The 72,089-nt window shown below is 36.8% G+C and overlaps 1 pseudogene; it reads right to left on the bottom strand.

The window, feature by feature from the left end:
• Positions 1–53,608: 53,608 nt before the first annotated feature.
• Positions 53,609–54,221, bottom strand: LOC122495458 (annotated as a pseudogene).
• Positions 54,222–72,089: the final 17,868 nt, after the last annotated feature.

Raw genomic sequence — 72,089 nt, 5'->3', positions numbered from 1 at the left:
TTTGACACAACAAAGTTTCTAATCAGGCCACCGGGACCTGGATTTCTCCTCATTTGCCTCACTCCCCTTCTCTTCCTCTGAAGATGTTGGAGACTTTGTTGCGAGGAAGGATGGCTTTAGGTCAAATTGCTAAGGCCTGATCTTAAAGATCTAATTGCTATTGGAAGAGAAGCCTGTTTCCCAGCTGGGCCTCCACTCTGGAAATGGAGCAAGGAAGACTGTGTCCAGTTCTGCTCTGGGCACCCTGCTGATGGATGAGGTGTCAGGCCAGTAGTCATGTGAGGACTGGTTTCCAAATGGTATGAGCAGTAGTCAAATGGGGTACTTCTTGGTGATGCTGAATGCAATCTGTAGATTTTCTACTTCATGATGTTTCAGTCTGGATATATGAAAGGACTAAACTTGTTTGCTAGGACGAAGAGGACGCTGCTGGTTCTTAATGCTTTGACAAGGATTTCAGGAAAAGAATGTGATGAATAGTTTTAGAGAAGAAAGCGGTTCAAAATGTTCCATGCCACTAAAGTCAGTGGGTTCTTTGCTCAACTTTGATAATTTTTAAAGGGCTTATTGGATGTATGGAACCTAATTGTGTTTCTTTCATTTATCTGGTTACATGATAATTATGAACACATGCTCAGACATATATGGACACTCCTATACATCAAAGTGAAATGCTACATATATCAGCTTTATGGATGAATTTAATCCATTTGGAACTCAGCTAGATATTTTTGATGGCAAAATCTTGTTGCTTTTTGATTTGGGGTTGGGAGCCAATATTTCTTGGTTATTCTGTCTGTTTTACATTACTCAGGTTGTAATTTAGCCAAGTGAGCAAAACTCTTTTGTAATGGCTGATGTGTACAAGTGAACAGAGGCAGCACATATTGAATCTTGGTTGTCAAAAGCTATAAAACAATTATTTTCCTAAAGAAATGGAAGTGAATGTCAAAGCAGTAGTCTTTTAAGTTTAGAATTTCGTTTGTGTGCACTTTTGGATTCCTGTGTAACGTAACTATTTCCCTTGTTATGATTCAAAGAAGCCTTTTAAGCCCAGAAAACGTATGGATGGTGTATGGATGGGGATTGTGACTTCAGCAAATTGAGCTGTAGAACTAGCTGGCTTGGTAATGAAAGCAAGAAGGCAGAATTACTTGGTAGTAAACTACATTGGTATTTACCAGAGTTTATGTAGGAAATGCAAAAATGGGTTGCATGGTTTGGTCTCAGGAAGTGTTTTACTTAGATGCCTACTATTTCAGAATGGCTTTTTTATGTCGAAAATATTGTGTTACTCAGATTTTGCAGAGCTCAACGCTTCTTGCAATGGAGTAATCAACTGTTATCTGAATTATTTAAAGCCTGGGATTAAAGGCCTTGGAGTTGATGCTGACAAGCTCTCACATGTAGGCAGGGGAAAGTTTAGTATTCTTTTCTTTCTGTATATACTTTGAAAATAATTTGGTCAAGTGTGGTGAATTATTGTTAAAATTTATGCATGGGAACAATGAATAATTCTTTTACAAATCGTTTTCCAAATGAGCAAATAAGATATTCAGGAAAAGAGTAGGAATCTGTTTCATACATTATAGTGTGTCACCTAAAATTCATTGTTTTTAAAGGACTATTCTTTAAAAAAGAAAATGTTTGCTCTAGAAATCCCTACTGTTTCAGGAAAGTGTTTGGGGTGTGGATACACAGAATATATTCATTCAACAAATCCATTTGTAGGACATGACAATTTTATGTCATGTTTTTCCTTTTAGTATTTTGGTTAGCTTCCTAATTTGCTTAAAGGAAACGATAATCTCTTTGTGTATTTTTACTTGTAAAATGAAGGTATGTACTAAATGGGACTAATCATTCACAGATTATCTTCTGAATTCTACTGAATAAGCAAAGAGTCAAGAAAAGCTTTTATCATAATATATAATACATTGAATGTGTGTATGTATCATCACATAGCACATCATCTTAACACATGTTTATAGACTTCAAATACTTTCTCTTTCTTTCTTTCTTTCTTTCTCTTTCTTTTTTCCTGAGAAATTAAGTAAATAGCGTGGTAATGACATTCCCTTAAACATACCAGTGAATTTGTATGGAAATTGGAATAGCTTTCACATTTGTCAAAGGAGAAAAGAATAATACATAAACGTATATTCAGCAAATGTTTAAAATAGAGAAATGCTATTTGTTTATATTATTTACCATGGATGCAATAGTTATTAAATTTGGCATATCTTTATGAAATCATTGTTATTCCAAAGTACATTTATTCTGTACTATATACATACTGTTGCATTTTTTAAAAGAAAGTACTTACATCTGTAACAAAAACCTAAAAATCACATGATAAATTTAGCATAACATAAAAATTACTTTATAGGTAGCTAGTCCTCTATATCCTGGAGAATTGTTTTTTTTCGCCTTAAAAAAATCCATCTGGACAATTTTTTTAAAATGACACATTTAAATAAATCTCAGTTACAAAAGGAAACAAATATCTTGGTAGACCTCGTGCATCTTTATCCAAATGAAAGTTAGATGGCAAAGCCTCTGGCTATCAAATGAAAAGTATTTGTAGTCTGGTGAGTTTATTTTAAAACATATTTCAATTTTTGCATTTGTTTTTCTTCCTAGCAGATGCATATAATTCAGACATTGTTCCACCTTGACAGAATTTGTCAAATTCAGTTCAAATTTACATCAACGTGATCTGACGAAGTATAATATCAATAGGTTATCATGAAGTACAAATGTAAACTCTAGCAAATGTTGCTTTAATACTTACTACTTTTTCTTTTATCTAAAAATAAATCAATGTAGTTTTTCATAATAGAGAGAAGGTACAAAGGAACTGATAGAAATTTGACTTTGCCCCCTATGATTTACCCTGTTGCCAGAGAATTCTGGTTAGTTGTATAGATCTGAGACTTCTGTGAAGAGACTCAACCTGGTACTTACTTATTTATAAACTTCCGCCTCACTAGAGATTCAAAGTTATATTTAGGAAACTAGAACCTCACACGATATGTGTTTATTTGATTCTTCGATTTAAATACTTCATGAGTACACCAAAAGTAATTTTTAATGGAAAATTTTCATTAGGATTACATGCATTACATCTAAAGAACCCTGATGTATTTCTATATATACCATGACACGACATCTCAGTTTTTGGAAACAAAAGGAAATGAAGCTTCTGAATGAAACTACTCCCTCCCCAAATTTCCAGAGTTCTTCTTAGTTTACTATTTCCTTCAACTCATTGCATTTTGATAAATATACTGTAAACTCCATTTTGGCTTACACAACAATTTTTCACCCAGAAATCTATCTGCTTATGTAACCATTTGTGAGAGAGCAGAGTGTTCTAGAGAATTTCACAAAAGTCTGGAAAGACATGTCTGTATGTGTATTTAAACGCTTTAAATTTCAGTGGTTTGTGGATATTTATTATAAGTTTAAAAGGAATTATTCAGTAGTCCCTTGCTTTATGGTATTTTTTTAAAATGAAATCTAAGTTTTAGAAATTCTTAAAAAATAAAATATATAAAGTGGAACACTTCTGTATTTGGATTTTTTACTTTGGTAATCAGAGACAGAGTCGATAAAGATGGAGCTTTTTTTTTTTTTTTTCAATTAAGGAGGCTATTTGGAGGTACTGTAGGTAGTTAGCCATGTCGAAGTTATGGCAAAGAACTAAGGTGTTTTGGTTTGGGTTGGCTTGGTTTTGTGTTTTTATGGAATAGAATGTAGTTCAAAGTTCTTGGACTCCTATAGTGTCCCTTACTCATTTTGTTACTTTTTTGTGGGAATACTACCGGGGCCAGGCGTGTTAGAGAGGAGAAGGGATGGACAGTGGAATCTATGAATCCAATAGAGTTTGTGTGGTAATGCTAATGATGCTGAACCAGTCTCCCTCTGCCAGGAAAGGATCCATTTTTCAAGCTTTTCATTCTTTGTCATTCTCCTGCCTCTCCACTCAAAGTGAGTAGGCGATCCCATGAAAATTAAACTCTGGTAAAAATCATTTGTTCTGCACCTGATGACAAAGGTATCAAGAGGCAGGAGAATGACTCAGGTTTCACGTCAGGATTGGCCCGTTGGAGTTTGAGCTAGTCTGCAGCAATATAATGTTACGTTTTATATATGTGTACAGTGTTTTATTTCCCAGTAGTTACACGTACATTGTAGATGCATGGATACCATATTTAAAATTAAAACCCTAAAAATGAGAACATTTCTTGAACATATTTTGTAGGGAAAAGAGCATAGAGGGGAAAATGTCTTAGTTATGGGAAAGGAAAAAACACATGGCCATGAAAATATATAATTACATTGTATTGGAGCTAGCTTTAATCAGATTCCAGTTTTCTGAAGACCACAGTTAACTGAAGATTATGAATATCCCAAGAGTTTTTCTAGGTACTCTAGTTTTTCCTTCTTTAGGAAAGGGAGCTTTTATAAAACCAGCTGGCTGAGACTCCACTCTATCTCAACTGCTTTTTATCTCAAGGTCATTCAATGACCTCCAGAGACCTAGAAATAAACACGGTTTATTTGTACATATACATGTCCACAGTCAGGACAAGTCATTCTGGGGTCACCAGGGAGGAACTGAGGTTGGGGCTATGAGCCTGGTTCGGGAAGACTGTTAACTTTGACATGACAGGTTTCCTGGGATTTTGCGAAGGGCCTTACACTCAGGAGCAGGGACACGGTTTCTCCAAGGTGGAAGAGTAATACCAATTCATGCTTTGGTGAGGATCTGGCTTTGTTAGCATCAATCCTAATGATTCCCACAGCTTTGAAGAAAATGAGCTTCATGAGGAAGCTTTCCTTTTCTCTTCCTTTCCCTTGTCTACTTTCTCTACTCTTCCTTCTCCCTTCCCTCCCCTCCCCTCCCCTCCCTCCCCTCCCCTCCCCTCCCCTCCCTTCCCTCCCCTCCCCTCCCCTCCCCTCCCCTCCCCTCCCCTCCCTTCCCTTCCCTTCCCTTCCCTTCCCTTCCCTTCCCTTCCCTTCCCTTCCCTCTCTCCCTCTCTTCTCAGACTACAGTGACACTGAATCAGTCCCATGGATAGATGTATACTCTACCATGGGTTTGCTTGCTTTGTTAGTTATGCTTTAAAACTGGTCTGGTGAGAGTGTAAATGAAATGTCTGTACTTAATTTTTTTCTCCTTCTTTCTTCTGAGTGTTCCACTCTTCAAAGAAGCTAAATATCTTAGATTAGTGTACTTGCTGAGCATGAGCCTCACTGCAGAGTCTGGAGGTCAGGCCAGAGGTATGGAGAAGAGCAAACTACGGGTGTGGTTTTCTTCTATGGTGGGCTTCAGGTGGCCTGAGGTTTGCAGATCTAAGGCCTATCTCTGAGACTACCCAAGCAGTCTCAAACTTTTAGGAACTCTCCTGGTTTTTGAAGCTCTTCTCGATCTGAAAAGAAAAGGAATGGGTTACCCTTTCTGGATAATTCTATGTTCACATTCCCTCTGGAGTGTGTGTGTGTGTGTGCATGTAAGGAGAAAAAGAGGGGTGACAGCTGATGCTAGGTGTAGTAGTTGAGACATGGGAATGGCCTTAGTTTAAAGTTGGAAAGCAAACGTATATAAACATGGTTATCAAGGACTTTTTTTTTTTTTTCAACGTTTATTTATTTTTTGGGACAGAGAGAGACAGAGCATGAACGGGCGAGGGGCAGAGAGAGAGGGAGACACAGAATCGGAAACAGGCTCCAGGCTCTGAGCCATCAGCCCAGAGCCCGACGCGGGGCTCGAACTCCCGGACCGCGAGATCGTGACCTGGCTGAAGTCGGACGCTTAACCGACTGCGCCACCCAGGCGCCCCTCAAGGACCTTTTAGAACATCAAAATAAATCAAACAAACTAGGACAAATAATTGTACAGTTTTACAGTGTCTCTAGTGTGGAAGAGTACTTCTATAGATCAAAAGATTAAGGGGACTCAAAACTCTGAACAGCCTGGGAACCAGTAGAATTGGTGGGCTGTAAGAGAAGCTGGCCCTTGTATCCCTTGATCTTTAAGTAAGACTGAGGGAATGTGGGAAGAAAAGAGAACTGACATGTGGTTGGGTTTACTAGATGTCAAATGTTCTACCAGCCTCTTTCACAGCATGTTATTTTATGTATTCTCACCAAAACCCTTCAAAGTAAGAATTAATTTTTATTCATTTTAGAGAGGAGAAAACAGAAGCTCTGGAGGGTTATATAACTTGACCAGGGTCACACAGCTAACATGTTTTGGAATCCAGATTAGAATTCAGAGAAGCTTGTCTCTAGAATCCAGATTCTTTTTCTTAAACCAGAAATATCTCACATGATTTATTTTCCTCATAATCATTCATGACAGAAGTAAGTATTTAATTACCATGTATCTTTCCAGACTGATCTTTCTCGATACTCTCCTCCCTGTGGTTATATTATACTTCTGTCATAGGGGCAGATGCCTTATGCTTTTCCATAGAGCCCTAACCCAAAGTTGTATTCTTGACTCAACCCTGTTCAGTTTCCCTAGAGTGCCTTCACTGGGACATTGATTTGGGCTGTCTTTTGTCCACATAGATGTGTGAACTGATAAATTTGGACTGAACTGATACATGTACATAGGTATACATGAATTGGTGTTTTATGTTGCATTATATTGTGAAACAGAAATTCGGCAAAGGCAGTAGCAACGTTGCTTTTCAGAAATTTAATTTTAGGATGTGAAGATTCTTTTTCTTTATTTTTCCAGTTCTTTAATATTTATTTTAAGAAAGGATTTTTCCCGCATTCTATTTCACATCCTAGTGCACAATCTAGCCAATTAAATCATGAGTCAAACTTTGAGGGCTTGAGTTAGTTCTTTATTGAGCTTAGGCATTATTTAGTAGCAAAATTAACTATTTCAAGCCCTTGGTTGCAGTTCTTTTTGCACTTATTAAATGTTTCATATTGTATTCTTTTTAAGTTTATTTATTTATTTTAAGAGAGAGAGCTTGGGCGTGAGTAGGAGAGGGACAGAAAGAGTGAGAGGGAGAGGGAGAATCCCAAGCAGGCTCCCTACTGGCAGCACAGAGTCCAATATGGGGGACTCAACTGTGAGATCTTAACCTGAGCTGAAACCAAGAATTGGACACTTAACCGACTAAGCCACCCAGGCACCCCTGATATTTTATTTTCAATTCCCAAAGGAAGGGAATATGAAAATATTGTGTTAGTAATATGCCCATATTGGAAGGAAATATAAAATGTGTTATTAATAATGGGGCACTTGGGTGGCTCAGTCAGTTAAGCGTCTGACTTCTGCTCAGGTCATGATTTCATGGTTTGTGAGTTTGAGCCCCGCTGGGGGCTCTTCACTCTCCATGCAGAGTCCACTTTGATCCTCTCTCTCCCTCTTTCTCTGCCCTTACCCTGCTCTGTCTCTCAATAATAAACATTTAAAAAATGTGTTAGTAATATGCCTATATTGCATGAATTTTTCTAGATATGAGGATACTTTCAGCATATTGAATATCATTCTCTGCCTCAGTTTTCTTATCATGAGAGTAATAATCCCTATTTTAGTGGGAACTTAAAAAATTTATCAATATTGGCAGAACACCTTAAAAATGATAAATAATATCAAGTTTAAAAGTGACAATATAAGTGCTGCTAGAAAAATTTTAACTTCAAGTTAAATTAATGCTTTTATTTTCTTAGGGTTTTTTTGTTGAAACATTAATTTTCTTTCAAGACTCATGTTAAAAATCTTTAAAGGACTATTACTTGTCCGTAAAGACTATTTCTGAAAAAACAAAAACCCTAACGTAAATAAGAATTCTTTTCATTTGGCTAACAATGCCGGAAAAATTAGGTCAAGAAAGATAGAGTAGTACTTTTTAAATTACAATATTTTGTTGATTAAAATGACAGTAAATAATGATGGAAATATGAAAGATAGCATATTAACATTTAATATAGTGGTTTTTGGATAAGAACTAGACATTGGAGATCACACCAAGTGTTTGCTTAAAGATGCAAATGACCTTGAAGTTACGTCTTTGGATATGAAATACTATTTGTCGTAGTACTGCTCAAAATCAAATTTTGACAGTTACTACAGGGAAAGAAGCAGTAAGAGCCCATACTCACTTGGATTCTTTCAGAATAGTACTGCAATGTCAGTGACCAGAATACTGGCCCCCAAATCATTCAATCCTGAGTTTTATTTGGAGTCAAATCTCAGGTGAGCCAGTAGAGCTCTTTGACTTTGATTTAATTTCTTCATCCCCAAAATGGAGATAAAATTGCTTACTCGCCAAAGAGAGAGTGAATACTAATTAATTAATGAGTTTGAACATTGCTAATAAATTCCCCTTTCTTAATGCGGTTTCCAAGGCTACAAACTCAGACATGCTGAAGATGCAGAAGTTCTATGTTCAAATATAACGTAGCTCAACGTTTGGGTTGTTCAGATGTGTACCTGGCAGACTCAAAACACGGATGAGTTTCTTGGAGAACTTAAAGTTGGCTTTAAACTAACCAAATCACCGTGAAACTTTTGGTAGAAAACACCAAATTCTACCGGTTTCACCTATGAAACTTAAGATTTACACGTGTGTCTGTGTGCGTGTGTGTGCGCACGTGCTTTATATATTTAAATATATGCAGTTTCTTTTGCCTTTCAGATGGAAGTGTAGAAAAAATATATTTAGGAAAATAAGCCACCAAATCACAAAGAATCCAAACTAGTGCTTATTTCTAGTTACTAATATGTATGCTGTGTCCAAGGCCTGGCAACATGGGTGTAGGTTGAGCTGTTTGTATCCGACATGCTTAACTTAATTTTAAGGAATTGTTTTATGTTTTCAGGAATTAACCTATCATAATAGTATCATCCATGCAGGGAAGTTAAGTTAGACCACATGATGGCCTTCCAGGGTGAAGGGGTCTCATGTGTGTGAGATGTCATGGAAAAGTCACTGGACAAGGAGTCAGGATCCCCTATTTCTGACTGGGGGATCCCCCATTTCTAAGCCTGGCTCTACCTCTATCCAACTAATGTGGCAATGAGCCAGTTCCCTCAAATGTGAATGAGTGCACTAGGTTAACCTCATACTCCTCTAGTGCTACAACCCTAATCTCTTGATTCCTACACTGATAGCCTTCCTCTTGTTTTACACTATCTTTCCAAAGAGTGTTTCTGTAGGCTGGGAATCAACTCCAAGCAAACTACATGGCAGGGAGTATTGCCTGCAGAGAGCTGTGCACATATTCAATAAATACATATTGCTTGAAATACTTGATGATTAATTAACCATCTAGGGAAAGCCTGTGATCAATGTTGATGACTAAGCCTTAATGGCAAAATAGTTAAAATTTATTGAGTACCTCTAATGTGTCAGGCACTCTATTTGCAGTATGCATATGATATCTCATTTAAGCAATCATCCAGGAAACACATCTAAATCTTCCTGGAGAGTTTTGACATTATGGTATTATTGGCCATTCTTTTCAGGAAAAGTCTTTTCTGCTGGACTTGTTTGGAGCCTCCCTCTTGATGTCCTTTGAAGAAATTCAATAAAGGCAAATGGGTTTGCATTGGAAGCAAGCAGGACAAAATATTCATAGAAAACTCAAACTAAGGCACATCTTGAAAGCTATAGCCAAGTTCACGTTCAAGCCAGAATCTTCCTCATCATCCATGGTTCCTCCCATATCCTGAATGTGTAAATAGGCAGGAGTTTTAAAATTTTTTTTTAACTTTTATTTTACTATGTAAATATCTTAAGAATCCATCTTCTGCTCTTCATCCCTGGGATAGTTGTTTTAGTTCAGACATCATCATTTCTCTTGTGGAATGTTATGGTAGCCTCCTCACTGGTCTGCCTTCTCACTGTTTTCTAATCTGTTCTCTTGTTGCCCCAGTGTTTTCTAACACTCAGACTTTTCATAGTTTAAATTCTTCAACAGTTCTTGACATCCTTGCCTCTTTGTTGTCTCTCCAGGAGGAGGGAGCTGCCCCATTCCCTGGGTTTCTGTGCACTTAGACATATACTTCTTTGTGCAAGTATATTTTATGTATGTCTTTCTTGTTGGTTTCTGAGCTTTCTATAATACAACCTCTTTGACTCATGTCAGAGATTGGCACATTGTTCATAATTGTTGAGGAAATAAAGAATTTGGGGACCTGAGCTATTCAGGGTTCAGTAAAGGAGATATAATGTAACAGTTCATTACAGTTGTTTTTCTAATTCATTATCTTGTGTGATTCTCACAAAAAACCCAACTCTGTAATCTCTGAAATTTTGATCCATGAAAAGGGCTTGGGTTTGTCTCCTTAGAACTTCTGATGGGCAATCTATTTGGTCATGTGACAAGTGGGCGGGGCCTAGAGATAACTATTTTAGGATTACTTCTCAGAGATCTGATCCTCCTTTCTGATAGTAGGCCCTAAAGTTTTAGGGCCGAGATTACCTTGATAGCCAAAGCTGAATCCAGTTTCCAAAAAGGAAATGTTTCCAGTTCTTAGCCCAGGAGAGTGTAGGAGGGCTACAGGAAGAGGCAGTAAGGTAGCTAACACATTTTAGAATGACTGGAATGAAGATGAGTGGAGAAGGTTGCAGAGAAGGAACCTTACTTGGGACCCTGCATAAGTTTAGATCTGTAAAACCCAGCACTCTGCCCTGTTCTGGCAAATGCAGCTAATGGATAGGGTATTCAAGAGCCTTTTATACTTAGGAGAAGAGAGAGCCAAAGAGGATCCCAAGCAGACTGCTCCCTGTCAGCATGGAGCCCGATGTGGGGCTTGATCCCATGAACCATGACATCATGACCTGAGCTGAAAGTAGGAGTCTGTTGCTTAACAGCCACCCGGTCGCCTCAGCCAGAGGCCTTTTAGCATCAAGATATTCAGCTTTCTTGCTAAATTCCTTCACCTTGCCATGCTTCCTGACATCCCATGAAAAAGGGACTTGTCTTTGTTAATAAGCCTCTTTAACAGACAAATGTACAAAAGGCATCTCATTTTAGAGATGTGACTTACCTGAAAGAAGAAGAAAAAAAAGACATCTCAAATTTAACATGTCCAAACCAGAGCTCTTTGTTTTCTACCCTCTCCAAAACCTGCTCCCTGTCGTATCTTCCCAGTTTCCCCATTTCAATAAATGACACACCCAAGCAAGGGAAAAACTTCCAGGAAGCATTCTGGATTCCTCTTTCTCGCTCACCACCTACCCATCCGTCAGCAAACCTTACCAGCTCTATCTTCAAATATTTCCGGAGTCTGATCACATTTCTCTGTCTTTACCCCTACCTACTTAACACTGAGCCACCATCACTTCCCTCCTGAGCTACTGCAATAGCTTTCAAACTGGTCTCCCTCCTTTGCTCTTGACCCTCCTGCTCCCCAACCATAGCCCATCCTCCACAGAACTGCCAGCGTGAGCTATTAAAATGTAAATCAAATCACTTTGCCCCACTGCTCAAAACCACACAAAGCTTTCTGTCACACTCAGAATAAAATCCAGAGTCCTTGCAATGACCCACAAGGCCCAACATTGATCTACCTACCACCTGCCCACTCTAGTTCTTTTCCTTCTATTTTCTCCCCACTCATTATTTTCCAGTCATTCTGGCCTTTTTTTCTCACGGACCTGTGTATTATGAAACTAATGGAGTTTCCTTCTTTTAATTGATTTCTAATAGGTTTAGAGTTAAATTTCTGGTCTATCTCTAGTAAGACTATAACAATACACATTAAAAAATATACTACCCTCACTTCTGGCTCAGCTTTACTTTCTTGCTATTATTTTTCTTTCTCTTACCTTTATTAATTAGAAATTAAATATACTCCTTACATCTTTCTTATTATAAAATCAACATAGATGTTTACAACAGGAAAATCAGAAAATACAATAAAAAAGTAGAATATTTTTACCATATTGTCTCCAATCCCAATTCTCCAGGGACTTCCCATCACTTTTATTGTAAAGTTTAAACACCTTAGCATAAGTTAAAAATTCCGGTTTCTCAGCTCTCCTTCTTCACTTGGCTACCTGGTGTTCATTCTTCAGATTTCAGTAGAAATGTCAGAAGGTTTTTCTCAGGTATCTCATTGGTGACCCCTCTGTCCTCACTGAATCCCAGCACTCTGTTGTAGGCAATAGCATTGCCCCTATTGGAAGCCAGGGACAGTGTTTTTCTTATTCTTCATTGTTTCCACAGCTTTAGCTTACTATCTGGCCCACAGATAACTCTTTCTTTTAAATTTTAAATTCAAATTCAGTTAACTAGAAAATTCCTAACGAATACTGAGGAGTGAGTGAATAAATGAATGATGAGAGGCTCTTGCTGGGAGAAGGTTTTTGAAAGTATCTGTCCGGAGTTTACTTAGTACAACCAATAAATTATGAGAGGTGGGCAGGGAGCATGTGTAAATTATAAAACACTTTGAACAGGTGCACCTTAGGGAATAATATTGTCAGAATACTTTCTCTTGGAGTACACCCAATAAGACTCAAGACTGCCAAAGTTCTTCCTCTTGTAAGGGATCTCCTCAGTCATCTGTCCCTTAGTGCTACTTGCAGAAATGACTGAGTTTGAATGCTGAAACATGATAGAATTAAACAAAAAGTTGGAGAATCAGAATGTGACCTTTGTCTTCATTCTAATTTTATTGACTTGCAGTATTCATTTTATTGATTTATAAGATCGATGGTGTGTGTGTGTGTGTGTGTGTGTGTGTGTGTGTTTCTATAGCTGGTAGCAAGCACTGTGAGCTTGCAGCAGATTTGTGGCTATATTTTCAAGCTCAGTCTCTCATCAGGATGGCAGAGATTTGGCTCAAAAGTAATCTATTTTCTGAATTAATGAAATAGCTTTCATTTGGCCCTGCCATCTTTATGGAGCAGTTAAATCTTTGCTCTAGGCAGAAGTGATGGCAGCACCACTATTTACAGAGACACAGCAATGCTCAGGGATGGGAAACGTGGAATGTTCCAGTAAATAGTTTGTCCTAGACTTCCTGGTCTTTAATAACATTGTCCACATTGTCTCTTCATATGCAGATGTTTTTTATAAAAATGAAAAAGAAAGTAGATAACATTTAGGCAAATAACACCTAGGGTATTGGATTTGGAAGTCACTATGATGAAACTGATGCTAAACGTCATATTTTTCCTCAGTTGGACTTCCTATGGACACAAGTTGAGTATCCCATCCAATAAGTAGTGAATTGCTTTCTTTTTCCTTACTCTGAATAGTTACCATTTATTGAATGCCTACCAGATGTCATATAATCTTGAACCTTCAGCACAACATGATAGTTGGGTGTTTTTACTCACAATTTACTGAGGAGTAAATGAAGGTGCAGCAAGAGTAAATCACTCAACCAAGATTGCAAAGCTGGGGTCCACTTGGATTTCCATGACACAAAAGTCCCTGCACCTACCATGACAAGGATCTTGGAAGAGTGGTAGATTTGTCAGTGTAGGATCTAAAGTATTTTAAAATGCTTAAAGGAAGCAGAGATTTATTTTTTTCTCTGACATGCAAATTTACATTATAAATCCGTGAATGAGGCTATTGTGAAGGGAGGAGAAAGTTCTCTTGGAAGTGAGCGCAGGTGCTCTAGAAAGAATAAAGTGGGATAAAGTTGTGAAATGCTCATTGACTCTTTGAGCAGAAGTTTGTAACAATAATAAAAAAGGAGTTGGAAGGAAAGAAGTGAGAGTGAACCATAGATCCCTTAAGTCCTGTGGTTAATTTAGGAGACAGAGAAGGACAGGAAGCAAAAACTTGTGTATCCTGGAGGACAGAGCCCCCAGACAGGCTTGGAAATAGACCCTAGTGGAACAGTCAAAGGACACAAGATGGAGAAGCAACAAAGAGCACTGAAAGCTTTGATCGGGAGAGTGTGACCCCAAGTCAGAAAACATATGCCAATCATGATGTTTAAGAAGGAGATATGAAGGATGATGCTTACAGAGTGTTTATAGATTCTGCTCCATACCAGAAACAAGAGGCATTTTCCTCCAAAAACCATAGGGAAAAGAACAAAGGCAATAGATAACTGAAGTTTGATCTAGGACTGGTTAGCAGAAGTCAGGTGGGAGACAGAGGCTGGGGCCCCATATACTGGCCTTGCAATGATGACATTTAGTCTCTTGGAAGGTTTGCTGACCAAATGGCAGACTCCAAGATAAATTGGCTGCAATCTCTGTCCTGGTTTCAAGAAGATTACCCTGTGAGGCGAGATGGAGAAGGGAGAGAAAGAGACAGATGTGTAAGCAGATAAATCAGACAGTAGAGTGGGTTATATAATATCTACATATAAATAGAAGGCACTTTGGAAGTGCAGGAAGAGTCATGACTAACGGAATAAAAACACACAGAAACTATTATGTAAACTCATAAGTGTTTTAGTGTCATGAGCAAGGTACTGTTTACTAGCACAGTTACAGAAAAATTAATTCTTCCTTAGTGGCTTTAAGGAAAACTTCATTGAACAGGGTATATTTGAGAGATCTTGAAGGATGAGATTTTCTCCAGGCAGAGAATGAAATTAACTGCCAAGAACAAGAAGGAGGTTTCTGTACTCTTGTTCTTTCACAGAAAGATTCTAGGGATAGAACTATAATCTGCTCAATCAACCAGGAAGAGGCACTCAAACTGTAGACTCAACCATATCCTTCTCTTTCAATTATCATTAAAATGATCCAATGTAAGCAGTTGCCTAGCTTCTGTGATGGTTAAGCTGATAAAATGATGAGTTTCTTTGTTGTGGAAGTGTGTTTTGTTGTAGGTGTCTATGTCTGCAGTTAAAGCATAGAGGGAGACCACTGGAGTTCTAGCTTCTGCAGTGGCTGTTGGAGATAATTCTGTATGTCTGTGCAGATGAGAGAGTCAAACATGGTGTGTGTGAACACGTGACTCTGCATAAGGGGTGGCGTGTGTGTAGGAGGCAGACCCTGCACAACTCTCCCTGCATTTGGGCTTCGTTAGCCATCTTCTGTTTGGGTCCCTGTAGGAATGCTGTGCTGTCCTGGCATTTAGCTGATGGCATTTGCAGTGATCTGGCCTCAGCCAGGTCCGCCTCTCATCATTAAAAGACCATGTTTTGTATGTGCTTCTATTCTGTCTCCCATTGCAAGGAACTTAAATGAGACAGTCTCTTCTTCCAGAGATCAGTTTCTAGCCTTCAAATTATTTTCCCTGGTCTTGAGATATAGTGTATAACATGTATAGATGGTTTACCACTGCTTCTTAACAGCTGCCCTGTGGTGGGAAAAGTCAGGCACAGTGTGTACCCAAAACTGTGGAAATGTCAGCATGTGCTATGCTGATATATTAATTCCAATAGTGGTGATTCAGAAACACATACTGCATATGCACCATATGGGCCTTAAATATTTATGAAACCTAAAAGTCACAAAAACAATTCTTTAATGTAAAAGTTAAAAATTGATTACTATAATTTTTCATGAACTAAATTTTTAGCATTTACTATTTTAATTTACAGATTAACATATTACTGAAAGGATACTAGTGATTTTAAAATATCGTTAATTCTTACTGATTTACTGCTCTTCAAAGGACACTATGTTAGGCACTATGGAGGAATAAAAAGAATGCCCAGAATTTGTCCGATTCTTAACTTGTTTTACCTACTTTCTATTTTTACCATCTACTGAGTGATCATTTTGCACTGTAGGAAAACAATTGAAGAAGAGAATATGGAAATCTCCAATCAGTCCACTCTTTTCCAAATGAAGTGGCATATAGGGAAAAGCAGAGCTTGGAAGAGATTGTAAAGCAATAAATGTAAAGAAGGTGTCTCAGAATTATGAAAACAACATCTTTGTTGTTGTTGTTGTTGTTGTTGTTGTTGTTGTTGTTGTTGTTAGCATGTCTTCTAAGGTTGGTGCAGTACTAGAGTGATTTGACATAATTTAATCTAAAAGCTCTGGACTAGTAACCCAGAAACCTGGCTTCTAGCTGTGGCTCTGGTGCTAATTATTTGTACTTTAGTTTCCTAATTTATAAATGAGACACTGATTAGTTTATCCTTAAATTTGATGCTATAAAATATCATCCAGACCTTTACATTTTACAGTGAAGACTTTAGGCTGCTGGGAAATAGAACCATATCTGTTTTGATTACCATGGCATACCATGCACCTAGTACAGTGTTTTTAAGGAATATTTAATATGAAGGAAGGAAGAAGATGATGCAAAAGTGTAATGGAAGCTGCATCTACTGTGCTCTTAGAGCCTGGTCCAATTATGTTGTAGAACTGAAGTCGTGAAATAGACTGTAATTCCTCTGAGTGCACCCCATCCCTCTCACCAGGCTGTAATCAACATCTAATCTTAATCAAAATTTGCCTGATACCATCATATTCCCTTTTTACTTACTTATTGAAATAGGAAGAGATGTTGCTTTGTCACACAATTTGTATATAAATAACCTTTTACTATATTTTGAACACCTTTTATGCATTTTATTCTCTTCTTTCTATCCTCAGTGTTACTCACTGACCAATTTCTATGACTCTCATTCATCTCAAATAAATTTCAGTTTATTGTTTGCCTTTCTACTTTACCTCCTATGAACGTCCTTCAAAAGCTTTACTTAATTATTGAATACTTGATTTTTTTCTTAACTTCGTCATTCCTTCACCTTCACTTTATCAGTATGATTATTCCCATGGGATCTTATCCCACCTAGAGGGGTTTACTTCTAATATGTTAAGGTCAGTATCAGTAACATTTTCAGTATTTCCTTTTCTCATCAATCTTTATAAATTGTAACTTGAACATTTCCTCACACCAAACAAATAACCCAATATTTACTTATTTGTTATTTAAAGCTCCTTTCCCCCAGGGCTATCATTTCACTTTGGAATTATTTTGAATCCCTATCTCCTCTGAGTCCCACGATCAGTGACTAAACCTTGACATTTTGAGGGTGCAATAATCTTGCCTTGTCGTCATCTTACTGTGGATCTGGTGTGTCAATTCTGGGATTGAATGCAACCCAACTACCTGCATTCCCTGCTTTCAACCTGCCAGTTGTAGAAGGTCATCAAAGCATAACAGCAACTTGTGCTTGACCTCATTGCTGCCTGATCCCTCTAGGAATCTGTTTACATTTTGCAAGTTCAAGTTCCCAGATCTACCACTTTTTGTGTTTTTTGGTCATTTGACTTTGTGGCTCAGTTTTCTCATCTGTAAAATAGAAAATTATAATTTCCAACTGGAGTGCATATGTGTCTTGCCAACCACTTCTTTGTGGTGACATAGCCTTAGCTATTTGCAATGGAATTGTTATATTTTGCCTCCTAAATCATTAACCTTTGCTCTAAGTAGGACCGGAATAACAGCAGACAGCATGCTCTAACTGTAGAATGTATAAACATATTTTTGATTAAAAAAATCAGGCTAAAACTAGAGATATGTGGGTATCCCAAGGGGATTTTTCCCCTTAGAATTGTGGAAACTCACTTGTTAAGAAAAATGAGAACATCCGGTTTTGAAAATAAAATTAACAGGCAACTTGGGTATTAACATGGCTTTAAGAGCTTAGCTGTTTTACCTACAAAATCGTGAGGTTTGACTGGGTGATCTCTAAGGTTCCTTGCAGCTTCAGGGATCTGTGATATTATGGTCCTGAGCTCTGCTTATGGGTCTGAAATTCATAGACCAAACTCCCGTGTCTCTTGAAATATAAGGCAGCAGCTCGGGGATGGTACTATTTCATCAGACAAAGAAGAATTTCTTGTTGCAAATGATTGTACTATTAGTTTTTGAGAGAAAACTCAATGATCTGCTGAGTGTACAAGGAGCAGTATTGAGTGTTTCCTAGCAGATAGATAGCTGGCAGGCTTAAAATGAGTATTGATGTGTTTATGTGGAGATAAGGATACACGTTAGCTTTTCTCAGAATTCCATTTTCAATTACTCTTGAACTAGTTTGAAAATTCATCGTCTTCACGCCAAATATCTTTTAGTGTGCCACGTATGCTGAGTAGCAGACCTTGACATCTCAACAGGGCTCACATAAGTATATACTCAGGCAAAAATTAAGCAGGATCAGGGGAGTGCAGACTTCTCGTGCTGCTCTGATATTCAGGAATCAAAAATCTTTGTCCATTTGATCATATACTTATATCTCTTCTCTCTCCCTTCTTATTTTGCCTCTCACTCTCTTCTTCCTTTTTCTTTTTCTCTCTTCTTTTTGTCTTTTCTTTCCTTTCACATAAAGTCCATTGCCTTTTTAGAAAAGAATGAGCAAATGCATGAATACAGGTCTCTCTACCATAAGCTGCTTCTGCCAGTTAAAAGCAGAGACAGCATCACAGGGAAATAGGACTGGAGGGGGTCTTGGAAAGCCACTCAGACCACTTCTCTCACTTTAGGCCACCCCATACTATACATAGATGACCTTTCTAAATTAGAAGATTCCATCACCTTTCCTAGTCTCTCTTCCAGTATTGACCAACTTTCACTGTCAGAAATGCTGCAGTATTGAACCTGCTGCTAAATTGTCTCTAATGCTGGCAAGAGTGAATATGTTGACAACACACACACACACACACACACACAAACAAACAAACAAACAAACAAATAAATAAATAAAAGGAGGGTTTGGGGCATGATTCCAGAAAAGTTCCATGTTTCTAAATATGATGCTTTACAGGATGGCTGTACATATATGCAACCTAGGATCGAATTGATCCTCTTGAGATATAATAAGCCTATAATTCTCAGCTACTTTAAATCCTGTCTTGGTCCCATATGCAGCCACAGCTGTGAGGTCCTCAGTATGGTTATTTTAAATCAAACAAACTGTTTGTCTAAAGATAGACAATTAATAATGTTAGTAAAATTATGGGATGCAAATCTTTACAAATTGAAATTTTACTTATTTCACAGTATTTCATGGATTGTTGGATTTGGAAAGAGATTTTTCTTCTCCATCAGATGCTTAAACACCATTTAGAATATCCAAGTGACCACTATCCTCTATCTGAATGTATTTTGAAGATTGAATGTACTTATTAAGGCTCTTCCATTTTTAGAGTCCTCAAATTATTAAAAACTTCTTCTGTATGAAAAGCTTTGGGCATAATATCAGTATTTTTTTTTATCCATTCCTTCTTAATTCAGAATTTGTAGCTTGCTTGCAATAAACCACTTCCACCTAATCCCAATAAAACAAAGCATAGCAAAAATCAACCTGAACATAATTTACAAAGCTACATAGATCAGTAAGAAACTACTACACTTATTTAATTATGTAGGTTTTTGGTAGTAATCCGAAGAAGTAATTTGTTACAGCAGGAACACATACAAAAGAGAATACCTAATTATATATATTTTTTCCTTTGGGGAATCCAACTCTTTATTGTCTGAACTATTGATACCTTCAGCTGTTACATTTTTCTAGTAAGAGTTAGGATCTCTCCTTTGGTTTGTAATTGTCAAAAACATGGTCTTAAATACATATTAGCTTATTTTCATTTCATAACAGTAAAATCTTTGCTTTTATAAAATTAGCTGAAAGTACAGTTCAAAAGTAAAACATTTTATTAATGAAAAGCTAAAGAGCCAGCTGAACTAAAAATGGAATCTATGAAGAATACTGTATTTTAAAATGACAAATTTATTCCTTTTAGTTTGCTGTTGATATGACAAATGGGCAAGTGCAAAGGAAGAAAGAGCCATTCAAATAAATTATGGGGGATGAGAGGTCAGCATGTTGAAACTCAGAGGTGTGGTGTAGGGAAACATAGCGCACTCTGCCTCTGGCCCTTGGTTTCTTCACAACAAAAAATGAAATGGGTAGGTTATAACACCTGATACCGAAGGTTGTTGAAGGGATTAGAAATAAAATACACAAAGTAGCTGATAATCAATTGCCATTTTTATGACTCATATGCCTGATCTCTGGGTTTATAATGAATCTATAGAGAAGGGCCTCAAGGGAGTTTCCAGAGTTAGTGATCAAATTGTTACTCCATGAGTTTGGGAGACAGCTATAGTAGAAAAATCATGGACTTGGGAGTCTGAAAGCCTTCGCTTTGAATTCTGGGTGTGCCACTTGCCAGAAGAATGACCTTAGGCAAGATATTCATCTCCCTGAACCTACATTTCCTTATCATGAGTGCCACATGAATAAAACACGTGGCAGGTATTTAATAAGGGGACAATGCCTTTTTTTTTTTTTTTACCCTTTCTCAATATAGCCAATCTATTGTAGACACTCCTATAGAGCCCAGAGTGCTCATAACCATGGGAGGGGTAGGCACTATCCAATTACTTTCAGAGATTTCAGAGCTTCAGATTGGCAGGCAAGTTGTGAAGTCTTGGCATTATAACATGTTAACAAGGTCCCCACTGCTTGTCAAATGCATATCGTTATTTTTCTGTGTAGAAGGCTGAGACACTTCCTCCTAGTGCTGGTTGAACATCTCCTATACTGAGATACAGGGTTCCTCCACGCCGCTGAGACAATGCTGTTATCATAAACTCAATGTCATCACTCCAGCCGATGGTCCTGCCAAGTGGTATTTCTCCAAAACTCATATGGCGGCTTCTTCTTTTTTTTTTTTTTTTAATCTTTCCCTTTTCTCAGGAAAGAGAGTGGCGAAAGTTTCTGAAATACGGGCATTACAGTAGAAGTAAAGACTTGGAATCTGAATACTTGGGTCTGGCTCTTAGCTCTATTACTTATAGGATGTGTGAATTTGGGCAAGTCACATACCTAATTTTAGTCTGAGTTTCCTTCTCTATAACATGAGAATAATAATAATAATAGTAGGTTGATATCCTCACAGAATTGTTTTGAGAAGCAAACGAGATGATACAGTTGCTGAAAGCTGATATGTGCTATATAAATGTGAACCTTATTATCTTATCAGACCTGACTGAGCCAAAGACAACAACACCTTTGAAATCTCCCATAAGACTGAGAGAGGCTGAGATACTGTGCTTCTCTTCACCAGATGATCCTTTTGTAGTCAAAGCCTGGGGAACATGGTGCTGAGGCTGTAACTGCAGCAGAGCTCTAAAAAACAAAACAGATTGGAAATTTAGGCTATACAAAATGTATGTTTTAATATATAAGTTTCAAGGTATAAAGGTCATATAGTTGTATGATTTTGTGATTTTGTGTAGTAAGTTTGTAGCAGTATAAGTCAATGGATTAGTGATTGGTGAAATATCTTTGTGAACTCCAGTAAACTAACAAATGGTAGTTATCTTTTGTTGTGACAACTGTTAGATATATAGTCAACTTCATAACTGCCCCCCACCTTATCTCCAAACTAATGGTCAGACTTGCTCCCCTAGATAATTCTAAAGAGGTTTAGTTTAAACAAACAATCACACCAAAAAACATGCAAACAAATAGGTTTAATCATAACCTTGGTTCTAATCATTGATCCTATAGCTGGTGTTATATTTTTAACTAATATGTAATTTTTAAAAATGTAAATTAATACAGTAAACACAGTATTTACTCTATCATCGAACACACTGGCATGAGTTACATGTGTGATCCTCCCTCCTCCTGCTTCTCTTCTTGGACACAATTACTATCCGAAATCCTGTGTTTATCATTTGCGCTCTTGCCCATTTTAAAATATAATTCTATTTTACATCTGTATCCCTAAAAACACGCAATTTTAGCTGTTTTTACTTTATAATGAAGTATTATGCTTATCCTTCATGTAACTTTGTACTTTCATTTTTCAGTCAATTATGTATTGCTAAGATTCATTTTTGTTGCTTTAACTATAGCTTATTTGTTCTGACTTTTGTATAATATTACATTTTGTGAATCTACTATGGTCTTTTTTCATTCATTTTCTTGTGGATAAACATTTGTGTAGTTTCTACTTATCGCTTTTATAGTGAACATTCTTATACGTGTCTCTCATGTACATGTGCGAAAGTAGAATTGCTAGGTTTGGGGCCATGTCTTGCTTAATATTACAAGGCAATGTTTAACTGTTCTTCCAAAGTAATTATGCCAATTTGTAATTCCACAAGCAATGTCAATGTCAATGTGCTATACCCTGTCAACAGCTGGTAATGTTAGATTTCTTAGTTTTTGGAATTGCTTGGATGTGAAATGATATGTCGTTATGGTTTTGATGTGTCTTTCCCTAATAACCAGTAAGATTGAACATTTTTTTATTGGCTATATGTGTTTTCTCTTTTGTGAAATGTCTGCTTATGTCTTTTGCCCATTTTCTATCAAGTGTTCCCTTCTTACTGATGTGCAAAATTTCTTTATATATTCTTGATGCTAATCATTTGGTGATTATACAGGTTGCAAATCTCTCAGTTGTCACTGTCTTGTCTCGTTCCTTAAGGTACCTTTGGTTGAACAGACGTTCTTTAACATCTTATGTACAACTCATTTATATGTACTTGGTATTATTTGATGTTGTTGTAATGGTGTACTCTTCTTTTTTCTTGTTTTTAGACTTCGATGCTTTTGGTAGATGCCAGAAAAGCGTTTGATAAAGTTCAAAATCCATTACTCTTAAAAACATAGAGACTAAAGGATAGCCACAGATCTCCTTGTGATAAAGATCTTCAGTCAGTAGTGACTTCATCCCTAATAGTGAAGCAGCATTTCCCAGAGTATGTTTGAGGAACACAGGAACCTATTTGATATTGTGCAGAAAATAATTTTGGGGCCAAATAATGTCTAGAAAACACTGCTTTAAGAGACAGTTCCTTTAAAAAAATTTTTTTTACATTTATTTATTTTTTTGAGAGACGGAGAGAGACAGCATGAGCAGGGGAGGGGCAGAGAGAGAGGGAGACACAGAATCCGAAGCAGGCTCCAGGCTCCGCACTGTCAGCACAGAGCCCGATGTGGGCTCAAACCCATGACCGGTGAGATCATGACCTGAGCCCAAGTCCAACACTTAACCGACTGAGCCACCCAGGTGCCCTGACAGTTCCTTTAAGTCAGTTGTAAGACCAGCACGTCCTCTCATCATTATTACTTTTGAAATTCAAGCCAATGATTAGGCTAGGAATAAAAGTCTGACAGGAGGTCACAAAATTCATGTTTTGAAATGGGTACAATGGTTATCTTAGGTTTTTAAGGTAGACAAACTGAAAAATTATTAGAGATAGTTAAGACAGTATGGTGGCTAATTGCAAAATAATTATACAAATTTCATCATTTTCCTATGTATAAGGGTAACCAGTTGCTGTATTTTATGTTAAGAAATGTAGCCAGGGGTGCCTGGGTGGCTCGGTTTGTTGTGTCCGACTCCTAATTTGAGCTCAAGTCATGATCTCAGAGGCATGAGATGGAGCCCTGGGTTGAGACTCTGTGCTGGGTGTGGAGCCTGTTTAGGATTCTTTCTCTTGCTCTTCCTCTGCCCCTCCCCCATTCTCTCTCAAAATCAATCAATCAATCAATCAATCAGTCACAGAGTTGGTTTAAAAAAAAATGTAGACAGAAGAGGAACACCTCTACCAGCTGTTTGCTTGCATGAAAATGAACCAGTGGCCTTATTTTCTGTGTTGGGAAAAAGAGTGACATCCAGGCAGTCTTTGGCTGCTTCCTTTGTCTTCCTGGAGTCCAGAATCCCAGGAAATTTAAGAACAGTGGTATAGGTGGTGTACTGCAGGACATTTTGGATCTCTCCTGGGGTCATGTAGAAGCTATTTCTTGGGGCTAAGTCTCCCATTTAGTTTTTCAGTTATGAATGTGTGATTTGGATTCAGGAGATCTGGATTCTGATTCTGATTGTATTGCTTATAGGCTATGGGGTTTAAGATGAATTATTTAACCTCTTTGAGGCAGAATTTCCTCTTTTGTGAAGGGGAGATAATGCCATCCTCGTAGGATTATTCTGAAGTGTTTCTGAGGATGTTTGGAACATATTTGCACACTGTTAAGTTGTTATTATAAAGCCTAGAAGTCCATTATTTTAAGCTTAGCATGAATCACAGATGATGAATGCAACTTCTTGAAAAGAGATGGAACTTTCTACATTCTCTGAGATAGGGACTCCCAGAATTTTCCTTCAGCTTTGCAGCCCCTGCTCTGGAATCCCCAAGACTGTCATGTTGAGTGGGAATGAGGGTGACATCTCACAAACCCTGGGTGACAAGAGCCTGGTTGTTGCAAGTAAATCATTTGACTCCTGAGTTCTGGAGGCTAGAAGTCTGAGATCAGGGAGCCAGTAGGGTCAAATTCTGGTGAGAACTCTCTTCCTGGCTTGAGAACTGCTGCCTTCTCATAGTGTCCTAGGTGGACGAGAAAGAACAATGTCTTTTAATTTATGTTTTCTGACTGTATATTGCTGGTATATGGAAATGCAGTTGACTTCTATATTTTGATTTTATATCCAGCCATCTTTTTAAACTATCCCATATTTTAAATAATTAATTTGTACATAAGATTTTTGGGGATTTTCATATAGATAATGGTGTCATATAAATAATAAAAATGTGTTATCTCCTTTAAGATTTTTATGCCTTTACTTTCTTGTTGTTTTCTTATTGTGCTGGCTGAGACCTTCAGTACAATATTGTGTAGAAGTGGAGATGGAGGGCATTTTTGTCTCGTTTCTGACATTAACACACATTCTTTTAACTTTTCCTTTTTTGTTGTTGAGAGAGAGAGAGAAAGAGAGAGAGCATGAGTGAGAACATGAGAGGGGCAGAGGGAGAGAGAGAGAATTTAAAGCAGACTCCACGCCCATCACAGGCCCTGAAGTGGGAATCGATCTCACTACTGTGAGATCATGCCCTGAGCCAAAATCAAGAGTCAGATGCTTAACCAATTGAGCCACCCAGGCACCCCTTTAACTTTCCTTCTTGAGGATGATTACCCATTATTGTAGGTTTTGTAGGTTTTTTATTGATACCCTTATCAGGCTAAAGCTATCCTTTCTGTTTCTACTTTACTCAGACTTTTTGTATTCCTATGTTATCTTGATTTTATCAAATGATAACTTTGAATTAATTCTGAAAATCAAATGTTTTTTTCCCTTTAATCTGTTAATGTGGTGAATTATATTTCTAGATTTTTAGAGATCTAATCATCTTTGGATGCCTGGGATTTACTGAACTTGGTCCTGGTATATTATCATTTTATATACTCTGTTTTAGTTTGCCAATGTTTTAGTTAGAGTTTCTACATGTGTTAATGAATGAATGGGCCTATAATTAAAAAAATTCTTTTCCTAGTTTGGAATCAATATTTATTGGTTTTATAAAATTAGTTGGGAAGAATTTTCTCTTTTTCCATTTTCCTGAAAATTTGTATACAGTTGGTATGACATTTTTTTCTTTCAAGTGTTGTCAAAATTTGCCCAGCAAACCATTTGGACCTCGCATAGAATTTCTAATTTTATAGTCAACCCTATAGATTTTTTTTTTACATTTTTTTCCCAATTGTAAATATAGTATATCTTCTTTGTGGAAAATAAAGAAAAGCATTAAAAAAAAACCAATCACTTATAAATTACCCATTAAAAAAAAAAAAGAAAGAACGAGCCACCATCAACATTTTACTGATGATTGAAATAGACCAGTTAGATCCACCAGCCTCCTGAATGGTCAGTTTCTCAGTAAGGCCTACCTTAAGCACCCCTTTTCTGTTGTGCCTCCCAAACTCTGTTTCCTGTTACTCTGTTTTTTTCCCCGTAGTATTTATCATAATCTAACATAGTAAATAATTTAATTATTTATTATGTTTCTTGTTTGTCTTCTTCTAATAGAATGTGTGCTCTCAGAGGTTATAAATCCTTATGCTTTCTGTTTTGTTCGCTGTTAGATTGCTAGCACTCGAGCAGTGCCTTACGCAAGGCAGACGCTCGTAACATTTGCTTAATATATGTAATTTTTGTACAGAAGTATTTCTGTATTTTTACATAATGGAGTATCTGCCTTTTGTTTGTTTGTTTTGGTTTAACACTGCTTTAGAAAGATTTTTCTGTATCACTAATACTTCTCCCTCCGATCATGTTCAATGTACTGTAGTGCAAATATATATCTTGAATTTCTTTACACATAGTATATCTATATATCAGTATACATATATGATACCTATATATCAGCATATAGAGCTATCTCACATCAGAATCTCTCTCTTTGTCTATTTATTTATGTATACTTCTTAGTCCAGGCAAATCACACTTTGATATATTACAACCATAGATTAAAATGTTATGCACATATTTAAAAGTGGGATGGATATATATATATATATATATATATGTATATATACACATACATACATACACATATATGACTTGGCTGGACCAAGAGGTGTCTTATGCTATCTAATCTTCTGACTTGCTGAAAAACTAAAAGATACTGAAGAACCTATTTTTAGTGATTGCCTTGTCTCAGTCACATCCGTCTTTTACTAATGGCGGGTTAACTTCCCAAGGTATAATGTGGCACCTCCTTGGTCCCCTCTTATTGTCATTTGCTTCCTGATAGCTGTATGGAATGTGTGGGTATAAATGGAGAAGTACTGATGATGGTCAGGGAAGGGGGAAAACAACACTCCAGCTGCTACAAAAGATGGCGGGCATGCAGTTGAAGTCCATCTGCACCATTATTCACCTTTGGAACAAGGGATGGGCAGTGGGATGAGATAGACACCTTCCTAAGCTCTCTCACAGCAGCCCAGCATGGTTTGGCCTATGTTTGTGCTTCTTAGTCAAGTTTCATTGGCCTCCACATTAATGGTCAGGCCATTGCTCCTAGTTTTCAGAGTTGTTGTAAATTTTATCTGTTCATCGCATCCAAAGTATCTTTCTAAAATGCAAATCAGATTATGTTATTCACTTGATTTAAAAAATTTAAAGACACCCCATTGCTCTCAGGCTAAAAAATATTGGTATTCCTTTATAAGGCCCAAAACACACTGTACTAATTTTTCCTTCATGGCTAGTCAGCCTTATTTCCCTCCATACCCCACCACACATCCTATAATCCAACCACAATGAATTTCTTTGTTTAAAAAAAAAAAAGTCTCCTTCATCTCTTGGAACACGCTAACTCCTCTTCCCCTTTCCTTACCATCTTTGCTCTTTCTTGCTCCTTGTTTACCCAAATAGTTTTTACTCAATTTTTGGATTTCCTCTTATATTGGAATTTGTCCAGGAAGCCTCATACTAGTTTTCGTCTGGGTGACATGTCCTTCCCATTCTACCCTTTCACAAAATTTGTCTATATTTGTCTTAAGTGGCTTTATTTCCCACTAGGAGATAGGATCCTTAAAGTTAAAGATTTTATATATCTTGCTCTCCATGATATCCTCAATGTCTAGTATAGTGCCTGTCATTTTATAATTGTAGAATAAACACTTGGTGACTAAAAAAATGATATTTTTTTCTTTTTTTGTGTCCTCAGAGACTTCAAGCATTTGTCATTTTAAACCAGCAGAAGCATGAATAATGAAGGGAGTGCATAGTGCAGTGGTACAAGGTTCAGACTCTGAGCCTATGAGCTAGTGTTTGAAAGCTTGCTCTAACATTTACTAGCTCTATGACTTTGAGCGAGTTATTGACCTTCTCTGCCTCAGTTTTCTGCATCTGTTAAGTGGAGATAATATTATTACATATCTCAAAAGGTTGTTATGAGGATTAAATAAGTTAACCTTTGTAAAGCTTTTAGAATTTACATGGCACATAGTAAACATATATATTGAGTATGGTATTTAAATAAACAAATATTTCCCCCAGTAGCCTTTTGAATTGAGAGTTATAAAATATTTAAGGCATATTTTTGACCGACTTTCAGGTCTATTAGTATACCTCAAAGTGTGGCTGCCTAAGCTAACTTCAACACACACACACACACACACACACACACACACATATATATATATATATATATATATATATATATTGGTATTTTATTGCATTGGCAATAAGGAACGAGTGGCTCATAGCACTATTTTTATTCATTATAATCAGCTGTAATATTTTTGGAACATCCTTATGTTCTCCAAAAACTTACTTCATGAACTAAACCTCTTTAATATCTGCCAGGCACCATAATGTGAAGATAGTGGTTGTGGTCCTTCGATTTTCTTAGTACTTTTCTCACTGAAAAATTATGGCTGTTGCCTTAGATTATATTCCGACATCGTGATCTTGGGTGATTCTTAATAGTAACCTAGACAGGTGTAGTATGGGATGATACTGCAGAGTAGTTACGTACAGAGAACTTTGGCAGCAACTTTGCCTGTAATATGAGTTGCCAAAGTGGCTCCCTCTATTAGATGTGCTCATACCCCACCAGTTTCCACTGAGGCATGGGCAGAAGCAGAGAGATCAAGGGCTATTGGCACCATCAGAATGATGGGAAGTTTTTATATTCCGTGCATCCCTCAGTACTGAAGTTCTCTAGAGTCTATGAGGCCCTAGCGCTACTCTGAAACCGTAAGTTTAAACTGGGACATGTTAGGAGACTCAGGAAGAACAGAGGAAATATTCCATAGAAATATGGAAGTTTGGGATAGTAAACAAAGAATAGGTAAGTTTTAGAATCGTGTTGAATGGTAATTGGGAATACTTCAATACATCTTATTTCATTTAATTAGCAACCCTGTGGAAGGATGTAAACTGAATATTTAAGCAGTTAAAGAAGTCCTTACATTTGTTCACCAATATGTATTGAATAATTACTACCAGGTTCAGTGGTGAAGTATTCTAGGCTTCATAACAAAGTGTCACTGGTGTGGAGGAGGAGCTTAGTTTCGATTTGTGTTGACCCACTCATGAAGGTGTGGTTTAAGTTGGGTTTGGGGAGAAATCAAATCGAATATAGAATTCAGATCTAGTGAGGGGAAATGGGAAGTTCAAGGCCTAAAGGGGAAGAGGGTTAGTAGGTTCAGGTGTGATTTGACAGCTCTCTTTACCAAATGAGCTTCTTCATGAAGCAGGAAATAGTGCCTGAGGTAGAGCCTGTTCAGGAGTAGGGCAAGACAGAGTCCATATTATGAAACCTCTTTTAGGCCATCCTGAGTCTTCCAGGGGAATACTTGGGTTTTGGGGAAAAAAAAACTTGCTGTGCTGGGTTTTACATTTTCCAGTGTTTGTACTGAATACTCAAGAAACCATGTCAGACAGATGACCTTTCCCAAGATGTTCCCAAGATGTATATTCTGTAGATCATCAAAGTATTTAACAGTGGCTAGATGCATGGGTTCTGGTGTCAGACAGCTTTGCTTTTAACACAGACTTCAAGCAAGTTATGCAACTATAAATGGAAATAAAAATAGTACCTGCTATTTTTTAAAATTATTTTAAATAAAAATTTGGTTGTTATGAAGATTAAGTTTCAGTGTTTGGTATGGAGTAAGCAGTCAATATTCATTAGTCATTCTCATTTTTATATAGTATGGTAACAGTGATGTGTTGCTGAAAACATTTGGGCTTTAGCATGCCCAAGTATGAGGTGACTGCATTTGAACCTTCGTTATGCAACTTTATTGCTGAACTTCCCTTTCTCATCCATAAAGTAGGGGTAAAAATTATGTTGTAGGGCTGTAAGCTAAAAATGAGATAATGCGTGTGGCTTATAGCAAACTGTTATTGCTGCTTTTGGTTCAATTTCCAAGATGATAAAGCCAGCTGTGAGCATCCAGTATAGATGGTAGGGACAAATTTCCTCCTTTCTGGGATGAGACCTTACTTAGTGTGTGGCACTGATGAGAATAACTCTGATTTATGGCTTTCTGCATTGCAAGGCTCATAATCAGTGGGTTACTCTGAGTAATACAAAGTGGCAGAGAAATTCAACGTATGAAAAGAGCATTTATATAATTTGTTACCTTCTATATCAGCCTCTGGGCTGTAATCTCAGCTCTGAGTCTGTACTGTAGGATGTGGCAGGCCAATATACTTGCCTCGGAAAGATGCTTAGGTATATCTGGAATGGGAGAACTTACTTTTACTATAATTAATTTCTATATTGATTTTACTAGTGGGTAGGTATGAGACATAATCTCTCCTGAGTCTCAAACACTAATCTGGAGACCTGGAACAGGCTTTCAAGAAACTGTCACTATAAGGTGTGAGGTCAGAACTGGATCTGGGATTTCCATTTCAAGGTCATGGAGATAGCCTGGGGGAATTATCTATATGTTCTGAGATAACTCAGAAAATCATTGGCATACCTATTTCAATTTAGTTGACCTTAGTAAAAATGGGAGGTTTTATATCAGTTTAACATCCTTAGAGTTCTCTCTTTTCATCTCCTCTTCTGTTTGGCAAAGGGATTTCCAGCCTATTTTCAGGAAACGTCTACAATAAGTTTATATATTATATATAATATGTAATTTGTTATATGTAGTATATAGTTAGCCTGAACTAGTACTTATGGGCTTCTTTAAGGATCTGGTATATATAACCTACAGTGAAAGCTGAAAGATGAAAAAACAGAATCTTTTTGAGGGGCTAAAGAAACTCAATTACATGTCTAGGCATAGGATGAAAAAAGTACATGGGGACGGAGAGAATGAAAACACAGTAAAGGGGTGATGGCAGATGGAACAAATCTCAGAGAAGGAGAGATGGGCAAAGATAGAGGGCACTGGGGTGGAAGAGTAAACATGTTTCTTTGGGATAGGGACTAGGTAAAATGGATGATGAGGTTATGGGGAACCTTCAATTGGATAATGTCCACCTTTTCAGTAAAGTGACAATGTCACCATCCCAGGAATGGAGTCTTGAAATGATTGGAAAGAGCTTAATACAGCTGTAATGTACTATAAGATAGGGAGACAAAAAGTAAAATGATTTCTGAGCAGAGTGGAGGATGTATGGTTGATGCTAGCTATCATAATTTGTAGTGAGTCCAAGCGGCATGATTTTGTGGCTTTCTCTGGTGATGTTAAGTAGCCTCGGGGTATAAACAAAAACCGATGGAATTGAATCATAGTACCAGTCTCTCAAGTTAGGAGGACTGTTTTTCCATAGGGAAAGAAGTTATCCTTCTTTTGCTTAATCTGATGTGATTTTGTTTCCTTCCAACTCCTTAGCATTCTTTTGTTGGGTACTAACCACAATGAAGTGCAACAATTGGTCTCATATTCTTTTGCAAAGAATTTTTAACATAAAATCTTTCATAAAAATAAATTTACTAATCATACTTTTTAATGGCTACCTACTATATGGAACATGCCTATTCACTTTTTATTTTACTCTAGTCTTTTCAGATAGCCTTTCCTGTATATGTTGCTATAATATTGAAATAGGTCATTTAAAATTTTTCTTCATCTCTTAGGAGACTGATTCTGAACAATAGCTATCCCTTGGCAACATTATATTATACACTGAGTGGTGCTAACCATGTTTGAGAACTTTGGAGTCTATCAAATGATATGTTCAATTCTTGGTATCATGCTTAGCTTTAGCAGGAAAAATCTCTCATTTCTAACAGTGAGATATCCAAAGATCTTAGGTTCATTCATTATCTGTTCCAACTTGTTCCAGCAAGATGTGGAATAGTTATTGACCTTTCCAATATTTTGAATTCTATTGGCTTTTCTTCATTACTTTATAAAGGTTCAACATGCTTATCTGCTTGGGTGCAATGTCATCATTCGTGCTGAACCAATAGCCAGCTGTGAGAGGCAAATTCTTCCATTAAAACGTGGGCTTAGGGGTATTTAGGGCTTTGAAGCTATTTTACATGATACTGTAATGGTGGATACATGTCATTATATATTTGTCAAAATTTATGGTATGCACAATAAAAAACATGAACCCTAATTTAAACTATGGATCTTAGTTAATGATAATGTAACAATATTGGCTTATCAGTTGTAACAAATATGCCACACTCATGCAAGATGTTAATAATAGGAGAAAAGTGTGTGTGGAGGTGGGAAGGGTGAGAGGATATACCGGAACTCCGTGCTTTCTACTCAAGTTTCATAAAACTACCCTAAAAAAAAAATGCCTATTAATTTAAACATTACGTGGGCTTCCAAAGAGGAGATGAAGATTCACAGCTAAAAGAAACAATTGACATTTACAAAGAATGCTATGTCAAGCAATAGAAAGGAACAGAATGTGTTAAAAGTTTATAGGTTACAAGTAAAGCATTCTGGTTACCTGGCTGCACACGCATTTCAAACAACATATTTATGCTGACTTAAATATACACATAAAAGTAAATTCCTACATATATATGAACTGCTAGTATCTGCATACTCATAGGCATAAACGAGCATGAGAATTGCAGCACTGGGCCCACGCTACGCTCACCAGTCATGTTTCTAGCAGTAGCATCGGACTATGTTTTGTGGAAAGATGTGGCTGCCGTAATTTTTGAGATCCAAAATTCCTCCAGAGTTTTCTTATTTTACCCTTAACCTGATGCATAATTATCTACTATCTTATCATAGATCTTCTTGAGCCTGTTTATATTTGATTCTTTTCCAAATAGGTAACAAGTTCTAAACATTTAGACTTATTAACAGTTTTATGACTTAAAGCTATCCCTTCAAATTTTCCCAGGGATAATCCATTATTCTAGTGGTCTGGCAAATTAATGGGTTCTCATTTTTCTCTAATCCTCCCTGATTTTAAAAATTTAAAAAGAGATATCTCAGGTAATATTTTTCCCATGATCACACAATTATAAGATATTTTCTTATCTTTTGAAAAGGGAACTTTGACATCACATGTTCCTCCAAGGAAGAGTATGAGGCTACTTAAATTATGTGAGTTCAGGAATTTTAATAGTTTACTTCCTTTAGTACCTTGCCAATTAATTGGTTGCTGCCTGAGATTTCACTGTGTTAAAAAAGAGACCACAGACCCAAAATAGACTCACTTGTGCTAAGCCGACATCACCAAACTGAGACTTAATACTTAACCTAATTGTAGTTTCCACCTCTCAGTAATATAATCTTAACCAGTCAGATTGGAATTGCCTGGTCAACAGATAGCAAGTTAATCTGCCTGATATCCTCCACTTCACCATTCCCCAAAGGAAGGTGACCTTGCCTGAAACAATCTACTCTTTGCTTCTAACTTCCTTGTCCTACCTTCTGTCTATAAACATCTTCCATTTTGTATAGCTCTTCAGAGCTTCTTTCTGTTTACTGGATTAGATGCTGCCAATTCATGAATTGTTGCATAAAGTCCCCTAGATTTTTAAATTTACTCAGTTAAGGCTTGTTTTCTTTTTTAACAGATTTGATGGCAGTGTCCTGATCTGAAGGAAAACTTCTGATGGCTTTGGGGCAACAAGAAGCAGAGACATGATACCTGTGAACTCTTTGAGTGTTCTGTCTTCCTTGCCATTTCTGAAGGCCATGGGTAAGTTCCTCTTAGTTCTGAGCTCTGCTCTTTTCGAGTTGAGCTCCTGATCTAATGTCCATGTTGGAAACTGTGATAGTTCAGACTGCAATTCCCTATGTGATAGGAAAAGCCCAGCCCTTGGTTCAGTCCCCAGATTCCATGTTGGGAACTGCTGGTGGTTTAGTCCACTGTTTCTCATTAGTTTGGAATCTCAGTCTGTGGTCCCCATTTGTTGGGTCTGTTGTCAGCCCTTTCCATAGTCCCAGAGACAACGTTGGGACTGTTGGTGGTACACACAGGGCCTTCTCTTGGCCAGGCTGCAGTAGCTTTTCTTGGTTACTGTTGTGTGTCAAGGTGCACATGTTTGTTTCCCTTGTTTTGTGTAGATAAAGTTATTGTTAATGGGAATCTTTGAGGCCAAAAGCTGCAAAATTGGTGGATATGGGTCAAGAAGTTAAAAGCTGTTAGAGTGCTCTCCACTTAACTCTGAGGTTCCTGTGTCAAGATAAGTTGGTCATGAAACAGGTTAGATTGATCCTGGGTCACCTTCCAACCTCAAGAAAATTTCTGTGCAGTGAGGTACACTGTGAGCACCACAGCCTCTAACTCAGCAGTACATCCCCCTTAGATATTAGTTTAGCTCTGAGATACCCAAAAGGCTTAGCTAAAAAAAAGGATGACATCCTTAAATTCCAAAGAGTTGAGTGTGTCACCTTCCAGCACACCCACTTATTTTATGTCTAAGAACTATGGTCCCAGAAGCTATAAATAGCTACAGAAATGGCAAAATCTAAATAAAATAAGCTTAGAATTATAATGGCCATTATGGGGAACATTCTAATTAGAAAAGATTGTTCATTTAAGAAGTGTATTTGAAAGGAAGGTTCCTGAATTAAACAGAGAGGTTAGGATACCTATTTTAATTTTATGAAAACACAGTTATTTATTTGCATATGTTCAATAAGAATCTGTTCTCCTTGTAACAAGATACAAGTGGAAACTTTGGCTATATAGTACCAAGGCTTTGGTCAGAATATCACGTTTGATAGACATGTATGTAGACTCACCTATGACCAGACAGCTTTAAGGAACTGCTTGGAAAAATTGGCCTTGCTTGTATCTTGTTTATAGGGTTCCCAGTCGCCTTACCAGATGAGTAATGAAGGTCACTTCCTGGCATGCCCAGGAAACTCAGGATATTTGGGGGACTACCAGAAGAGAGAATTCACCCAAACTATAGGTATTACAGTTAAAATCCAATGATGAGTCCTGATTTGTCCTCTTGGCCTTTGGGACTTTTAAGAATTCAATCTGAGATTCCTTATGAAGAGTTCTAGCAAAATAGTCTATAAAAAGAGCTCATATGGTCAATCACAATTTTGGCTGCACTTATGTAAATAATTAGGCCAAGTTTAATTCAAAGAATTTAGTTTTAGTGTAATTATCCTGGTTAAAAAAATGGGGGTGATTATAGAGAGAAAAACTATATTGGCACTTTTGTAGACATTAGGTTCTAGTCCTGTTGATTGTTTTTGAGGGGTTTTTATAGACCTATAAAGTAGGATGGATCCTGAATTCTTCTTGTTTTCTCAAGTGTCTGGCTACGTCTCTCCAAACTTTTAGAATTTTCTCCCATCCTTCTGTTTTGGAATCATTAAGAACACGGACTGCCCCCAAATCTCCTTGAAAGGGACTATACTGGGTCCTCCTCACTACCCACATAGCCCACAGACTTCAGAGCCTTGAATGTTGGGACCACATCTACCAATTAAAAAGGGAGTGCCGTCATAGGCTTCAAAATCAAACTGACAAAGAAGAGATGTAGCTGACATCGACGTAGACTGCTTCCTCCCTAGATGTCATATCAAGAACATTTTTCTTTTCATTCTTCCTTCTCTTTCTGACCTATCATTTTCCTAATTCTTACACCATGGAAGTCTTTATGCCTCTTTTGTCCATTTTTGCCTCTCTCTGGCCTAGATAAATAATGATATCTCAAGCCATTGCCAAGGGGATAACCTTTCGGACTGCTGGATTTGTCATCAAAAACTGACCTGTCTGCAATGCTAGAATCCGTTAACAATGCCACCTTTAGCAGGAATGGTTTGTGCCACAATAGAATATATGTTTGTCGTGGTGGTTATCATTCTCCTTGGGGCTATGAATGCCTAGTTGGCTGGTGTAAAACTAGACAATGCCTCTTAGGTTATCTAACTTTGTGCCTGTTTGAAAACAAACTGAGACGCCTCAGTGGTCAGCTCCCTTGGATTTATATCACTGAGTTAGAAAGGTCATACCAGGAGATATTTATAATTCAGAATTTACTTCCTTTGGCAAGTCCCTACTTCCCTGTTTGGGGATGAGTACAAATGAGGCTATGATCAGGAATTTCTCCTTAACTCTAGAAAATATGGAAGAATCCTTTACAAAAGTGATAGCTGCCCCAAAAGATTCGTAGGCTTTCTGGCCAAGGTCCATCTTGATAATAGGACAGCCCTTGATTATCTTTTAGTTGAACAAGGAGGTGTCTATGCTGTGACCAACACCATTTATTGCACCTGAATTAACATTTCTGGAGAAGTGTAAACTCAGCTACATGAGATCGTTGAACAAGCCAAGTGGCTTAAGGAAGTGACTCCTTCAATGCAGTCTTTCTTCGACTGATTTGATTTTGATTGGTTTGGATCTTGGGGACCATGGCTCTGAAGTACACTCCAGACATTGGGAATTACCCTGCTTATAATAATCATGGTAATCTCTCCAATGCACTGTATTTTCTCAAAAGCTTTAAATGCATGTTTGTGGCCACTGACCACCATGCAAATGATCCTGTTAGAACTGGAACATCAAAAAAGGAATGTAGAGAATGACTGACTTAAAAAAAAAAATGTGAACTTGAACTTTTGACCTGTGAATAACAGAGATTCAACAACCAAAAAATGTTATCTGTGAATACCACACAGAGGATCAAACAAAAAGTTTGAGAACTTCAGAGCAGTATCTGGGAATGATGCTCATGTCTTAAATTTTGATCACATCTCTTGGTTAACTGAGTCTGATCAACAAGGGGATATTGTTAAAAAAGAGACAACAGCCACAAAATGGAGTTACTTGCGCTAAGCCTGCATCACCAAACGGAGACTTAATACCTAACCTAATTGCAATTTCAGTCTCTCTGGGAATGTAATTTTAACCAGTCAGACTGAAATTTCCTGGTCAGCACTAGTGAGGTAATCTGCCTGATAGGCTCCTGCTGTCCCCCAAAGGAAGGTGACCTTGCCCCAAACAATCCACTTTTGTTACTAATTGTCTTGTTGCCTCCTTCTGCTGATAAAAGTCTTCCATTTTGTATAGTTCTTCAAAGCTTCTAATTACTAGACAGATTCATGGATTGTTGAATAAAGCCAATAAAGTGTTTAAATTTACTCAATTGAACTATATTTTCTTAAACACTGTTAAATACTTCCTCCTTTGACATGATTGTTTGATTACTGTTAACATTTTACTACAGAGGGAGGTACATACAGAATGAAGAGAGTGAGAATAGAGAAAATAAATGTCCTCAAACTTTGCATCTGTGCTTAGAAAAGCGAGAAATTTGGCAACGGTTTCCATCAGTGGATAATCAAGGGCATGAGATAGTGGTCTATTCCATGGGACACCAGAAATGTTGGCTTTAACAGCATGTTAGGCCAGTACTCAGCAGTTAGGCTACAGTGACTCCAGATACACTTGTTGGTTTGTAAGTGGTTGCTTGGTGTAGGAACTGACTTTGAAATGACTGAAGTTGGAATATTTCCTCTTCAATGATATGATTCTGGAAAGTAGTCTATTATAATGCAAAGAGCATGAGCAGGAGCTAGGTCTAAATCAAATTCCAGACCTGCCAATAAGATATGTGTGACTTTAAGCACATTTCTTATCTTCTCTTTTGCTTCCACCTATTCCTCTGGAAAATGGAGAAATAAACTCATAGGATTGCTTCCATTAATGAGGCAATAAAACTAAAATACAAGTTCGGTGTCTGGAACATTGTTGGCACCTAATACTGGGTAACTGTTACTGTGGCCTGAAATGAAGTTTATCTTCCACTTCCTGGTACTTTCAGGATCTGATACTTTAGCCTCACTGTTAGGAAAAGCTGAGTGTCCTCAATTAACAGAGGCTTCCCTATATACTTCTTCTGTCATATCATTTGTAGTCTTGGAATAATAAAATTAGAAAGAGGTTGGAGAGAACCTATTTCCAAAGCTTTATAATGCACACTAAAAAATCTGACACCAAGGGGTTTGATATGACCAGCTGAGGAACCTACTTGGTACCGATCCCTTCCACATAGTAAAACTAAGCATGACCTTACTTTACTTTAACGGAGAAATACCATGACAATGTAGCAAACATAAAAGGTACAGTTTTTTGTTTTGTTTTTCTTTTTTTAATATCACCCTTACAAGCATAAAATTTTCTTTATTGGGATGCCTGGGTGGCTCAGTCAGTTAAGCATCTGACTCTTGGTTTTGGATCAGGTCATGATCTCAAGCTTTGTGAGTTCAAGCCCTGCATCTGGCTGTACATTGAGAATGTGGAGTCTGCTTGGGATTCTCTCTCTGTCCCTCCCCTGCTTGCACTCTCCTCTCTCTCAAAATAAATAAATAAACCTTAAAAAAATAAATGTGAAGTTCAGATAAACAATTTTTTAAAAAAATTGTCTAATTTTTGTCCCTATAGAATAAATTACACAGAATTGTAATCATTTAGGTATTATTTTGAATGTTGCTTTTTATAGTTAATCACATGCCTATCATTTTTTTCAGTATTGTTATATAATTTTTAAAATTATACTTTTTAATGGCTGTATAATATTTAACTCGATGGAAGTATTATCTGAAAACATTTGCTGACAATTGAAAATTTTCTGTTGCTACCTATACAGCAATGGATATCAAGGCAAACAGTCTTTTCTTTATCGTTCCATTAGATACATACTGAAATTTCAGATTCTTAGGTCAAAGAGTAAGGAAATTTAATGGATCTTAATATGTATTGCCAAATAACTACCAAAAATATTATGCTAATTTATAATAGCACCAACAATGTACATTAGATTCGCTGTAGCCACACCAATAATGAGTACTGTTTTTAAAATATTTGCTAATTTAATAGGGTACCTCATCATTTTAATGTAAATTTATTCAATAATTAGTGTGGCTGAACATTTTTTCTATGTGTTTACTTACATGTTAGGTTTTTTCTTGTGTCCATTGACTCTTCCTGGAAATTGTTTATCTATTAAGATTAAAACAGTTACTTTCTAAGAAGTGTTTCCTTCAATGGTTTAATTTATTTTTAACTTTCTATTTTAAAAGGAAATTCACATTTCTGATAAAGAATTCACTGTAAAGTTCCAAGACTATCATAATCATCTGTCACTGTTGTCAAATCAACTTACATAAAAAGAAATACTAGAAAATCCCTTTATGTGTCAAAAGTATGCATATGCGCTATATTTATTTCAGGTCCTAAGTATGTGATATGCAAAGAGTCAAGTGAGGTAAAACTACTTTACAGTTGATATTTGTAGTCCTTAGCATTCTGTCGTCATATTATGAAAGACAATAATACGAGAAACTTTCATAGATATTATAGAAGAAAGAGCCTTTCATAGATTTTATAAAGCACTTAAGAAGTGATTTTTAAAGTGGCTATTCAAGGAATAGAAAGGCTATTATGTGTATGCTTATTTATATTCAAGGGGCAAGATATTACTTATAAAACAGTATTGTTAAAATTTTTTAAAGAGTGAAGATTGATATCTCCTCTCTTAGTTGCACTCCCAACTTTCTAAGTTTATTGTCTAGATGAATTCTTTTCATTCTGATGTTGGAGAGTTGAGAAATAGTAGATTTTTAAAAAGTAGTAGTAGACCCAACATACCAACATATGACAAGATTCTATCTACCTTGGGCTTCTGAAGTGCCTTTAGAAACATAAGATTAAAAACAAAATCACTGGCTTGTAAGGCACTATTACTGACCATCTGGTCCAATTTATGTGTCTTTTCTACTACATCTGCTAAAAGTAGTATTTGAAACTATGCTTGAACATTACAGTGAAAGGGAATGTCCTCTTTCAGAGGCAACCAAATCCTAGGACAACTCTGAACGTTAGAAAATTCTTTTCAGTATAGAGTTAAAAGCTGTTTTGGTTTGTTTGTTAGTTTTTTGTTGTTGCTGTTGTTGGTATCACTTAGTCATTAGTCTTGGTTTTACTCTAGAGATTTGTGGAACAAGTTCAGTCTCTCTTCCACATGACAGGCCTTCAAATATTTGAAAAAACTACAATGCAAAGCACAGAAGACATGCCATGATTGTGGTATAGAGATTTATTTATTGAGGTGCTTCAAAGTGTGTAGAGATCAAATCAGTTTAGGAAATTCAAGAGTATGTGACAATTAAGATAGACTGAAGTGAGTGGTGGATTTTCCAAGGAGAGTGGACTGAAAAAGTGGAAACATGGAGTAAAGCAAGAATATGTCCCAGAAACAGTTCAGTTTGGCTGATGCATAGAAGTGTGAACTCTGAGAAGGAAACTGGGAAAAAGCATTATGAAAAGGCTTGCGCACAAGCAATTATTAAAGGTTTTAGAAGTAGGGTCTGAGCTCTGGGAAAGTCAATTGACCGTAGAACTAACAGGATTGATGGAAATGCAGAAAAATAAGATCAAGGACTATTCTCTTACAAAAGTGTAGTGAGCAGGCTATGAAGGCCTGAATGTGTGACAGAAGTTGGAATGGGGAGGAGATGGATATGGAGTACAACGTATAGAACTTTGAAACAAATTTGAAACTAATTTAGTAGGTTGAGGAGAGGAGGAAAGAAAACAAGGGAAAGCAAGAAAGAAAAGATGACCCTAGTGTTTCACGTTATAGCTCTAGAAGAATGGCCATGCTAGAAACAAAGGTTGCAAAAAAGAGTAGTTTGCTGAGATTGGAGAAAGACAATGAGTTGCTTCGCAACAAGTAACCAAGAGTATGTGTGGGATATATGATCAGCAGGTGTTTGAAAATGCAACTATGAACCTCTATTTGACTCTGTAAAAGGGCCCCAGTCAGACCCCTGGCTTTCCCCAGGTCCAGCAGACACTGCCAATCAAGCAGGCAAGAGTGGGAGCAGAGAAGGAACCATGTGATATGGAAGAGTGGGGAAAAGTCCCATAAGTGTTGTGCAGAGTCCACTGGTGTGGAAAGGGCTGAGAAGTGAGCAGTGAACAATCAAAATATCATGTTGGTGAGGATTTAACTCTATGCGGGTCTACAAAGTCAGAGAGAATTGAGCACATTTAGTCAGGCAGGAACACAGACTGTGCTTGCTTATCTGTGAGAGAAGGATAACACTGTGCCTGCCTTCGTGGATTGTTGTGTCAATAAAAGGAAAATGTACGTAAGAAGCATCACACTGCCTAGAAGAGGTAAGCAAGCCATAAACACTTATTAATACTGTATGATATTATCAGATGACAGATAAACTCATTGTTCCTTATACTATGTAAACATTCAAAACTATCTTCCAAAATCGCTCATCACTTTCCTTGTTAAAATTGTAGCCTTCCCAAATCATAATATTGTATAAGACAAAGAACATTTGACCAGGGATAAAGCCTCAGATTCCTAGTGTCAGCTGCTTGTAACCAACTTTGTGATCTAACTCAAGTTCTCTCTCTCTCTTTTAAGTTTATTTATTTGAGTGAGAGAGCATGAGTGAGGGAAGGGCAGAGAGCGAGGGAGAGAGAGGGGGAGACAGAGAGGGAGAGAGAGAGAGAGAGAGAGAGAATCCCAAGCAGTCTTCATACTGTCAGTGAAGAGCCCCACGCAGGGCTCAAAACCATGAACTGTGAGATCATGCCCTGAGCCAAAGTCAAGAGTCAGATGCTTAACCAACTAGCCACCCAGGCACAGTTCTTTTTTTTTAAAGTTTATTTATTTATTTTGAGAGAGAGAGAGAGAGAGAGAATTCCAAGCAGGCTCGTGTACTGCCAGAGCCCACTTAGGGCTCAAACTCAGGAGCCCTGAGATCCTGACCTGAGCCAAAACCAAGAGCCGGCTGCTTAACTGACTGAGGCAACCAGGCATCCCCTTACTAAAGTTCTTTATCCCCTCTTGATATCTTCATCTTTCTATGAAAGGGGTAGGGCTTCTTGATCTCTAGAATATCCTTTATCTGTGAATGCAGATTCTGAGGTATGGGTTTGCAAGACTGAATTTCTTACAGCACCACTTTGTGTTCCAGAAGCAAGAGGAAGCTGGAGTTTGGGTTTTCCATGTTGAGACACCTGCTGCCCCGGAGGGAAAAAGGGGGTTGGATACATGTTTGGTCCTATTAAGGATCTTCCTTTCTTGCTCAGCACTCCCCTCCCCTCCCCTGTCACCACTGGCCACCACCTTGAGAGTATCACAACCAGTTTCACTGTGGACTTCAATCCTGTTTACATAGGTCACTCTAGGAAAATCCAGACTCTGAGGTCATCTGATCCCACAGATCTCATCCCTCATGGGATCACGTCTCTCACTTCTCTATTTCTCTGTGCATCCTCTTTTCTGACTATATCTGTCACCCACGCCCAGTTCCTGAACGCTTTTCAGTGGAACTCACAGTCCATTTTGAGCAACCTCTTTCCTTCACCCTCTTGCTTTGTTTGGCCCTGGCTTCTCCCTCAGACAATGCTTCTTCATGAGCCCTCTCAAGTTCTGGTTATTTTTCTCCTATAACCTCTTACCACGAGGCATGGAGGTAAGGAGAGCATTCTCCTTACTGCTCAATGCCACTTCCAGCCCATTCTCCCTCCCTCCTACTCCTACTAGCTTCACATCCCATGTCACCAAACCATCCACCAGTCCTTGCCACTGTCATCTGCAAACTCTAAAGTCATCTTTCCTCATTCATTGAAGTGCTTAACTCCAAGTTCACTGACACTATTCCCAACACTATTTCATAATTCTTGGTGATCTTAATAACCCTGTAATGATCCCTCTAATATCCTGGGTTTGTTTGGTTTTGTTTTTTAGCTCCTTAAGCTTCTTCTCTCCAAGGATTTTGTCCTCCAGCCCATCTCAGTCACTCGCTCACATGGTTATATTCTATACCTTGTATTTGCCAACACCTGGCACCTGTCTATAATCTCAGTTTCAGGAATTCTAATCTGTAAGTCTCAGCTCTAATTTTTAGCTTTCTCCCTCACATACCCAACTCCAACAATTTATTGGTTTTATGGGAACCTATATCATATGATCCTTCTACCCTTTTTTCTCAGCTCCCTCCCCTCAGGATCTCACTTTCTTTCTTACCCATGATAATTTCTCATAATAATCATTATCATCAGTCCCTTGGACATTCCCTAAACTCCTTTGCTACCGTCTCACTTTGTGTACTTGCCTGACAAAAGCTCAAATCTAGTTACATCCAAATATCTACCTATCCCATGCTTGTATCCGCAAAACTGAATGGGCCAAAGAAAAATGCACAATTAGTGCACTCTAACATCAAATGTGATCCTAGTCCTCATTTTATTTCCTTCCCTTTATCCTCATGTTTCCAAGACATCTTTTTGTATTCTCACTCTTAGTAGTGACTACTCCAATACACTGAGGAAATAGTGGCAAATGGAAGAGAATATCCATATTCCTACTACCCATCTTCCCACCTACCCACACTTGTACTCCATATACTCAGCCTTCTAGCTTATTGCTGAAAATGAGCCATTTGTGCTCCAGTTTATAGCCAGTTTATAGCCAAGCCCTCCACCTGTGTACCAGATTTCATCCATTCTTCCTGACTCAGGTTTTTGCTCAAAAGTTACTATCAGTGAGTCCTTCATTGACAACCTTCTTTAAAATTTCACTCCACTTTATATTATTTAGTCTCTTCCAAAGATTCACTAATTTCTTCATTTTGCTTGCCAGCATCTCACATAGTATATATTGTGATTATGTATTATGGGTATCACCTTACCACCCCTTGGTAATGGAAGCCCCATGGGCTCAGGGGATCTTGTCTGTTTTATTCACTGATGTATCTCCGATGTCTAGAAGAGTTCCTAGAACACAGTAAAAATTGTTGTATGGAAGAATGAGGAATGAGTTCTGTTTTGGGCAGTAAGTCAGATGTGGCCATGGGTAAACATGTGGACATTTTCAATAGGAAATTATAACGACACTTTAGGGTAACTATGTAGTTTATTTAACACAAAGTTGAAGTCACAAGAACGAATAAGGATGCGAAGAAAACAGATGAGAGAGAGGACACCCATTTGGTGAGATGTTTACATTGAATTATGAAAACACCTGTGTCTAAAATAATAGCCCTGCTCCCATTATGATACTGTATTCAACAGGCTGTGGATATTTTTTTATTAAACCCTATTAGTATATAAATATAATTCTCTAAGCCCAGAAGTATGCTGATCACTTTTGACACTGAAAAACAGAAAGGTATAGCCAATTTAGGTAGCAAAGGTAAAAACAAGTTAATAGCAAGCTCCACAGAGCCAGTCAGTCTCAAATCCTGCAAGGTCATTTTTGGTGAGACTTTTTACCGTGAAATGGCCTTTTGAACCTTGACCTCCTTAAGGTTAGCATGTTATTGCATTAAGTTCTATAAAATGAAACATATTTAAATACCAACGTATTTTAATGTGTACATAATGCATTATATTGCAATGCACATATGTGTTTGTCCATATTTTAAATGAATTTCAATTAGATTTTATCTCAGAGCCACTGAACCTTTGTATTTGAGCACAAGGCACCATATATTCAACTAGTGGTTTTTATTTCAGTTGGTGGTACTGACCTGATCGTTTTAATGACTTTTTAATGAAAGGTTTTCATCAAATCAGTGTATTTTGTTTTTTAATGCTGTGCTTCCTTGAAAATTCCTCTTTAAAAGTATTCTTGCAGGTAGCATAATTCTGACTTGGCCCCCTTGCATATTGTCTAGGGATTGGTGTGGTGATGGTAACATTATATATCAATGTAAACGAATCCAATCCTGAGTCAATCTGCCATGATGGGCCCCAAATCAGCCTGTCTTTACTGGTCTACCTCCACAATCTGAGAGGAGGCAAAGATTTTGGGTGAGAAGCATAATTTTCTAGTTTTTTGGTTCTAGTTACTCTCAAAAGTAACTAAATTTATTTGGAAAAGTTTAATGAGAGAACAATGTCTGGCTAACTGCTCTTATCTTGACTCTTTTATTGTTTTGATTCAGTTTAAGCCATCACCTTCTCTTTGGGCGAGGGAGAAAGTCCTCAGTGTTCTTGAAGCCCTGTGATGGCTCCTGTGAACATTTTAGGACATAACCATATTGTAGGTTCTAGATATTAACATCTCGTGCTCTAAAAAATAAAGTAAAACAATATTTTCATTTTCTAAAATCCAATATAGATATTTGCTTGTGTTTTGGAGATAAATATCAATTTTTAGATTTTGAAGAGGAAAATGAATTACTAATGATAAAATATAAAGTAAAACAATATTTTCATTTTATAAAATCCAATATAGATATTTAGATATAGATTTTTAGATATAGATAGATATTTAGATATAGATATAGATTTTTAGATTTTGAAGAGGAAAACGAATTACTAATGATAAAATATAAAGTAAAACAATATTTTCATTTTCTAAAATCCAATATAGATATTTGCTCGTGTTTTGGAGATAAATATCAATTTTTAGATTTTGAAGAGGAAAACTAATTACTAATGATAAAATATAAAGTATTTTGGGGAACCTCAGTTGGTTAGGCGCCCGACTTCACCTCAGGTCATGATCTTGGTTTCGTGGTTCGTGGGTTTGAGCCCTGCGTTGGGCTCTGTGCTGACAGCTCAGAGCCTGGAGCCTGCTTCAGATTCTGTGTCTCCCTCTCTCTTTGCCTCTCCCCTGTTCACTCTCTCTCTTTCTCTCTAAAAAATAAACATTAAAAAATTAAAAAAAAATAAACTTTCTAATCTAGTTCATGATTTTTATCTTTTTCTTAACAAAACAGCAGAAATTCACATTGTACAGCAGAAGATACTGGAATATAAAGATATGTAAGTTTTACAAACCATAGAAGCCATAGATTCTCGGAAACTTACCCTAATAAGTAAAGCAGAACTTTATTCAGTATTAAGCAAAACTTGTTTGCTTTTTTTTTTTTATTTTTTATTTTTTTTAAGATTTTTTTTTTTAATGAAATTTATTGACAAATTGGTTTCCATACAACACCCAGTGCTCATCCCAAAAGGTGCCCTCCTCCATACCCATCACCCACCCTCTCCTCCCTCCCACCCCCCATCAACCCTCAGTTTGTTCTCAGTTTTTAACAGTCTCTTATGCTTTGGCTCTCTCCCATTCTAACCTCTTTTTTTTTTCCTTCCCCTCCCCCATGGGTTCCTGTTAAGTTTCTCAGGATCCACATAAGAGTGAAACCATATGGTATCTGTCTTTCTCTGTATGGCTTATTTCACTTAGCATCACACTCTCCAGTTCCATCCACGTTGCTACAAAAGGCCATATTTCATTTTTTCTCATTGCCACGTAATATTCCATTGTGTATATAAACCACAATTTCTTTATCCATTCATCAGTTGATGGACATTTAGGCTCTTTCCATAATTTGGCTATTGTTGAGAGTGCTGCTATGAACATTGGGGTACAAGTGGCCCTGTGCATCAGTACTCCTGTATCCCTTGGATAAATTCCTAGCAGTGCTATTGCTGGGTCATAGGGTAGGTCTATTTTTAATTTTCTGAGGAACCTCCACACTGCTTTCCAGAGCGGCTGCACCAATTTGCATTCCCACCAACAGTGCAAGAGGGTTCCCGTTTCTCCACATCCTCTCCAGCATCTATAGTCTCCTGATTTGTTCATTTTGGCCACTCTGACTGGCGTGAGGTGATACCTGAGTGTGGTTTTGATTTGTATTTCCCTGATAAGGAGCGACGCTGAACATCTTTTCATGTGCCTGTTGGCCATCCGGATGTCTTCTTTAGAGAAGTGTCTATTCATGTTTTCTGCCCATTTCTTCACTGGGTTATTTGTTTTTTGGGTGTGGAGTTTGGTGAGCTCTTTATAGATTTTGGATACTAGCCCTTTGTCCGATATGTCATTTGCGAATATCTTTTCCCATTCCGTTGGTTGCCTTTTAGTTTTGTTGGTTGTTTCCTTTGCTGTGCAGAAGCTTTTTATCTTCATAAGGTCCCAGTAATTCACTTTTGCTTTTAATTCCCTTGCCTTTGGGGATGTGTCGAGTAAGAGATTGCTACGGCTGAGGTCAGAGAGGTCTTTTCCTGCTTTCTCCTCTAAGGTTTTGATGGTTTCCTGTCTCACATTTAGGTCCTTTATCCATTTTGAGTTTATTTTTGTGAATGGTGTGAGAAAGTGGTCTAGTTTCAACCTTCTGCATGTTGCTGTCCAGTTCTCCCAGCACCATTTGTTAAAGAGGTTGTCTTTTTTCCATTGGATGTTCTTTCCTGCTTTGTCAAAGATGAGTTGGCCATACGTTTGTGGGTCTAGTTCTGGGGTTTCTAGTCTATTCCATTGGTCTATGTGTCTGTTTTTGTGCCAACTTGTTTGCTTTTTGATGTTTAAAAATTAAAATATCAGTTAGCTGATGCCTTTGAATACATTTTGAAACTCAGTGGTATTGGTACTCTGATATTTTGAGTTGGTACCACAATTTCAACTAAGTTAAATGGATTTTCATTTCACGTAATGTTTTTCAAACTTTAATATGCACATAAATCACTTGGGGATCTTGTCAAATTAAAGATTCTGATTCTGTAGTTCTGTGGTGTGGCCTGAGATTCTAATAGACTACCCAGTGAGAAAAATGCATGGATCATACTTTGAGTAGTAAGGATTTAGCGGACAATTAGGGTAATCTTATTTAGGTTATTCATTTTTACTATTGTTTTATTAAATTAAATTTTTTCATTATTTAATAGCTAATGCTATTTGTGAGTGCTATATGCTTTGTGAAAAATAATTTAAATAGTTTATGGCCACAAAATTATTGTCGTCTACAATGCCTCATTATTAAATATAATTTTTCAGCTACATAACTTGCATCTTTTTTTTACATTAGTTACAAAACAAGGTAATAAGTAATCTAAAGTAAGATTGTCATCTTTATGAGTTTATTTCATCAATGTTTCAGAGAAAAACAAGTTTAATTTCTTCGGTTAAAAAAAAAGTAGCATCGTTACTTTGGTTGAGACTGTCAAAACCTGGTATAACACTTGAGTGGGTAGGTCTATTAAGTTTTTGCATGTTAAATCTCTTCAATGGGATATCAGTGGGAAATGATTAATTAAGGAAAATTAAAAGGAATCAAAATTGAAGATAAAGATATGCAGAGTTGAATTTGGAAGTGCTGTAGTTGAGCAGAAATATTACTTCTTGACATTATTTTTCTGATACAAAGTTAAAGACTATTTTTAGTTAGGCAAATGTCACAGTATTGTTTGTATCATGCTTAATAGCCCTGTTTAATCTTGGTGGCACACTTACTACATAAGATTTTGTTTTCCTATGCACAATACACTAACAACCCAAAGTAGAGGTTTCTTAGGGGATTCCACAGTAAATTGCAAACCAGTGATACAGGTTGACTTGGAGAAAAGCCTGATGTTGTAAATACTTGGATTTGAGAAGGAAAAACTTGAGCTTATTTTATAGAAACTCATATCTATAGATGTACTGTAAAGCACTATAGGTCCTCAAATTTATCAAATCCACATAACTTTTCTTCTCTTGGGATTGATTTTGGCCTGATGGAAGATATATTGTGCTACAAGGCATTGGTGATTAGAGCAAGAAGGCAGGAAATGTTATTGAAGAAGAATACACCTGCTGGGAGCAGGAATGAAAAGCACTGAAAGGAATAAGGATACATATGGTCAACAAGGAAAGCAGTGTGATGTGGACAATGTCAGTGTCAACAGGATATACACCACACAAATCAGCTGTTTTGTAAAGTTAATTATAACTGCATAATAGCTTTACAATGTGATCATCAACCAGTTGCAGTATCTTACAGGATGTGAGGAAAAACATGATGGTTACGGTGGGAACAGAGTCAATTCAAAAACCGAAAGTATGGTGATTATATTCATAAACTCAGATGTAACATCTGTATGAATCTAAAGTATATGTATTTTCATTTTCAAGGATGATATTTTTGATTTTTGGCTAAACAAACACACAAACATCTATAAAAATAGAAACTGAATTATGTGACGGGTATGGTACTGATCCTGGCAATAAATATATATATATAAGTATTACTATAACTTGGTTAAGATTATAGTCCATAAGTAGGCAGTAGAGCAAAATTGAATATCCCTTACTCCAAAAATTCATTTTAAACTATAGAATAAAAAAGTGTATAAATTCTTACCAGGCACAAAATAGAGGTAAAGGATTCTATCCACTCCATTTGTACATGTTCGTAGGAATTTGTTCAAGTTGAAATGAAACTTATTCCTAATAGCTCGTTCAATTATAGCTTGATTCTAGGCTCTAAATGAGAATATGCATGTTTGAGGTAGAGGAAAAGGAAAAAGAATATTGGGTTGAAATGAACTGAGGCATTAACTTTTATTTAATTCTAGGCTGTCAAGAATTTCTATAAGGCCTTTTTTTTTCCCTGAGGGCATTATGTAGGTTCATAGCCAGTAGCCTGCCTTCAGATGAATTTCATATTTATGTTAGGAAAGGGACAGACTTTTTTGGCTGTTTAGTGCTATAGATTGGGAAATAATAGCTGGCTATTTTAGTCTTTACTTATCTCTCAACTCATCCTAAAGATACTAAAATAAATAGCATAGGTATTTCTTTGGTAAGATTTCTTACTGGACAGAAGCCAAAAAGTTCAAGTGGTGGTAAAATTATGAAAATGTACACAATTTATGATGGCTTAATGCTGCTTAAAAGATAGTCAAATGCTAAAGCATTAAGGTTAATCACATCTTCAATGGGAACTATAACCTCAGAAGAACAAATCAAGTGATAATTCCCCTAGAACTAGCACTATTGCTAATGTTTTAGTAGTTTACTATTATATTTTAGAAATTAACTCCAGGGGTGCCTCGGTGGCTCTGTCGGTTGAGCATCCAACTCTTGTTCTCTGCTCAGGTCATGGTCTCACAGTTTATGAGTTCTAGCCCCACTTAGGTTTCTGCACTGACACTGCAGAGCCTTCTTGGGGTTCCCTCTCCCCGACTCTTTGCCCCTCTCCTGCTTGCACACTCTCTCTCTCTCATGATCTCTCAAAATAAATAAATAAACTTAAAAAAATAAGTCCAGTATTTAAAAATATATGACCCAAAATGTTGTCCAGTCTTTTAAATATAATAGCATTTTGAAAATCATAAGCATCATGTGAGAAAGCAAAATTGACATTAAGACCATAATCTAGAGATAGTCACTATTAATATTTTCTTGTATTTCCATTTTTTCTTATCAGAGAAATTGAATATTTTGATTGCTTCACTCTTCATTGCAATTTTATTACATATATGGGAATAATTTTTCTCAGAGAACAAACATCCCTGGAAATCAATGGGAAAATACGATTTGCTTTAATGAAACATTTTCTGGAAGACATTTCTTATGTTGAGTAATGTTTATATATATAAACATTTATATATATATATTTGGTTCTATGATATGTGACACATGCTGGGGATATATCTTGTATCTGTTCACTTCTTTCCCTCTCCACTAATGTTGTTCTAGTTCAACATTATCTCTTGCCCGAAGTACTGAAATAATTTCCTAATTTTCTTTTTTCTTCAATTGTTTTTCTTTCAATCTTGTACTTCTTTAATCATTATGTTCAGAGCAGTGGTGATATTTAAAAACTGAAATAAGATTGTACCACTGCTCTTTAAAATCTGTCAGTGGCCTTTTAACTGAGAATTAAATCCAAACTCTGACCTTGTCAAACAGAACTACATTACCCGATCCCTATCCTCTTCTCTGACTACATTTGATGCTACTCTCTCCTTTATTCACTGCCCTCAATCCATTCAGATCTCCAACTTCTGTGTCCATTTTTATAATTTGTATATTTCAAGGAATTTTCCCTTTTTATTTTAGTTGTTGGACTTATTGGCATAAAATTCATATTTCCCTACTCTTCCTCAAATGTTTGTAGGATCTGTAGTGATGTGTCCATTTTCATTCCTGGTATCAGTGATTTCTGTTTTTTTTTATCAATGTAATTAGAAATTTATTTTTTTTTGTTCCCCCCCCCCCCCAAAACCAGCTTTTATGGATTTTCTCTATTGTGTTTCCATTCCGTGTTTCATAGGTTCTTCTCCCACCCCCTATTTTTTTTAAAGATTCCCTGTTTTATTTTTATTATTTACTTCTTTCTACATATTTTCAGTTTAATTTGCTTTTTCTAATGTTATTAAAGGGAAATTTATTTTTATTTTATATTTTTTATTTTGAGAGAGAGAGAGAGACGCAGGCATGTGTGTGAGCAGGAGAAGGGCTGAAAGGATAGAGAGAGAGAGAGAGAGAGAGAGAGAGAGAGAGAGAATCCTAAGCCCTAAGCAGACTCCATGATCAGCATAGAGCCCAATGTGGGACACCATCTCACCACCATGAAATCACAACCTGAGCCAAAATCAAGAGTCAGATGCTTAACTGACTGAGCCACCCAGGCACCCCTTAAATGAAAATTTAAAGATTTTTTTCTTTTCTAACCTAATTATTGAAAGCTATAACTATCCCTCTAAGCACTACCTTAGTTATATCCCACAAATTGTCACATATTTTGTTTTTGTCATTGTTTATTTTAGTTAAAAATACTTTAAAATATTCTTTTTGATTTCTTCTTTGACTCATGGGTTATTTATAAGTATTTTATTTAATTTCCAAACATTTGTAGGGTTATCCAGATATATTTCCAATATTAATTTATATTTTAATTCTATTTGCAGAGGATACACTATATATGATTTTAATTTTTTAAAAGAAATTTTTTTTAACATTTATTTATTGTTGAGAGACACAGAGAGACGGAGCACGAGCAGGGGAGGGGCAGAGAGAGAGGGAGACACAGAATCTGAAGCAGGCTCCAGGCTCTGAGCTGTCAGCACAGAATCTGATGCGGGGCTTGAACCCTCAAACCACAAGATCATGACCTGAGCCAAAGTCAGAAAGCTTAATTGACTGAGCCACCAAGGTGCCCCTGATTTTAACACTTTTAAATTTATTGAGACTTATTTTATGACTCAGCATGTGACTTATCTTGGTAAATGTCCTGTGTGCATCTGAGGAGAATGTGTACTCTGTAGTTATTGAGTGTGTTGTGCTATAAATGCCAATTAGGTAGTTGGTTGATAACGCTGCTTAAATTTTCCTTATCCTTGCTGATTTTCTGTATGCATGCTCTGTAGGTCATTAAGAGGGGAATTGAAATCTTCACCTATAGGTATGGATTTGTCTTTCTCCTTTAAGTTTTGTCAATTTTACCTTCATGTATTTTAAGGTGTTATTAGTCACATATAAGATTATTATGTATTCTTGGTTAATGGATCTTTTTATCATTATGACATGTTCTTTATCTCTAATAATATCACTGTCTTAAAGCATGCTAATAGTCTTTGTCTGATATTAATATAGCTACTCCAGCTTTTTTATGTTTAGTGTTTACATGGTATATTCTTTCTAGCCTTTTACTTTTAGCCCATCTCTGTCTTTATAATTTAAAATGGCTTTCTTATAGTCAGCATATAGTTGGGTCTTGCTTTTTCACCCAGTCTCAAAATCTGCTTTTCATTATATGTTTAGACTATTTAATAATGTAAATATTGATATGGTTAGGTTTAAGTCTGCTATCTTATTACTTATTTTCTATTTATTTCACTTGTTCTTTCTTCTTATGTAATTTTGAATTAATGGAGCAATTTTTAGTATTCAATTTTACCCATTGTATTTGTTTATTAGCTATATCCTTTATTCTTTTACTGGTTGTTCTGTGGTTTACAATATGTGTGTAACCTATTACAGCTTATATTCATCTAATATTATACTACTTCATGTATAATGTTATGATAACATTCATTTTCTACATGTTGACTTTATGTATTTTTTACATATATTTTACTTTGACACATGCTATATACCTAACAGTATATTGTTGCTTTAAATAGTCAATAGTCTTTTAAAGAAATTTTTAGGGGGCGCCTGGGTGGCGCAGTCGGTTAAGCGTCCGACTTCAGCCAGGTCACGATCTCGCGGTCCGGGAGTTCGAGCCCCACGTCGGGCTCTGGGCTGATGGCTCAGAGCCTGGAGCCTGTTTCCGATTCTGTGCCTCCCTCTCTCTCTGCCCCTCCCCCGTTCATGCTCTGTCTCTCTCTGTCCCAAAAATAAAATAAACTTTAAAAAAAAAAAAGAAATTTTTAGAAATAAGAAAAACTGACTTTTTATATCCCAATATATTACCCTTGCTTTCGCATTCATTTGTGTCAATTTCCATCTGGTATTATTTTCCTTCATTCCAAACATTTTTTTTATCATTTATTTTAGAGTGGGTCTGCTAACTCCAAACTCTCTTAGCTTTTGTTTGTCTGAAAATGTCTTTATTTCCTTTCCATTTTGCAAGATATTTTGGCTAGTTATAGAATTCTAAATTGCCATATTTTCTTTCAGCACATTAAAGATGTCACTGTGTAGTCTTCTTCCTTGAAATGTTTCTTGGTAAAAATTGGCAACTATTCATATCTTTGTTCTCTTCTATGCAGTGTTTACTCTTTCTCCACTTGCTTTTAAAATTTTGTTTAATAAAGACAAATGTCTTTATGATGTTTTTTTCTTGTGGGTTTCTTTGTGTTATTTTGGAGTTTGATGAGCTTATTGAATCTGTATTTTTAGTTTTCATCAAATTTAGAAAGTTTTCAACAGATTTTTTGAGGTATTTTTCTGTTTCCCTCTTTATGTGTCCCTAATCACATAGATTTTTTTTTTAACTTGGAATTTTAATTGTGTACATAAAAAAACAACATGAGAACAAGGAGTCCTATGGCTGGACATTATCTTTAGATGCAAGGATTTCCAATTAGTCCACTTGTAGTTTGGCATCACCCAAGATAATTAAGAAGTCTAGTATTGTTTTTCCTGAAGAAGAAAACCAATTTACTACATTCAGTACTGACTTCTATAGCATGTTTTTTTCTGCAGAAATACTGGTTTGCTGCATAGAGTTTTCAATGTTTTCCTATAGCAGATTAAAATGAGCAGAGACTGGAGAATTTTACTTGTTTCCAGGTGAAGTCTTAGCATTTACTGCCTTTTGAAATTTCTCTTTCCACAAATCTTCTCCAACTATGTATCCTCGTAAACCTCAGTCATATAATTTCTCCCCACTGACCTGTACAAATATGATGGCTTATTGTGGATAATAAAGAGAGGCAGTTAATCCCATGAACCCAGGTGGATACATCAGCTTCTTTATTTTTGAATCACTAGCCAAAAGAAGTCCAGCAATGTCAGCAAAACCAATGACACCAAGTCTTGGAAAAAATCCAGGAGGCAATTTTGGAGATATTCATAACTGTCTAACCCCCATTGGACCAGGTTCTGTATGATGGGCTTAGTTTGTGAATATATTTTCTGACACCAACTTATATATGGCTTACAATAATGTCAGAGATGTGAGATGCTTTCTTCAAGTTGGGTCCTTGGCTCCTCCACATATTTAGATTGACCCTCAGGAATGGAGTAGAGTGAAAGCTCACTAACCTTCATGGAAGTTTTGTGAGGTGAGTCATTTTTAGGTGATGCATAGACTTTGAAAGTGAGCAGACTCAGGCTGGCCAGCCCCACAGACCTCTGAATTACCTTGAACATGTTGCTGGCAGAGGTGGCTCCAGTGTAATTACATGAATTTTAGACTATTTGACATTTTCATAGAGATCAATGAGAGGTTTACTTTTATTCTCTGGGAATTGTTCTTAGAATTTTATTGCTGTGTGCTTTGGATTTGATAATTTTTAATGTTATGGTTTCAAATGTACTGATCTTTTCTTCTTCAGTGTCTAATGTACCCATCTATTTATTTCAGATAGTGTTTTTCAGTTTTGAAGTTCAAGAATAGTTTATATCCCTCTCCTCACTATGATTTTCTATTTCTTTAAGATTATAAGCATATTTATACTAGCTGTTTAGAAATTCTTGGTTAGTAAGTCCTTTGTCTGTGATATTTGTGGGCCTGCTTCTATTGACTGATTTTTCTTCTGGCTATGGCTTACAATTTGCTGCTTCTTCATTTATCTTGAGTGCCTGGATATTGTTTTTTTTCTTTAACAATTTTCTTTCTTTGCCAGGTAGTTAATTTATTTGCAGTGCACCTTAATTCTTTTGGATCTAAAGAAACCTTTATTCTCAGACTATTTCTAAGACATGCCTAATTATTAGCCCTATTTCAAATGCATGGCACTTCTCTACTGAACCATTCTGCTGAATGCCCCAGGTATTCAACAAACTCTCTCTGCTTGGCTTGTGGGAATTCAAATGTCTCCCTGCTCTGCATGAACTCTGGAAATCATTGAGCCCTCCCCCCCCCCCCCCCCACCAAGTACTATTGTTTGGCATTTGGGAAGTTTTAACTTGAACATAATGCAATTTTGTATTCAAACAAGGACACAAGGAGGCACCTCTTCAGGTTTTTGGAGTTCTTTTTACATATAGCTCCATCCTCTCTGGTACTGTTTTATGCCAAGTCCAGCTACTTCAACCTTGCTTAGCTTTTGTTCTTTCTTTCTCTGAAAAACGGTCTGTAAACTTTAAACAGAAAGCTGTGACAATGGTAGAAATCACTTTATGTGTTTCTCTTCTCTTAGGGGTAACAATCTTGCACTGCTTGTTTTTAAATGACTGAAAACAAGTTTTTCTCATATATTTTGTCCAATATTCGAATTGTTTACCATGGGAGATCAAGTAGCTTGCTGAAAGCACAAATCAGGAGCAGAATTTTCCATCAGCCATGTTGGCCTTTCTTTTCAGTTCTTTAAAAGAAAACATAATCAAGTTAGTATTTGCCTTAAAACTATTGCACTTATTCTTTCTGCTTAGAAAAGTCTTCCCAGGCATGTCTACAAGCTACCTCCTTCTCATTCCTTATTTTCCAAAAGAAGCTTTCCTTGACCATACTATTTAAAGGCATTATTTATAATTTTAATTCTTTCCTCTTTTCTTTCATAAAATTTATTGCAGTCTAATTATACCTCTTAATTTTTTTACATGTGTAATGTCACCTCTCCCCTTGCTATGTAAGCTCCACAAGGAGTGAAACTTGTACTCCTATATTCCTTAGCTTCTTGAATGGTACTTGGCCCATAGGCAGGAGCCAGGAAACATTTCCTGAATTTAAGTATGAATAAAGGTAGTAGCTAGCCATATACTCTGAAATTGTAAGGTAGGGAGGTGCTAAGCAACATAGTACTGGAGGCCTACACAGTAGAGTAAGTTATGCTTATTTTTCCTGTAAAATCTTCTTTTTCATGAGCAGTAAAGAGAATTGAATCCATTATTTTCACAAGAAAAAATGTGACTTTAGATTCTAGATATTTAGCTATGTTTGATACTGGTCTCTCCTCCTTATGCAATCTAAATTTACTATACTCTTATTAGTTACATTATAAGTATGGTCTGTGGCAGTTCTTTGAAATAGAGATGTTTAACTATTTTCTCAAATTAACCTTCTTTATTGAAATATATTGGTATGGAGGCATCTCAGTTTGGGTTGCTATATCCAAAATACCATAGAATGAGTGGCCTTAACAATAAACATTATTTCATATAGTTTCAGAGCATGGGAAATCCAAGATCAAGGTGTCAGCAAATCCAGTGACTGATGAGGATACTTTTGTGGTTTGCAGACAGCCATCTTCTCATCTTCTTGCAGGATCCTCACAAGGAGGGAGATCCTCTGTCTCATGTCTCTTCATATAAAGATACTAATCCCATTCATGAGGTCTCTATCCTTATAACCTGATTACCTTCCAAAGACTCCGAGTTGAATACCATCACTTTGGGGATTAGTCTTCAATTTATGACTTTTGTGGGGTATACAAACATTCAGTCTACAGCTAGTGGAGAAAATATTGTCTTGTATAATGGTATATATAAATACTATGTGCCAGTTTTAAATTTGCTTGATGATGAAGGGGCTGGCCTGCTTTAATATGAAATAACTGTGGTCATGTTACTGATTTTAATTCTGAAATAGTTAGAAAAATAGCTGACCTAAATAGTCATGTTGTACTTAGTTTTACATTCTCTTAGGTACATGGTTTTTATTAATCATCCAGTTTACTAAAATGTAGGTCTGCATTTTCTTACATTTTAAGAAAGAGAATACTCCCATCCAAGATCTTGGGAGTTGATGTTCTCTTAGTATGATTGGCCTACATGATGGAGGTCTAATCCTCTCCCCAGTTGCAGATTGGTATTTAGGAGCATAGGAAACTTGGTGACAGGTTTTGGGGCCATACTTATTTATGGGAACTATCTTGGAATCTGCAGGATAGTTTTTTAAAATTTTTATTTGTTTAGTTTTTAATTGTTCCTAGAGCTTTGTTATTGTGATAATGTTTATGGACTGTTCTTCTTCATCAAGTATTTGTAGCTTTCAATATTTCATGTAGAATCATGAATACATTTTGATATAAACTAAGACATTTAACTTTTAAAAGCTATGCCTCATGTTAATATCTCTTTAATAATCTAACTTCCTAAATTTATCTGCACTATATTGTCATAATTCAGTATAAAATTTCAAACTTAAACAGTACTTTAATTTACTCAGTCAAGTAAATCAATGATACAATTTAGAGTATATACAATTTTTAAGATATTTTTCAAAATGTCTAGAGAGCATGACTTCTCTGCCTAAGTGATAATAGTCCAGCATAAATATTTAAAGGCATAAAAAAAATTCTTGGGATGTGGTCAGACACAGGTATTTGTTTATTTAATGTACTTTGCATATAATTTTTTAGATGTGAAAAAGAAGGATCAGCTTTAATCTCCTCAACATTTCCTGAACATTATGACTTTTAGGCTCTTATGTGAATACTGCCAAGGTGATAATGGACACCACTAGTAGCTTTTATGTGGAAATGGAAGTGGCTTTCAAGGTCTCAGGTAACCATGGTCCAAGAGTAACTTATGTTTCAGTCTCTAATTTACTTGGTCCCACTTAGCTTTTTTCATCACTGAGAACATTTTCTCTCAGGCCCACTTTTACCAGAGTCCTAAAGATGTCCAATGATAGATTGGAAGCCTTATCCTCACAAGTAAGTGAGATCTGGAAATAATTTTGTTGTGCTAAATATGGTGTCTAATGTTTCAGCTTTTTTGCTTGCTAAAGATACCATGCATACCCATCAGTCTTCTTTCCCAGCTTGACTTTCCTAATGGATTAAGATTTAGTTCTGTTGTTGATAATTCTTTCCTTTTAAATGGTTTGGGCTAAGTTCTCTCTTTTCTCACCAAAACGAAAGAAAACAAAACAAAAACCAAAAACGACAACAACAAAACAAAGAGAGAGAGAGAGAGAGAGAGAGAGAGAGAGAGAGATGTTAGTTAACCTCATTTTGGGAGAGAAAATAATTTTTTTTTGAACAGAAAGGAATAATATAATGAATATAATACCCGATCATCTTTTATGGCTATCTCTGTCTTTTGCATAGTTTCAGTCCATAAATATTTGTTAAATAAATGAGTGCATTAGTGAATAAACCAACCATATTGAGATATTTTATTTTATTTTAAATGTTTATTTATTTTGAGAGAGAGAGTGAGTGAGTGGGGAGGGGCAGAGAGAGAAGGAGAGAGGATCCCAAGCAGGCTCTGTGCTGACAGTACAAAGCCCGATACAGGGTTCAGTCTTATGAATTGCGAGGTTATGACCTGAGCTGAAATTAAGAGTAGGACGCTTAACTGACTGATCCACTGAGGTGCTCCTATATTGAGATATTTTAAAAATTCTTGTAAAAAGAGGAATATTTTTTCTAGGTAGTCCAAATCCCAGTGCCCACAAGAATTAGATGTTTAAATCTATTCTTTCGTTATTATGTGTAATAAATATTTAACAAATAATGAAAACTGCTTTTTGTGACTCATGCAGTTCACCCCAACCAATCACTGATGGCTCCACTTTCTTTTCAATAGTCATTGTAAAGGGAGTAGGAAGGTCTCTAGTGAGAGATCCCTGTGTGTCTATATACCTAAAGCTGTAACATTTATCATTTTATTCTGTGATTTGTTTTTTTTATTTTTTATTTTTTTATTTTTTTAATTTATTTTTGGGACAGAGAGAGACAGAGCATGAACGGGGGAGGGGCAGAGAGAGAGGGAGACACAGAATCGGAAACAGGCTCCAGGCTCCGAGCCATCAGCCCAGAGCCTGACGCGGGGCTCGAACTCCCGGACCGCGAGATCGTGACCTGGCTGAAGTCGGACGCTTAACCGACTGCGCCACCCAGGCGCCCCTGTGATTTGTAAACTAAAGAAGGTCAGCCTGTTCTTAACACATTGAAAATAGTTTATTTTTATTTAACAGTTTTTATGTTCAAAAGTTTGGATAGAAATTTGCTGGTAACAAGGCAATTCATAAACATCACCATATCATCTGACCTTTTTACTAGTTGTCCTACTTCAGACACCCACTTTCTTGCAAAGTTTCAAATTCACCATTTGCTTTTTTGTACTCAATTTCTTTTTTTTTTTTTTCCATGAGTTTAAGATGTTTTTCTAAGAGGGAGAAGTGTATCAATAAGTTCCTCAGCACTGCTAAAATTATCAGTGAACATCTTGTCAGACAGTGATGTGTGAATCTGTTTTGTATGCCTCTATCCAAGGCCAGGTTTGTTGATGGAGGGAAACACTTTCTCATTTTTAATCCTGAATCCCACCCTGTGTAGAACACAGTAGTATCATGCAGAGACTTCCATGGGAGAAGATGCCATTTTAATTTGTTTTCTAGCTTTCTTATTTGTCTGTGTTTTCCTAAACATTAAGTTTAAAACAATGGACTCTCACTATTTCCTCTTCATATTCATTGGTTGCTTTCAGAGATACTTTATTCCCTTTAGTTCAGGCATAATTCCACCCTGGTTCTAAGAATCTGTGAGTTAGGAGTGGAGCATTTTTGTCATATTCTTTAATGTCCTTCGATGCAGGTCCAGCATGCATCAGCTGCTGCAGTGATCTTAGAATAATTTACTTATCCCCTAATGCCATCTATGAAAGAGGAAGTCAACCAGGTTTGTATAAATGCAGGATTCTAATGTGACCACTAACATTAAGTCACTAATGCGACCCTCTCATTAGCTATTACTTTCAATTAGGTGTTCTCAAACAATTAGCTTTCGAGCTACATGATCTTATTTATAGCATATACATTCCCCGGTGAGAGAAGAAATTACTTCTGGGAAAGCTGAGTCTCCAACTTTTAATTTAGGTACTAAATTCAGATATATTACCTCAGTTGGACTTTTTTCTTGTGGAATTACTAAGCTCAGTTCTCTTGATCATGTGATTCTTTAGGCATCATGAGCCTCTTAAGAAGAGAACTACTAAACTCCATGGGTGCTTAGAGCACACAGGAAGATTAATGCAGCAGAGACCTGCTCTTTGCAAATAGCATTAAAACTTTTCAGATTTTTGAAGCATTCTCAGGAAAAAATCCTCACATCTTATTAATAACATTTGGAGCCATGTATTTTGTAAGTTCCTAGACTTATGCACAGATTTGTCTGAAGTTTTTGTTCTTGCTTCTTTGACTCTATCTTCTACCTTGAAAACTGAAACTCTGGAGTCACTTTAAAGATGCTCTGAAAGAGGCGCCTGGGTGGATCAGTTGGTTAAGTGTCTGACTCTTGGTTTTGGTTCAGGTCATGATCTCACAGTTTGCAAGATCAAGCCTGTGTTGAGCTCTGTGTTGGCGGTGCAGAGCCTGCTTAGGATTGTCTCTCACTCTCTCTCTGCCCCTGCCCACTTGTGCTCTCTAAATACATAAGTAAATAAGTAAGTAAGTAAATAAATAAATATGATGGTCCTGATGGAGTTTTCAAAATACATAATAACATTTAGTGCAGCAATAGTCACATGGTACTTTCCAGATACCATATCAAATTTTTCCCAAATAAGACATGGTCTTTGCCCAGAAGGAGTTTGCTATGAATGTAAAGTCATACAACAAATATTGAATATATATGTGTATATATATATATATATATTCATACTTTTTTTCAAATCCGTACAGGGTACCTAATATTTTCTAGACTCTGGAGAGACAGTCAGTATATAAGAATATACAAAGTCCTCCTCTCAGACCTTCATTGTATTGTTTGTGGAGGACTGGGATGGAAAAGGACAGATAGTGCCAAGAAAACCAACCAACAAATAAGATAATTACAGATTATAGCAAGTGCAGTGGAGAAAACAAAGTGATAGCTCAGCAGAGGATACTTCTGAGCTCTCAGTAAAGACACAATTTCATCTGAGTTCTGAAGGATGGAAAGGATCTCCATGATGGAGAAGCACAGAGGCAGAATAAGAGCAGGTGCAAAGGCCCAACAAGCTTGACCTTTTGGGGAAGAGCAAGGTTAGAGTGATTGGAGCACAGTGAATGAATGAGAGAGATGTGGAAGGTGAGGTTGGTTTTGAAAACAAGAGTCAGTTTGTGGAGGCCAGGTTGGATTTTATTTTAAAGGCAGTGGAAAGTCATTGAAGCATTTTAGGAAGGATGGTGTCTTATTAGACTTTAAACAAGATGTTTCTACCTGCTATATGGAGACTAAGTTATAAAGGCAAGAGTCAAAACAAGGAAACACATCAAGAATCTGTTTCAGTGTCCTTAGTATCCACCTAGGAGATGATGGTGGATAGGACTAGATGGGATCAGTAGTGATGGAGATGAATTGTAGATATCTGAGATATATTTGATATATTTTGATGATGGATTGGCTGTACGGGATAAGGGAAATAGAGAAACAAAGGATGATTTATTGATTTTTGGCATGAACAACTGAGTATAATTTGCTGAAAAATAAGGAATAATGGAAATATATAAAGAGAAAGTAAGTGTAGAAGAAGAAAACTTGTGACAAGTCATGGGGTCATGGTGGTTACTTTTTCTTTGTGTTTTGTGTATGTTGTATTAAACAAATATAATGATTTGCCCAGTTCTATTAAGTTCTATTGCAAAGTTCTGTTAAGTGCTATATGCTAAAATAGAACAGATAATTTTTGAATCAATCATATTTTATTGAGGCACTGTTCTGTTCTAAACACTATGTTAAGTCCATCATATTCTTAATTCTTGATCTCCAGGCATGCCAAAAGCAATTAAAACCTGATGTGATGAATGCTGTAATGGAGGCATATATAAAGTATTATGGAAACAGAGAGCGGGAGACATAGTCACCCCTGAAAATGGGGCAAGGGCATCTGGAAACAGTGATTATTCCAGCATTCCTAAATGTGAGGGGCTGAGGCTTGTAGGGGGTCTGGGGTTAGGGCAGAGGGCCCTGTGACCTTGTCTTACTACTGTGTTCAAGAGGGAGGCTGAGGGCGATTTTGGGGACCCCACGTTCTCATGGCATTGTCATTACCTCAAAGACAACATCTATGCTGGCCCTTTAAAGTGAGAGAGAAGTTGGTCAAGTGCAAATGAGGGAGGGGGTGTTTTCTAGGGAGAGAAAAAAGCCAAATGTTCAGGAATAATATGGAGGAATGGTAAGAATTGTGGTTGGAGATGTGGAAATATGTACATGATTGAGAGGTCATGTAACAAGTATTTGAACTTTTACCAGCTACTTTTCTACATCTGAGTCTTCCTCAAGTGCAAACATAATTTCTTGGGGATTAGTTTAGAAAATGTTGAGTGTGTCTTAGCGTGCTTGCTGATTTTGACTGTGCTACTGAGATAGTTACTAGAAGCTACTCTAGACTTTTACTTTTTTCTTTCATTCTAAAAAAAAAAGAATCTCATATGTCCTTTCACCTTTCCTTAGGAAAAGCCTGTGCTGACTGTGTTTCCCTGGGAAGGTCCTTTCTTTTATCTGCAGAGACTGGGCTTAGCATTGACTTGTCCAATATCAATATTATTGGAGAAGAGGACTTGTTTCCAATCTCCAACAATGATGTAAGGAAGAAACAAATCTGTAAGAAAGCTCTATGATGACAGATATATGTGAAATGAAACAAAATGTTTTGTACATATCCCCAAATTTTAATTTTCTTGTTATATCAATTAATCTTATTTTGAAGGTTAGGGGGAAAATAGGAGGAAAAGGAGGATATTAAGAATGATTAGGGAAGATCACTCAGAGGAATGAAGAAAGATAAGAAAGGAAAGACAAAAGTGCAAATGCACTGAAAGAAAAAGTGATGATATTTTTTTCCTTTCGAGTATTTTGCGCCAGACAAAAAGAAGCCATGACCTCTGGCTTGTCCTCTGCTTTTATTTAATAGTATTTCTTGCTCTTAATTTAAATATTGTTATTTTTCACATCAAACTCTAACCCGTTACAGAATCTAATAATTCAGAAGTTGGGTAATCCCATTTTTAATGGCTTAAAAAGTAACTACATGATAAAGTAAAAGTAACTTTTTTTGCCTGCTGGTAAAAGCACCATAAGTAATACACTGAATTAAAACTTTCAAATAACCGTGTCACCTTTCTATTGGCAAGTAACTTGGTACCAGATGGGATTCCTTAAATAAATATTCTGGTTTATCGTCTCAAACAAAAATTTTTATTTCAAATAATCAATAAAAGATGTAGAAATAAAACAAAACTATAGGCAAAAGGAATTCTTTATTTCATAATGACGAGTTTTAAAACATACCAATTTATTGCCAAGGATTGAATTTTGGAAAGGAATCTCAAGAAAATGCTGTTTAGTGTTCATAGTATCTCAGGGCCAGGTGGCAAAAATTTGGTCACTGGTGAGAAAGTATGATAGATTTATTTGCATTCTATAACTCTTTAAGATAGGAGTTAGAAATAATAGATAGAAGCAGAGCCAGAGATCAGGGCCATGGGTGGTCCGCTCAGCTCTGTTGTTCCTTCATTGGAGTACCTATGACCTTGGTCTAGCAACTGACCTCACAAAAGCCCATTCAGTTCTCAGCAAATGGAAACCAGTGCACCCCATTAGGAATCCAGAGATGGATGGAGGTGGTTGGGGGAAAAACAGTCTCTTTATTTATGTACTAAGAGATATTAAGCTTTACTATCCAATATTGCTATAATACTAAAGTGGAAGCTGTTCCTTCTTTTATCCTTAAACCACATAGGCAGAAGTGAGTGTTAGTATTCACTTCTTCTTCTGCTGTTTTCACTTGTTAAAACCCATTCAGTTTTGAGATTTTGCCATTTAATTATAGAAAATATTACTTTCTTTTGGCTGTTGTCATCTCTAATTTTCTTGACTTGCTACATTTTTGGGGGAGCCCTCCCTGACCTTCATGATTGGAATAGTTCTTCTTATATGTACTATTAGAGTACATATCCAATTTAAAGAGATTATAACATTTTTACAGTATTTTTTGGAGTCAATACTCATGCTTAAGAAGGCCAGATAGGTAACATGAGTGTCTGAAGATTTTGGGCTAAGAAAATAACGATTAAATTGCTTGTATTGCAAAAAAGCTAAATTTATCCCCTGGTTTTAGTGCATTAAGTTCCACAATGATAGGAAGCATTTCTATTTTATTTACTACTGTGTCTCCATGAACAAGGGCAGGTGCCAGTGAGACAGAGTAGACTCTCAGTGAGATGGGTCAAATGTTTGAATACATGAGTTTACACATTCTGAGAGTTCCTCCTATCTCTCTGTGAAAGTGTGTGTCTCCTTTTTAGGTGGTCAGTGACCCTTAGAACTGCAAACAGTATAATATCATAAATCCAACACTGTATATTTGGACATTATTACTTAACTTTTTAAAAGGTAATAAAAGTATTTCGTTGGAGAGCCTGGGTGGCTCAGTCAGTTAAGCATCTGACTCTTGGTTTTGGCTCGGGTCATGATCTCATAGTTTGGTGAGTTCAAGCTCCAAGTTGGGCTCTTCACTGACAGCACGGAGCCTGCTTGGGGTTCTCTCTCTTTCCTCTCTCTCTGCCCCTCCCCCACTCAGTACCAGATGTCTCTCTCTCTCTCTCTCAAAATAAATAAATAAATTAAAAAAGTAATTCGTATCCCAATATTTTATTAGAAATTTTTCTTACTTTGACTACCTATTGCCATTTTTTCCAGTTTTCTTCCCACCTCTGTGGCTGCTCTAGTTAGGTCTCATTTTTCTATACTTTCTCTTCCCATTTATTCCTCTCTTTGGCTTACTTTATTGACTCCCATATGCTCTAAGTACTATCTATTTACCAATTACTCTTAGATTTGTGTTCTCTCAGAACTCACACCTGAATACTAAAACAACAATTTTAAAAAGAAAATTACCTTATGAGCATTTCCACATGGGTGTTTCACAGATATCTTACACTTGTTTGGTCAAAAACTCTCTTCCTTCCTACCATGAAACGCCTTTCATATTATTTTTAGAATTCGCCACTCCATATATTTGTAATGTCCTCATAAATGAGTGCTGTTGGGTTAAGCAATATGGATAAAGAGTGACCAAAATAGACACATTATTTTGACAGAGACAGGTATTGAGTATGTACTAATCAGAGTAACTATGTAATTTTAGTTGTAGTAAGAACTCTGAAACTAAAGTTGAAGATGTCATGAGAAGATGTTCTCTGGTAACATAATCCAATCTGGAGCCCAGAGACAGTTTTTCTGAGTAAGTAACATTTAGGCTGAGGGGGTGGGTGTGAAGAGGTAGGGTGAGATTGTTCCAAGAAAGACTAATAGGTGTTAGATCCTGGCCTGAGCAGAAATGGGGCGCATAGTAATGACAGGAACATGATGGAGGAGGAGACTGGTGATGTTGGCAGACATTTTATAGGTCAACATTTAGGACTTAGGCTTTATTCTAATGGAAACACAACGTCATTAAAGAGTTTTCAGTGGAGGTATCATAAAATCAATTTTCATTCTAAAAAGATGGTACCATAATCTAGCCAGTCAGCCAAACCAACAAAGTGGGAGTCCTCCTATACTTCTACATTTCCTTTAGCTTTCACATCTGCTATATCCACCAACTTGCATTTGTCCAAATGGTCAGACTCCTCTCCTCAGTGTCTTTGTGGATGTTGTGCCTGCATTCTGAACACCTTCCATTCTTTCTCCACTTGGGTAATCTCTACAGGTCCTTTGTGAATCTGAATACCACCTCTAGGAAGTCTTCTAAGATTTTATGTCGTTCCTTGTCTCCATCCTCATTTCCAGGTCATCTGACTGACATTCCCATAGTGTTCTATATGCACCTCCACCTTAATACTTATCAAACTGCATTGAAATTATGTGTTTGTTAGCCTTCTACCCCTGTAGACTGTAAGCTTTTTGAGTTCTATGACCACTTTCGGTTCTTTATTTCCAGAGACTAGCACAGTGTAATGGTAGCTGCCAAACATACAGGTATTGAATAAAGGACTGTATCAGTAAGGAAGACTCATCTACTATTTTGACAATCCTAGATAATTTATTTTCTAATAAATATGTTTATCTATATTTATTGGATATCCATATGACTATACATAAGTATATTGGATATACACTGGAATCATATGTGTATGTACATAAAACACAGTTTTATGGAAACAGCATGGACAGTACAATCAGAGAGAGCTGGGGTTGCACTTTGGCTTCTGTGACTCTCTAGCCATGTCATTTGTGGGAAGTTCGTTTATTTCTCTAGGCTTCAGTTTCCTTATCTGTAAAATGGAGATAATAAATGCTGATAGCTTTGTGTGTTAATAAGATAACTGAATCAACATACAGCCTGACTTCTGGCAGGCTTTTAACAAATGGCAATTCTTTCCTGTTTCTTTTCTTTTCCCTTTCCTCTCCTTCACTAACATTCTCACGCTACCTTTTTTCACTTATTCCTACAATTAAGTACTCGAGAAACTTGGCATCAGTGTTTCCGGCAGTTGGTGAATTCTTTTGAGAAAGGTTGTACAGAGTGATAGAGGACTGTTTATCTCTGATACTAGAATTCAGGAAAGAGTTTCAAATATTTGAAGGTAAGAAGTACAGTCAGGGAAACTGCTGTTTTGTCATTGTCCTTGCATATCATAATTTACTGTATATATCATAGAAAATAATTTACACTAAAATATTTAATGAAGTTTACTTTTTCTATTATTTATGTTATTCTGTGATTTTTTGAAATCAGGTCAGAACTTTTGTGTTTAATGAAGTCCAACATATCATTTGATGGAAAATTCATTGTTAATTAAGTGATATATAGATATATATTTTTATTCATAAATAAAATACTATATTATTGAAATAGAGAATAACATGTCAGAAATGTTAGATTAGTTATGTATACACGTGTAACCACTTCATTTATATGTATTCATACAGTTAAGTAAAATTTTTTTTAAACTTTTTTTTTTTTAATTTTTTTTCAACGTTTTTTAATTTATTTTTGGGACAGAGAGAGACAGAGCATGAACGGGGGAGGGGCAGAGAGAGAGGGAGTCACAGAATCGGAAACAGGCTCCAAGCTCCAAGCCATCAGCCCAGAGCCTGACGCGGGGCTCAAACTCCCAGACCGTGAGATCGTGACCTGGCTGAAGTCGGACGCTTAACTGACAGCGCCACGCAGGCGCCCCTTAACTTTTTAAAATTTATTTTTGAGATAGAGACAGACAAAGCATGAATGGGGGAGGGTCAGAGAGTGAGGGAGACAGAATCTGAAGCAGGCTCCAGGCTCTGAGCTGTCAGCACAGAGCCCGACGCGGGGCTCGAACTCACGGACCGTGGAATCTTGACCTGAGCCAAAGTCGGATGCTTAACCGACTGAGCCACCCAAGTGCCCCAAGTAAAATTGTTTTAAATAGCACTCTTTACCATGGATGAACAACTATCCCTATTTTAGGACTTGTTATTTTATATTCCTTAAAAATACACAAAATAAAGCACTAAATAATAATTAGGAAGAATTAAATAGGTTTATAAATAGAAAAAGTCAAATATTTGATTTACTTTTTGAACTGTGGACTATACTCAGCAAACTATCATACCTTGTACTTTATTCTCAAGAACTAAATTATACTGACATCTCTTAAAGTTCCTGAAGATATGCTCATTTAAAAGGTTTGGTCTTACATTTTGTGTTAAAATAGGTTACTTAACTCTTGAGGACTGGATAGATACAGGCTCCCAAATTATGTTTTACGTTCATTACAGACTAGAAGGGGCAGACAATGAGTTAGACTTTGGCAGAGCTGCAGGTCTGGGAGAGTATCCATTTTGATGGAAACACCATCTAGAAACACCCTCACAGACATATTTGGAAATAACGTTTAACCAACTATCTGGGGACCCCATGGCCTAGTTGACACATACATTTAACTATCACAGCAAGCTATGAGTCAGACAGACCACAGATTCAAATATCAAAACTGAGACCCAGGGAACGGGTCAGAGAAGCAACAAAGGTAACTTCCCATTGAAGGTGAAGGCCTGGTTTGGTCTTAGAGACTAGGGACAAGTAGGGGCAAATTGAGTAATAGGACTTATCCTAGAAGCCGGGGGCAAAAGAAAGACTGCAAGGCCAGATATGCCACAGTTAATGTAAGTCTCTATGTGATTCTGACTTATCAGGGTGAGGCTGATTGCAGAGGACTAGGGCATAATTGATGTCAACTGACTTTTACTGTGACTCACGCATTCAAATTGAAATGTGTATTGAAAATGTCCTTCTGCAAAATTTGAATAGAGATTGAGAGTTTCTCTCATCAGGAATATTCATGGTTTTCTTTTGGTTTCAGAATGTCAGTGTCCTTTCCCAGTTTGGGACTCCTGTGCCATCCAGCCTATGTGATAGTGATGGTTTTACCTGGAGTGCCGTAACTTTACCTTTGGAGTTGGCAGGTGATATGAGGAATTGGAGTAGCTGGAGGAAGGAATTCAAAATGAGTGAGGAGGCTCCAAACAAGAACAGCTTGGATGGGTAAAGAAATGCCCATGTTGGCTGTGACTATCTGGAAAGCTATGGAAGAGGAGAGAATATTGAGTCTGGAAGCATCTGGGCAGAATTTTGGGAAGAAGAAATAGTTACTTGAGTAGAAAATGAGTGGTAGGAAAAGTATCACTAAGTGGAATTGAATGACAGTGAAAGTCTAATCTGGAGCTAAAATTCTAGGGGAGCTTAAGGGCTTGCAAAGAACACTGTAACTTTACGAGTAGGGATCAAGTAGTGAGCCAGCTGAATGAAAAATGAAACCTGGATGAATAGCCTTTTAAATGCTTGAATATTATGTCAACCTGCATCAGGTTAACATGAACGTCTTTATAACTATCTGCTCCTGTAAATAACTCTCCAGCCTATGGTTTCAGATTAAAAAAAAAAAATTTCCTGCATGAGAGTACAGTTGTGCGTATTTGTATCTGACTAAAGCTTGTGTGGTGTTTTTCAGCAATAATTTTCTGATGTAGCCATTTTTCTAATATGAAAATGTAAAATATATATTTGTTTATAATATGTCAAAATATATTCTAGATATCCTATAGTTTTATAGAACAAGTCTGTGGTCAATGAGATCAATTATATACCTCTGTTTCTTAAGGCTTTCTTTCCTCAAACTTTTATATGTCACTGCTATCATTCTAGCGTGCTGCTTATGGAGAAATAAAGGATGGAATCTATACTCTCTAGGAGACTATGACTAATAGGGTACCAGGCAAGTAAATGCTAAATATCATAAAAGATATAATAGAGGAATGCCATGGAAGCTTGTAAGGGAACACCTAATCTAGACTAAGAAGAATGGGTTTCAGTTTAGTAACTATTGAGAGACAATAACCTCTGTTTTGAGTTTTAAAGAAGAAAACTATTAGCCAAGAGAAGAACGCTCCAGAGAGTAACACAAAATCATAAAGCTCTAATACAGAAAGCTGCATCTGACAAATTACAAATAATTCACTACAGAGTACAGGGTTTAGGGGCAAAATGTTGGGGAAAAGAGGAGGTGTAGAGAAAAGTTAGAGAGGCATGTAGTAAATAAGTCACAGAAGAGTTATAGATCACATTAAGGACTTTTGGTTTATCCTGATGTCAGTGATAATCTGGAATCTTTGAAGAATGTTAACATGCAAGTAATATTTCCAGGCTTGTCTTTTAAAAGTATTATCATGACAATAGAGTGGAACATGGTTAGAAGGAGGTGTGCCTGGGAAAGATACATTGCAACCCGACTGGAGCTTTTAAAATAAGGCAATGGCTGTAGAGATAAAGAGATGGAAGCATATTCTAAGGATGTTAAGGAGACAAACTTGGTAAGACTTGGCAAACAACTGGATGTAGTTGGCAACTGAGAGGCATGAGGGTAAAGAATGACTCCTACAGTTTCTGGTAGATAGATTAGATAAATTGTGATGTTATTTACTGGGAATGTGAACTTAGGAAACCTGATATGGAGGCGATAGATAGTGAAGTTTAATTTTGAACATAATAACTAAAGTGTAGGTAATGAAATCCAAGTAGGAATGTGCAGTGGAGATTTAGATAAATGGGTTGGGGGTCAGTAGAGACATTGGGGTGGAGATTTGGATTTGGTAGCAGTCAACAGTTGACATAATGGGAAATGATAAATTAAGTTTGTGTTATGGTTTGAAATGTATTTCTGCCAAATTCACATTTGGAAACCATAACCTCTAATGTATGTGACTGTTTGGAGATAGGGTCTTTAAGGAGTTAAATTGAGGTTAAATGATGTTCTAAAGGAGGAGACTTAATCCAGTAGTAGTAGTGTTCTTATAAGAAGAGGAAGAGACACAGAAATGTGTGCAAAGAGGAAAGGTGCATGTTAGGACACAGTGGTAAGGTGTCCATCTAAAAGCCAGGAAGAAAGGCCTTACCAGAAGTTACTGCAAGCACCTTGATCTTAGACTTCCAGCCTCCAGAACTGTGAGAAAATAAATTCGTGTTATGAATCCGTCCACTCTGTGGTATTGTTACAGCAACCTAAGTAGAATAACATAGTCAGGAAGATTCTATAGGGATAGAAGAAAAGATGAATAAAGACAAAACTCTGGGAAACTAATATCAATTAAAGAAGATAGACTACATTTGAAAAAGGGCAGCCAAGGAAAAGGAGTGAGGACAGAGGGAGATGCTGACAATACAGAGTGAAGAGAAGACAAGTGGAAACATGTTCCTGATGGAGCTGAGAAGTTAGGTTTAAAGGGATGGAAGGAAGAAATTAAAAAGTGGTTATAGATTTAGATAAATTGTAGAGTATTGAGACAGGAAATTAACAAGTTATACTCAAGGCTTTGAGTAAGGTTGTTTTTTGAAATAGGCACTGGAAGGAAGAAGGTGGATAGGAAACTTCAAAATGCTAAAGAGTTAATACATTTATTGTGTACTTCTTCTGATTAAGAAGAGATAATGGGGGGGGGGTGCCAGGATGGCTCAGTTGGTTAAGCATCTGACTTCGGCTTGGGTCATGATCTTGTGGTTCATGAGCTCGAGCCCCACATAGTGCTCTGTGCTGATTGCTCAGAGCCTGGTGCCTGCTTCAGATTCTGTGTCTCCATCTCTCTCCAGCCCTCCCCTGTTGCACTGTTTCTCTCTCTATATATAAAAAAAGAGATAATAGGCACTTGATTGAACTTCTGCTTTTAAAAATTAGAAATTTGGACTAAATATAAGAAATATGGTGTTCAGATACTGGATATCAGTTAAGGAAGGATAGTAATCTCTTTCCTGAGAGAGGGGGAAGAATGAGGTGACCCTATGGTTGCCCCAGCTGGCTTCCTGGAGATGTTCCAGCCATAGTACAGGAAAGGGGAATCCATATGGATCTTAAAGTCTTTGATTTGAAGAAACAAAAGTGAGACTTCAGGGAGGCCAAAGTAATTTAAGTTTGCAGAGTAGAGAGAGAGAGAGAGAGAGAGACAGAGAGACAAAGATAGAGACAGAGAGAGACAGAGAGACAGAGAGGGAGAGAAAGAGAAAGAGAAAGAAGCAGCTGTGGAGATCCTCAGAGTGCTTTTAGTTCTTCAGCTGAGTACTGATCATCACAATGCATGTGAAGGAACTATCCACTTAAAAGTAACAGAGGGAACAGTCACTGCAATTCATCAAGGATGGGGAAAAGTATCTCTTTCTGCAAGCCTTAGTGGAAAAACTTGTAACTGATGGAGCATCAGATACAGTACTCAAAAGGGTGTTGCTATAGTAGTAAGGCAAAATTTACTCTAGACTAAAGGCTGTTCTAGTCTTGCTTAAAATATCAAGCTTCAAAAGGATCATTGTTTTTAACTAACTTGACTAAGGCTCAGAAAAATGTTTAAGACTATTTATAGGGATACAAAAATATTCGGCACTCAGGAACATTTATAGGATTACAAAATATCCTGTACCCAAGAGGGTAAAATTTACAATGTCTGGCATCCAATCAGAAATTGCCAGGCATGCAGAGAGGCAGGAAAATATGATACATAAAGAGGAAAGTCAATCAACAGAAACATACACAGAAATTATACAAATGATAGATTTTCTAGACAAATACATTACAACCCTCATTTTAACTATTTTCTATATGTTCAAGAAGGTAGAGGAAGGATTGAACATGTTAAGTA

Source organism: Prionailurus bengalensis, chromosome F2 (genome assembly GCF_016509475.1).
Source record: "Prionailurus bengalensis isolate Pbe53 chromosome F2, Fcat_Pben_1.1_paternal_pri, whole genome shotgun sequence".
Classification (NCBI taxonomy): domain Eukaryota; kingdom Metazoa; phylum Chordata; class Mammalia; order Carnivora; family Felidae; genus Prionailurus; species Prionailurus bengalensis.
The sequence above is the reverse complement of the archived record's forward strand: the minus strand, read 5'-3'. Positions and strand labels throughout refer to the sequence as shown.